This window comes from Phoenix dactylifera, chromosome 8 (assembly GCF_051530095.1).
Source record: "Phoenix dactylifera cultivar Ajwa chromosome 8, Ajwa_hap1_PhDact_Kaust_v1.1, whole genome shotgun sequence".
NCBI lineage: Eukaryota > Viridiplantae > Streptophyta > Magnoliopsida > Arecales > Arecaceae > Phoenix > Phoenix dactylifera.
Window position 1 is genome coordinate 20213341 of NC_143197.1, and position 60948 is coordinate 20274288.

Consider the following 60948-nt stretch of genomic DNA (forward strand, 5'->3'; position numbering starts at 1 on the left):
CTATGCATGAATGTTAATCATCTCCTGCACATGTTAACCAATTATTATGCAACAATATTATAATCAACAACCAATAAAATGATATTCCTTTGTCACATAGCAAATTATGCACCATATATGACATAAACTTCAGGCTTTTAATAATGAATAGTCAGATATAGTTCAGTTGCGACAATCTACAAACAAACTGTACAAACTGCATCCATGAGATTCTCAAAATATAAAGAGTTAGAACCTGAGCTTCAGGGCTTCCATGCAGCAATGAAAATGCCTGGACAACATGTTTAGGCATTGACTGCAATGGTGCTACATTTTCACAAGAAGCACATCCCTGAACTCCCTCTAGAGAAACCTCAATACTTGGAGAGAAGTATGCCCTGAAACATGTCACCAGTACTCAGTACATAAGGAATTCCACAAGCAATTGGTATCATAAAATTAACTGTGGACGGTAAAAAAAATTGATTTGTGAAAACTGTGGAAGACATTATATGTGATCATAAGAGCAAAGCTCACAACAACCAATTTGTATTCTAACTGCAGCCAAATAAACTTCTTTTTTCCAAAAGCTGGAAAAGTGAACAATTCATTTAATGTGTCACATGACCAAAGTTTGCTGCAACTAAATTATAACTTTAGTCAACAATTATTGGAAGATAATCAACTTTTATTCCAAAAATAGAAAGATTCTCTCTCACACACAACCACACACATATACATGCACATGAATGTGCATGCAAACACACGTATTCACATCTCAGAATTCAGGAATAAATCAATTAATAGAGAATGTTTAGAGTCCACTTAACAAGAAGAGGATTCATAAAATGATCAAGAAGAATACAGAAAATTAAAAATAAAAAGGTACCATTACCATACTTGTACACACAACACCGCTCAAAGTCATAGGCCATTGGCGCCATCACAAACTAATAACAGCAGAAGAAAATTATTAACCAAATTCAACACCCTCTTTCTTATATTTTATTTTTTAAATAAATCCTAATTCAGTGCTTTGATTTACATCCCAAAAAAAATCCTTGATAGAATGCAAACATAAAGGAAAAAATATCTTCTGATCATCCCTAATTAGCAGCAAGCATTTCTACTAATCCTTTTCATTAGCAATTCAACTGTTTCTTGCTTCCCCTAAGTTATTTTTCAAATCTATCTATGAGAGTAAATAGATATGTCCTCGCTAAGTAATAATGTATAGACATCCACAATTGGAATTTAGGATTTTTCATACTTCCTTAATAAATTTTAAAGGGCCACAATTTAGAGCGAGTTATAGCTGGTACAGAACCCTTCAGTATAAGGAGTTTGGCTCTGGTTCTTCAAGAGTTCATATCTACCCTAAACCTGTAAGATAGTCATTAGTTGATCTATCAAAGTTTTGGTTCCACTAGAATTGAGGTTAATATTTTATTCAGTTCTTTAATTATGCAAGGAAGCAGGCTGACAACTTTGGAATTTTCTTTCTAATTTTACAAAGGTTTTTCCCTGGGAAGGTTTCTTAAAAATTTTCTTTTACATCTCCTTTTGCTCCTAGAAGTCTGCTAACCTTCCTCTTAGTCCTCATTTTACTTATTTTGGTTCATCTCCTTCTCTTCTTCTCCTGGTGTTCCAATTCTTGTGCTCCATTTTCTTTTCACTTGGATTTGGTTCTATATTAACTCTTCTCCTTGTTTTATTTCCTTTTAAATGGGTTCTGTACATATATGAAACGAAATAAGATCTAAACCCTATTGTAACAGTTTATTCTCAACTACAGATTTTGGGTAGCAAACTCCCAAATCTTTCACTCCAAAAAACTGAAATGAAATTATAATCATCAATCCCCCCCCCCCCCCCCCCCCCCCAAAACAAAAAAAAAAAAAAAAAAAAACCCAAAATGAAATAACCCTCTGCATTATCCAAGTGGCTTGTCACTCAAGGAAAAAATTGATGAAATGCTTTAGGCATGGCCAATGATTTCTAGCTTACTGAAACTTATCTATTTCAGTAAGAGGATTGAAACCAAAAATGAAAAGGGGATTAAAAAATACCTCACCAAAACCCAAAGATAAGCATGCCATTAAGAAGAAATTAAATACAAATGTTGATTCAATTAATAAAAGGAATAAACATGATCAAAGGGAATTGAAGAAATAATGACATTAAAAAAATGCTCAAGCCGATGAGAATGAGTAGACCTTCATATAAGCTCTTCCATTGAATTAGATTAATTTAAGAGAGAGAGAGAGAGAGAGAGAGAGAGAGAGAGAGAGAGAGGAACAAGAAAGAGGGATCGAGAGAAGCTTTCCATAGATCCACTGCTTGCAAAGCAATTTTCCAATTGTAAAAAAAAAGAAAGAAAGAGAATAAAATTAGAGAGAGAGAGACTTGAAGTCTTGCTGGATTGTGGTTTGGTTGCAGTTCCACATCGCCCAAGCATCAAGGCCCCCAGTTAACCACCATCACCGGGAGTGGAGAGGATTGGAGCCCCTTTCTTTCCCTAGGTCAAATGAGGGTGGAGAGATGGAAGAATGGGATGTTCGGGGCTTAGGATTTAGACTTTAATCATTTTCTATTTTTTCGGTTTGCTAAACGGGTTTTGTGAGTTGAATTTGAGCTTAAATCAGGCTGGTCCACATTTCATTGGTTTGGGATGGGCAAGTATCCCCAGCAGAAATGGAGAGCTAAAGTGTTTCCCACTTGCATATGCAAGGACCCAAAAAATAGCCAGATGCCTACGTAGCATGCCATCTGGGCAAGCCTCGTCTAAATGTTGAAGGCTTTGGATAGGTTCCTAGGTAGGAAGCCAAGATGGATATGCCAGAGCAACGGAGTCACATCTGAAGGAAAATTGATGACATGAAATCCCACAGCCAAGGATATGTAAAATTAATCTTTGGTTACATATGCCTCAATATGTCTGCAAGGACATATGAACATGATGTATGTAAGCATATAGTGGGAATTCATCATTTAAACCAATCAAACAGATGGATCATATCAATGATTTAGAAAGCTCAACAAGCTTGTCAACACTAGTTTGCACACAACAGAACCAAATGACGTAATTGTATTTAAGGATTTCATGTTTTGTAATTAGGATAAGGTAGAGTTACTGTTACTTTAGATCTACTTAGAATGAGGATTCCAATGCAAATTGTCTAAGGCTGTCTTTAGCTGAACAGTTTTCGTCAGTATAGTCGAATAACTTCATTCGAATAGGTTCTTATTCCTCATTAAAACTGAATAATTATCAAAAAAAGTGTTTCTCAAATTTTCTCAAATTCAGAAAATGCCGCATTATTGACGCATTATTCAAGAATCAAAAATGTTGGTTGGGTGAATAAACCTGAACAAAACTGAAAATTTATTGGGAAACATAACACGAGTTAAGGGTTCTACTTTAAGTGAGCCAAAATTTATCCTCTTAGGTTAGCGCTTCGTATTGTATTTGAGGTCTTCAAGTACCTAAGGGGTTTAGGTGCTATCCCTTTTAGAAGCAATAGTATTGTCATAGACTCTCAAGTAGGTTTTCTTCCACTTCTTCCTCTATTTTTGCCTTTAGAATTCCCATCCTCCACAAAATTTGTCTATTTTTCCCCTTGATGTTCCTCTTTCCATTCATATTTTATATACTGTAATTGTTCTTACTCTAGGCCTTCTAAATCAATAAGTATGTGTAGATCTAATATTAAAAAATTTAAAAACCAGCACTAAATCTTTCTTTCTGTCTTCACTTATATGTCAATTCAATTTCTTCCAATTTCTTTATTATTAAACCTGCTTCCAAGCTCACTCTTCTCTAAAAATAACATTCAACAGAAGATTTTGGCAAATAACTCCCATTTCAAAGCCAAAATTGAATACTAGTGCCCATCTATTTATTAAATCATGCATCTGTGTGGGAGCTCTGCACCTCAATTCATGTCTTATGTAATAACAATTGCATGGTAGACAATCTTAGATCAGCACATAGGACCCTCCAGTCCATTATATGAGAATTGCTCAAAACCATACCACCAAAACAAAAATTTTCGTTCTTCCTCCAACTCTATCAAGTAAATCACGACCATTTCTCAGGTTTTGAGTCCATTGTCAGAAGATATATGATGATCAGCTTCTACCGTAACCAGATTGTGCATAACAAAGAACAGCCTGACCATTGGTGCTCTAATCATCCATTAGCTTGTCAAGTTGACCTGTTGAGCCACTTTTTCTCTCTTTCTCCTTTTCTTTGTTTTTCTTTTTCTTTTTCTTTTTCTTTTTCTTTTCTTTTTTTTGGTGAAGAATGTTGGTTCACATGCAACCGGACAGTCCTGCTATAGCTTCACAACCAGATTAACTTTACCATGCAATTGGCTAGCAGCTTCATGAATGAGCCTCCATTGACATCTAGTCTGCGTTTTAGCTACCATTCCAAAGTCGAAATGCATGTTAATTCCAAAGGTGCTTCGTGATAATGCCTATGTTCTGCTATGAATGATAAATATACATAAAAAAACATAAAAACTAATCAACCACCACAATAAGCCATTGTTATCTTCCTTAGAAGCAAATCATGTCTTGGGATGTCGATGACATATTCAGTGTTCTTCACAAAAGTAGATTTAAATTCAATATTGGTTTTGAGCAATCTTTGCTCCAATAAATGCGTCCTCACTGATTCTTTAATAATAAAAAAGAAAACAGCATTTTTCATATCAATATTGAGGAAGCACTCACAAAATATTTATAAAGAAGAAATTTTAATCCGATTTGAGAGGAGATAAAGACATATGAACGCCGAGCTCACCTCTCGACGGCATCCTTCAGATCGGCAGTCGCCTCCTTGGCCTCCTCCAGGGTCGGAACGGGCCCGAACACGAGCCTCGGGGCCGGATGCAGTGAAGCGTGAAGCTCCTCCTCCTCCCCGCCGGCGAACTCCCAGTCGTCGATCTCCCATGACGCCTGCTGGATCTCCTGGACCGGGAGGGCGTCGCTCCGGCCCTTCTCGGAGGAGAGGAGGGGGACCGCCGGGCTTCCCTCCACCGCCGGCGACACGGCGGAGACGGTCGCGGGCGGCGGCCTGGAAGCCCTCCGGGCAGCCGCCGCCTGGCCAGCGAGCGGCCCCGCTGAGCGGTAGCCCCCGAGGGCGGCCTTCGCCGCGGTTCTCATCGCTCCTCCTCCCATCTCTCTCGTCGCATCCGAAATGTCCGAAGGGTCGGGGTTTCTTAGGACCGAGAAAAATCGATGTTTGATACTGGCACCATTTTACATGACCCCCAAAAGGCGCCCTGGTATGCTATTAGAGTTCTTCACCTGGGTGTTACGATGAGCGTTCGTGTTTGGGATACGATAGAGAGACTCGTAGCACCACCGCTATTAGTGTGCTTCGAGAAAGGGATTCTCCTTCGAGAAGGCGATAATTCTTGTAGAATAAAAATATAATTTATACCATCTCGCGTGTGCACCCAAGTTTGCATACTTGAAAGACAAATTATATTTGTAGCTGAAAATAGATTAGGCACGGGTATATCCATATTTATAATCATTTTTTAATAAATATAATTTTTATTTATATTTATTTTAATAAACATAATTTTTATTTATATTTATTTTAATAAACATAATTTTTATTTATATTTATTTTAATAAACATAATTTTTATTTATATTTATTTTAATAAACATAATTTTTATTTATATTTATTTTAATAAATAAAATTATAGGTATAATATAAGTAAAAAATAGATAACAAAATTAGTGCCCATTGGCGCTGGATTCTCTATGGGACATAAGAACACACGCATTTTTGGTTGAATCATGCAAATTTTTTACAAGTGTGGCATCAGTGTTAGAAACTAGAAAGAGTAAAAAAGTTTATAGCGTAAGTTTTGATGCCTTGAGCTTTAAAATTTTTTGGTATTGAGATAATGCCGGCTCAGAAGAGAATGAGGTAAGTTGTAGCCATGGCTATGAGCCGTAGTCTAACAGCTATGGATTAGAGATAGACTAGGATAAAGCGACGTAAATAAAGCAAGATAATAAAAGACAAGTACAAAGCCAAGTTAGAGATAATTATAAAAGTGAAACGATAGGTATTTGATTGGTCAAAGATTCTCTTCTAGAGTTATATTCCAGTATTTATACATTATGTTGTGAATGTTCTGGTAACTATCTTCTTTTGATGGAGATACCTGTCCATGCCTTACCTCCACTCCTTGACTATTCTAATGACCAGACCCAACCATGCTCCACTTCTCTAATGGTTCTAGTGATACATTTTGATAATTGTTATGCCACGTGTGCTATATCATAATTCCTTTGCTAGGCCAATAGGAAAGATCCTCATAATTCACCGTATCTGATCAATCTTAAGCTCGATATGGTTAGTTTTTGCTCAATTTGTCTTTAACATGTATTTGGTCTATCTTGGCCGATATTTTTCTTATTTGGCCTATGATGCATCATGTAGTTCTTGTGTGTAGTCGCCTTCCAGCTTACGCGGTCAATTTTCTAGATGAAATTTGAGGATGCTAAGGCTTTAGCCTTTAGATTATCATCTCATTCCATCAATTCTGAGTGCTTAGCTCAAGACCCCTTTAATCTTGCTTTGTCTTAGTACTGATATATAGCTAGAAGGCATCTAGAAGTATGCAAGTCTCAACTCCTAGCCCTTTTTGACAGAGTAGTTACTTTCAAGCAGACATCCCAAGCTCTTTAGGAGGAGTAGGAGAGGATAAAAATCATTATAAGAGGGCTTTCGAATGGAGTCCTTTACAGTTGGGCATTATTATTTGTATCAGCCTCTTGGCCGAAATCTAGGTGAATGTCTTCTTGCTAGCTAATATATAATATTATTTTAGTCTTTGTACCTTTAGATCAAATTTATTGTCCCTTCAATCTTTCGGCAAATCTTTTGCATAGCATTGGGATCCATATTACCCATAGTCTATATGAAGATTTTTAACCATTTAAATGGTCGAGCTCTATATTTTTTTAACAAAGCTCAAATAGCTTTCCGATTTTTTTACTAAACACCTATATTCTATCCAAAAATACTTTTGGAGAGTCAGAAAGTAGTTTCTGTCCCACCAAAAGCTCTGCTAAACAGGGCCTAAGGCTGGTGCGAAAGTCTTTGAAAGCATATACATATCCTTGTCCTTTATTCTCAAGGCACCCATATATAGTCATTTTCTTCACCCTTCTCACGAAGAACTGAAACTAGCTGTTCTGCAAGTCTTAGTACTCACTCACCATCTCATTATCCTCTTTTGTGTGACATTTTTTGATTTTCCTAATTTTGTATATTTAGCCTGCAGACTTGTAGTTGCAGTCCACTATCTTTCTTTACAATATTTGGATCCACCCTTGGACTTGAGGATCTTCTGCTCGGTCCTCCATTCCCTATATGATTCCTTAGCATTTCAGTGTTTGATTAATACTTCGAACTTGAGCTAGTAGCTGAGTTGATTAGTTTGCGATCCCTTATTGCCCGGCTCTTCGCCCTTGTAGTGTAGATGGCAACCCTTTGTTGCCTTGGTTCCACATCAGCTCTCGTTGGTATCACTATAGAAAAATGGAAAAATGCGGACTGATATATGCCGATGCCAGATAGAAGCATTGGTAATATGGCTCCGACATTAAAATTTGCCGATACTTTTACGACGCTTCATAAAGCATTGGTAATAAAACTAACGAAGCTTATAAGCATCAATATAGACAATAAAAAGCATCGGCAATACCTGATTTTTTTAATATATATATATATATATATATATATATATATATATATATATATATATATATATTGCGATTTGTGTGCCACCCCGATTCCGCACATATTCCCACTGTGTAGATAGGAGACTGTTCGTTACTGTCTGCGCCTCCAGATGTGCCTTGAGTTAGAAAGAGCATCGCTCCAAGAGACACAATTGATGGTTTTGTGACTAGACGACCCTCGCATTGTGGTTTTGAAGCATACTTTTGAGATGGTAGAAATACTTCACTATCTCGAAAGAGTGGCCTTTTTCCATCTAAATTTGAGTATGTATTAGAGGAGGGCACCTCTGTATCTGTACCGACGATCTCAATCTAGACCGGTAGTCCCACCACCCACATGCCGGCAAATGGACTCGATGAGTGCCGCCCAGGTTTCTTTCACCTGCATAGAGTCTAACTCTAGCCGTTGATCCCTATGTTCAGGAAGCCTGGGGGACTGTCTCTACACCTTCTTTTGATCAAGCAACAACTATTTCTTATCCCCAAACCCCAACACATCATAATACAATTTTTTAATCATCCATGCCTCATGCCTATCGTCTCATCCACATGCAATCTCGCCCTTAGCAATCCCGGGGTGTCTACTTCATCTTCTTATGCTACTGAGGTATGGGATTTAATTGTTTGTCGTTAAGCAATTAAATACTAATAAGATAACCGATAGCTAATACCTCCACATATTCTTGTCTAAAGCTGAAAGGACTCTTGCCTCTTCTCTCTTTTTGTCGTTGCCACTCGGGACCGACTAAACTTAAACCTGTAACCAAACCCGACGCATCTAACCCCAAGAGCCCATGGTCCCTCCTCTCTCTCTCATCATGCCTCTCTATCTCCCCGTTGCTATTGCTTTTTCTTTCTCTTGCCATCCCATGATGCCTCGCTTCACCTCTATCCCTATCTCCCATGGTGAATCCTGGGGCTCTCTCCCTCCTGCCTCTCTATCTTACACGTCTCTTCTCTCTCTCTCCTTTCCGGCTATATCACTTGTATCTCTCTTTTGTCTCTTTGTGTCCCACATTTTTCCTCCACTCTCCAGACTTCCAGTAGATCAGACAAGAGTGATAAACCCCTACATTCACTTCGAATCTCTAAACAACTTCTCTTGAGTGTCCACTCTCTATAGGAAGATCATGTCTTGAGAGAAGGAAAGCTAGATGTCTAGGCTTCATCCAAAATCATGATTAAGGTTCCATAGAAGGATTATTTTGGAGTAGTTGGATGCAGCTTGTGCTGACAAGGTACTGCCTTTCTCTGATGCATTAGGGGTGTCATTGTAGAAAAAATTATAAAAGCAATGCTGAGAAATGGAACATCATAGAACCATACAAATCTATAGAAGAACTTACTATTCATCACCATCATTGATAAAATCTTGAAACTAGCCTCCAACCATGGACAACAAAAGGAACCGAACAATAGTTGGGAGGACCCATGATAGTACACGCGTCTAGTCTAGGAATTCCCTCTTCCTCTTCAATTTCTGTATGGTAGCTCGCGATGGGGCAAACCATCGCTAATAGCCATTTATATAGGCATGGTACTCTAGATGGAGAAAGAGACCTACACCTTTCATACTACACCAAAAGCAATTACCAAGACAAACTTGGGACCCAAGAGCTATATGGATCATATTAAGTTGTATTGGGCTCTATCAGTCTAACGTCCAACCCATTTTTTGCAATGAAAAAGGATCCAATAAGTGACAACCTACCATTAGAAAAAATTCTAACATTCTCCTACTTGGGTAACACTGATTATGTTTTGATTTTAGAAAATGTTTTATTTAGAAGACACTACAAAAAAATATGGTTTTGCCGACTCTTCCCCGCCGACGCTATCAAAACGCGTCGGCGAATTTCGAGCGGGGGTCGAAACTCGACGACGCTTTTTATAGCGTCGGGTGAAATTTAGAGACGACGACGCTTTAAAGCGTCGTCGGAGGCCAAAAGGGCCCAACTACCCCGATCTCTCCTTCTTCACCCAGCGGGCCCCGATCTTAGAGACGACGACGCTTTAAAGCGTCGTCGGAGGCCAAAAGGGGCCCAACTCCCCCGATCCCTCCTTCTTCACCCAGCCGCTCCCCCGATCCCTCCTTTTTCACCCAGCCGCTCCATCCGCCGAAGTTCTTCTTTTAATCCCACACCGGAGACCCCACCCGTTCTCCCCTTTTCTTTATCTACTGCACCTTTGGGCTTCTCCGTTCTTCACCAGCCGCTCCCCCGATCCCTCCTTTTTCACCCAGCCGCTCCATCCGCCGAAGTTCTTCTTTTAATCCCACACCGGAGACCCCACCCGTTCTCCCCTTTTCTTTATCTACTGCACCTTTGGGCTTCTCCGTTCTTCTTTCTGCTACTCTTTGGCGTGGGGATGGGGATCGATCTGAACACGATCGAGGAGGAGGAGGAGGAGGCGGCGGGCCCGCGTCGCCGAGCAAAGGAAAGGAGCGGGGCGCAGCTCCTCTTCCAAAAACAAGGAAAGGAGGCGGCATAGCTTTTCCACGGAGAGAGATGTAAGGAGTCACAGCTACTCCAGCAAGAAAGAAGCGAGGAGAGCCAGTTTCTCCGTCGAACGTAGGAGAAGATGGAGCTTCTCCGTTGACAAAGTAGGCCTCATTCCCGAAGAAGAGAATGCCTTTCGTGAAGGGGAGGAGGAGAAGAAAGAAGAAGACAGCTCAGCGGAGGGAGAGGAAGCGAGAGAGACCGAGGCAATAGAAAAGCCAGAGGCTACAGAAGTGGGAGAAACCGAAGTAATTAAATGGAGAAGAAGGAAGAATAGAAGAGGCGGACGGCAAGGGAGAGGAAGGAGTTGAAGGTGAGGAGGCGGGGAAGAGAAGAGAGCTGAGTATTTTTTTAATTCCTTTGCTTTCGAAAGCCATTAATGCATTTGTTTTTAATTTTTTTTAAAAAAACAGGTTGCTAACGCCGACGCTTATAAGCGTCGGCGTTGAGTATTTTCGCGACGCTTTCATTAGCGTCGGGAAAGTCCTTTTTGTGCCGACGCTTTCTCTTAGCGTCGGCAAAAACCGGACCCACGCCCACCTGCCCGACGTCTGACCCACGCTTTGCGGTGCGTGGGCTGGAAATTCGCCGACGCTTAAAAGCGTCGGTAGAGACCAAAAAAACCGTCGGGAGATATCCTTTCTTTTGTAGTGAGACCTCCCTACCCTCTCCATAACCCTCCACGACTGAGCAACGGCCCTCGCTCTATCTCTTTCTACCTCTTTTCTCCCTTTGAAATCATAGCATCCCATCATTGTGCTTGCTGGAATTCAGGGTTGGAGAGCTCCACGGTGAGGCCTTAGTCTTCCTCCCCTTTGCTTTCTCTTCTTCCCAAGGCCCTAAACTATACATTGCCCATATTATGCCTTCTTTTTTCATTTTTCCGACAGTGGGTGCTGCTGCCTCTAACGTCAGGCCCTTGGTCGAGTCCTCCAACCTTCCTACAACCCTTTACAATGAGCTATGACCGCTGGTGAGCAGCTAATGGCCAAAAACAAAAAAAAAGCTCTAGTTCTCCTATTTTTCTAACTTTTTTTTATTTCTTGCCAGCTAATTATTGTCGCTGGTTGTCCACCACCTCCAGCCACCGGCCATTCCCCCTAGCATGATCTTCATCGATCTCAACCGCCCCTTCCACTTCTAGGATAGATGAAGACTCTCTCTCCTTCTCCTTTGTTTGCTTCTCTTTCTTTTTCTCTCTCTGGGAAGACCCTTGGACTCCAGTAAAGGATTCTATCTTTCTATCCTATGGACCCGAGTTGACCACCGCAAAGAGGCTCGAAACTGCCCTATTGCTTGGGCAACCTACTGGACCAATCACCCCCACCCCTGTTAAGTGTCTTGCTGTGGTGCTAAGGCCATTTTTAGAACAATATACAACATCTTTGGCTTCTATGTTAGAATAGGTTGGAAAACTTATTTCTATTGTCGAGAGTAAATATGTTAAGCCACAATACTTTCCGATACGTTCTATGGGGAAGGAAATAGATCCCATCTTTATGGAGGATAAATTAGTTTACCAGTTATTGCACGGAAGCACTGGAGAATTTGAAGATAACTGCCAAAACTATTCGATCATCGAGGTAGTACAAAAATTGTACCTATAAGACTACAACAGATCGAACTTCGGTCAGTACTTGGCCGATATTTGGAACCATTGGTCATAGTGAACTAAAGAAGATTGTTGATGAAGTTGGTGAATCAATGCTGAAAAAAACTTCCAACCATTTACCTAGGAGCAAAGGGCAAAGTTATAGTGGCCATATAGCACTGACAGTCTGCATCATGAAGACTAGGGGAAACCTTATTAGAGGGTGCTTTTAGAGTTTTTCTATGTGATGTTTGCTCTAAGTCTATATGCTGGGGGGCAATGTAATTACTCAAGGTCCGACTTAGTTGGTACTTAGCAGTATGTATAATTGGAGACCCATATGTAGATAACGGATGAGATTGCTTTCTACTAAATATCAATGGATAGTTCATGTGATCAAAAAGTAGAAATTATAAATAAATAGTGTTAGTAGTAGTATAATAAAATCCACATGATGATTGCTAAAGTATCATCCATTACTTTTATGGTCGAGCATATGATTTTGTAATGAGTTACAATATGAAAGAGATCTACAAAGTTCTAGTTATGTCCCTAATGTGCTCCCACTCTCTTGTAGCAACTACTTGGCTAGTTCATCAGCTTTAGCCGTCTTGGCCAAGAGGATAGAAAATTAAGTGTAATACATAGGCCCATGGCCTAGGCGTTTATCAGGCCCACCTGTGAGGTAGTCCCCTTCTCAAATTGAGTGAGAAAATATCAAAGGACAAATTTCCTATTTTTCAAAACCATTCCATGCCCCTATTTCTTTCTAAGACACCATCACCTCGTCTTGCCTCTACCACCCTATACGTGCCCCATGAGTTCTTGCTGGTCTCTCATCCACTACCTTTCCCCTTCTATGTCCCACATTTGACCCCCTTACCTTATCCCTCTTCTCCCTTTATATTTTCTCTCTCCCTTTTCTTCACACAAATAAGCCCAGACCAAGCTCCCTTATCCCATCTCTCTCCTTTTAGAGGAGGATCGAAGCCCCCTCTTCCTCTCCTCATTGACTGGAGATGGCTAGTTCACCACTTGACCTCTTTCCCTCCCTCTTCCTCTTCACTCTCTCTCCCCCCTCTTTCTGTGTTGACTGTTGTAGGGCCACCAGATGTGACCAACGATCAAGGATGATGCTCCATTCCCTCCTCCTTTTTTCTTGTTTCACTCTCGAGCTTGCTTTGTGCCTTAGGGCCAAGACTGCTATCTTGCTGGATGCCGAAGTCTACCTCAGTCGAAGCCCTTCACCATCCTTACTAATAAGTAGGAATCAGGCCCGATACCTCTTTTTTCTTACCCTCTCCCTCTTCTCTCTATCTTCTTAATGGAGGGTCGTATGCTCGCCCTCCCTATTTTTTTTTCTTGTCCTGTGGAGGGCCAAAGCCCTCTTCTTATTTTCTCTTTTATTGTGCCTAAAGAATTGATTTTGATAACAACAAAATATTTAAGAGTTAATAACGTATTCGGAATTGCCTTAGTGAGGAGCCATAGCCCAAGTAACATGAGTCGATTTTTCACTCCACATATAAAGGAAGCTTCATAGGCGAGGAGCCATCTCCAGCTCAAGCAGAGCCATCTCCAAAAAAAAACAATGCTGGATGGTAGAAGCCATCTCCAACTTGGCTAGAGTCATTTTCTAGAACAAATAGAAAGCTATTAGGAGCCATGTTGAGCAGATAGGAGCTGATCGATAAATATCCAGAAGTCACCTCTTGTACATAGGAGCTGATTGATAAATTTTAGGAGTCATCTCCAGAAAAACAGGAGCTGTCTTTTTGGAACTGAATGAAAACAAGCCATCCAGAAGCCATCTCAGGATTTCGAAGAGCCGTCTCATGCCAAAGGTACATTTTATACAGAAGACCAGGACCTGTCTCCTGATTACCAAGAGACTGGGTGAGAAGAGCAGAATCAAGAGCCATCTCCATAGGTTGTGGGAGTCAACCCTAGAAGTGTCAATGTTAGATCTAAAGACTTTCGAGCCATCTCAAAATGGTAAGGAGCTATCTCCAATGCAGCGAACTAACATAGTAATAACTAGTCATCTATAATGTTTGAGTGCGATGGAGACATTCAATGCGACGATTGTGGAAGATGTCTAAGTAACAACTCCCTAGCCTCCATGTTATAATGATCCCACCGACAATCCTTGAGATTTCCATAGCATAAAAACCCTAGGATTTAGAGAGGGCCTGCCTTGCCCATTGGAGACTCCTTCTAGCTAGGCAAGTCTCAAATAATACACATACCTCCAGATCATATAATTGCACAAGCCTGCAAAATGTTGGGTTAAAAGAGAGCATTTCACAGCAACAATTTCACAACAACATCTTCATTCAGCATGCTGGAGAAGGCCCTCTCTCACAAGTCCCACCACCACCATCTCTTTGGATGCTCCCTCTTCCGGCTCCAATCTCCCCTCTATCCCCTACAAAGCCTGCTTCACCTGGAGGACTATCTGCACATGGGTGGCGTGAGGTGGGTAACCCCTCCTTGGTTGCAATCCCTTCACCGTCATTTGGCCCATTTTCTGCCAAATCCCCCTCGACTGCCGGTACTCCCCTACCTCCCGATGACTCCATAATATTCTTCCTTGGATCCACCGCCGCTCCACACATGCCCCCATCCGAAGCAGCCAGATTTTGGTCGCGCTTCGTCAGCCGTCTCTCCTCCATAGTCAGCGTCGGAAGGAGTGAACAACAGTGTCCACCCCGAGTGCGCCCTACATCGTCAGTCGCCTCTATCTGAGATGCTCGGTCGTGAGCTGCCTGGGCCGCTAGTGGAGGGCTCTTGCCCCTCTCGCGGTCGCCGTCGGCGCTCGACACCCTCCCCCACGAGGCAGATTGCCTGGGTCATAGAGGACCTGCCTCTGCATCCCCCACCCGATTTGTTGACCCGACCATCGGACGACCGCCACCTCCCTCTAGGGGGCACACCACCGACCAAACCTCCTCCCCCAGAGCCCCCGACAACCTGCCCCTGGACTATCGCCAAGCCACCCCATCATCGTGGAGTAGCCCCATCTAGGTCCGAGGATCCGTTGACCGTGGAGGAAGGGGTCGAGCTCAGAGAGAAGCCTGACCCGGCCTCCACCGGCCTCCTCCCTGCATGGGCCGGAGAGTAGCTCGATTGGCCCGACCCGCTCTCCACCAAACCACGCTCTAGGCGGGCTTTAGGTGGGCTCTTGGCCCGCTTCGTCAGCTCGGGCCCAGCCCCCACCTCTGCCATAGGTGTATCCACTTGGGCTGCTGTAGGCTGACCCACCAAACCTCTCCCTTGTATCTGGCTTTCTTCGCTGCCCCTGATTGGGTAGAGGATGGACCGGAGGCCAACTCAGGCGGAAACGTAGTTGTCCTCTTCAACTGATTCCCCACTCCGACCACCCTCGACACCTGGATCCGGTTGGTGGCCAACCAAGGTTCCAAGACCGAGTGCCGATCCCGGTTGGGTTCCATCTTCTTAGGCCGATCCGACACCTCCGAGGGAATCTTGACGATCATCGGCATCGACGTGGCCCCCTCCTCCACCGCGGCCGGGGTAGGGTGGGAGTGCCGACACTCCTTTTCCACATGCCCAATTCGGGCATACCAATAGCAGAATGCCGACAAGTTTTCGTAGGCGAATGTCTGCCAAATATTCTGGTCTCTCTCTTGATGAATACACTAGCTTCAAGGAGTTTCTGGAGTCGATCTCCAGCTTCAATATGGCATATCCGAGCCTCCATAGTTGGTTTGTGACACCGTCCAGGCCAATGGCGGCCGACCGCTGCCACTATATCCTGATGGACTCCCTCACCCAGTACTCCAGGAGGAGACAAGGGAGGCAGATCCACACCACCACCCTACTCATAGCATTGACCCCAGGGACAAAGTCCGGTACGCACCGGTCCATGGCCAGTAGCTGGCCTGCCACCAGCTGTTGCCCAAGGCCGAGTCCCGATCGTCCTCGGTCTTGAAGCGTGTTAAAATCATAATTTGTCCTAAAAGCTTAAGCTAATAGGATGAAATAGATTTATTTATATATTTTATATTTTCTTACACTTCCTCTTATATGTGGGCCGGACTTTTCTTTAATGGGTGAGCCCAACATGTGAAATTTTTTAATAATGGGGTTAAAGAGTATGGAGACAGGATTCGAACTCTACTATGATACCATGTTAAAATTATCACTTGTCCTAAAAACTTAAATTAATAAAATAAAATAGATTTATTTATATATTTTATATTTCCTAACAAAGCGGAAACCATAGTGCCCCTCCACCAATGGAAAAACTTCCACATATATTAAAGCTTACCTCGGAAACAGAGCTCGCGGGCGATCCACTCCGCCGCAAAAGTCCTTCCCAAGCTTCGGGCAATCACTGCTGCTGACAACCACGCCTTATTCGCCTTCCGCACTCGCTCCGCCTGCAGCTCAAGAACCTCCGTGAAATTCTTCTGGAGGATATCAAGCTTTTTCTTAAAGATCCGGTGATCAGTCCACACCGAATGTCGAGGTAGAGCTTGAGCTACATTCGACCACGAGGGAGTCGCTTCACACCCTCTCGGGCGCGGCCATTCTCCCACACCACCTGAAGCCTTGGCCGCTTTTATCTTGCGACCCTTCTCTGCCACCACCTTCCTCATCGACTGGGTACTCCGATCTTCCATCTGCAAGCCTCCCAAGTGTTCGACGAAAAGCCTTGAGACTCGCACGAAGATAGATGGAAGTGCTCTCCAATCGCTAGCGATTAAAATTAGACCGTCTCCTTGTGACGTTCAATTCTGATGTCACAGGCTTTCATTGTAACTTTCTTATTAAATAATGCACCTCAATTTCCACCGTGAAGTGATTGATGGGCATTGCTTTATCTTCTTCTTTGGAAAAAGAAGAAAAAACCGGGGTGGCGCATGTGGGCACCAAGAGTTTCCGTTCGCTGCCGTATACAACAAATGATGCACGCAAAAGAACATATCGCAATCTCCGGCACCGTAGCCGCCTTTTGAAGGCGGCGCCACGCAACAAAATCGGGATGGATGGAAACCGCTCGGGAAAATGGCATCTCCCCCTTCCGGCCTATACGAGAAATTATTAAGTAGACGAGTCCAATGCATCACATATAGACGCATCATCCAAACTGGTTAACCATGGTTTACGAGGAAAAAATATCCAATTCGGGACGTTCTACGAAGCCTCTCACGCTGAAAGAAGACCTTCGAGAGGAGGCCGGTGGTCGCTTCGAAAGTTAAATGGATAAGGCTAGAATGAAACAAAGAATACTTTATTATCAGACTAGAAAGAAATAAAAAAAATTTATGATTAGGCTGGGAATAAGATACAGACATTTATTTTATTAAAATTTTAGACGGCTTATCAGCCCTTTTTTTTTCCTATCAAAAATAGTACCACGATTGCCCGTAGTCAGCCCTAATCCATTCAAATCTAATCATGAGCACCACGACTAGCTCATGATCAGCCCGAATGGGCTCATATATATAGGCCGTGGGCTAGATCGACTTTGATACTATTTGTAACAATTCGGTACCTTACCCAAAATAGCTAGTTGGAAGGTATTATTTAGATTTTTTTATCATGTATAACTACCCAAGATCTATTCAGTGTATAGCGAATGGGGGACTAAATACATACCCACACAAATCTTCATAGATGTGGTTCCCGAGAGATAAAGAAGGGAAAAAACTAGTATTAGATGATCTATAGAATTTGGTCCCCAATGTATAATGGACAAAGACAAAATAGATAGGAGAATAAACAGGCTTCTTATAGACAGATATTTCTCTCCGAGGTCTTCGCCGGTGTGGGAGGCTTCAGATGGAACAAACTAGGAATAGGGCAAGAAAATAAATAGGGATAAAACCCACGATACACGAAGTCAGGATTACATTTAGCTACCAAATTCATCTCAATTATAAAAATATAAGTAGGAATCTATTTTCATTATTCATTAAATAAAAACTAATATTGGTTCAGAGCGTCCAAGTCTAAACTTAAATACCAAACCCATAGTCTTTACTATTCAAAAAATCACCAATTACAAATTCATAATCAACTGAAGAACTAAACTTCTATTTTGCTAAATAGATTGCCAAGTTTGTTAGGACGAACTCAAAGCCTGGACCATCCTTCGTTCATATCGACTATATTTATCCGAAGAGAGAAAAAGAAAATTAGAGGTATATGAGCGACACAACTCAATAAATAAATCTTCTACTATCTCATTGAGTCAAACATAAATTTTTGTATCTCAATGCATCATTTAAAAAAAATAACAACTATTACAAAATAAAACATTTCATAGTATAGTATATTAAAACAAGTCATAAAGCCAATCATACGTGCATAAATCATTCATATTTCGAAAACATAGTTCCTAGTATATAGCATAAATAAAATCATAAATTATTTACTATTGATCAAATTACTTCTCTCAGACTAAATACTAAGATCACTATGATACTCATGACAAGGCCGTAATCGACAAACATCAACTACTATTACCCGTTGGTAGGGTCGTATGCCAACCAATATTACTCACTGGCAGAATCGTTTGCCAACTATTATTACCTGCTGGCATAGTCATATGCCAACTACTATTGCCCGCTGATAGGATCGTATGCCAACTACTATTTTCTGCTGGCAAGATCATATAAAACTAAATATCGATCCACCCTACTTTCAGGGGCCATACATTGCTGTCTGAGAGCCTTTTTGCCATAGTCATTAAGACAATTTTTCATAAATCATATTTCATGAATCATATTTTTGTGAATCATACATGAATAAAATACTAAATGACTTTATAGAGTTCATAACCCATAAATAAGCACTTTACAGTAGAATAATTATGAAATTATCTTTTTCATAACATAAATATAAATTTCATAATATAGAGTTTATAGTTCACAAATAGGGCTTAACGGTAAAATAATCAGAGATTTATTAATTCACAATAAATTATGAGTTTCATAATATCGTATGCTTAATACTTAATTTTAAGAAAACATGATATCATCAATATTTAATACTTTTTTATATTTTTATAATACCTAAAAATAAGTAAAAATTTAAAAATTAGTAAAGAGTATAAGGCTTACTTACGTCATTCGTCTTAAATTTTCATTCGTCTTAAATTGTCAAACTTCGCTGGATAACTTTGCTGGACGACTCCGCTAGACTAATTTAAAATATTAATAATAAAATTAATTTCTAATTGATGACTTAAATAAAATAATAATTGATGACTTAAATAAAATAATATAAAAAGTTTTGACCGGGTGTATGGTGGTCTCGTGGAATATTTAACACAAATCTTCGTAGATGTGGTTCCAGAGACGTAAAGATGGAGAAAAATTAGTATCAGATGATCTATAGAATTCGGTTCTCCATGTATAATGGACAAAGACAGAATAGATAGGAGAATAAAGAGGCTTCCAGTCTTCCAGATATTTTTCTCCAAGGTCTTCACCGCTGTGGGAGGCTTCGCATGGGACGACCTGGGAATAGGGCGATAGAATTGATAGGGACGGGTGGGGCTTCCTATAAACGAGACTTCGGGGCGAATGGGATTTCATCAGCGATTTTTTTCCAAAACCATGGTTAACCATGGTTCGGGTACTTTTAAGTCCGGATCAGCTGTCTGTGGGTGACGTGGCCCCCCCTCTCTCTCTCTCTCTCTTTCTTTGTGAACCTGTGACTAGAGGTGGGCAACGGGCCGTGCCGGGCCGGCCCGGCCCAGGCCCCCCGGGCCCAAAAACTAAACGGGCCATGCCTGGCACGGCCCGTCCAGCACGGAAGGCCAGCCCGGCCCGGCTCCAGGCCCCTCTATTGGTGGGCCGGGCCGGGCACGGCACGCCACGGGCCGTGCCAGGCACGGCCCGTAACGGGCGCAAACGGGCCGTGCCAGGCACGGCCCGCAACGTCTCCAAACGGGCCGTGCCTGGCACGGCCCGTAACGGCTCCAGACGGACCGTGCCAGGCACGGCCCGTCTGGAGAGGGGGGAGGAAAATAGCCGTTTCCAACGGCTATTTTCGTGAAAATGACCCTTTTACCCCTCCCAACAGTCCAATAACGGCTGAATTGAGGGGTATTTTGGGAAAAATTTTTTTTTGGGCTTCTATAAATAGCCCATTCCTCCCTCATTCTCACCACACCAAACCTCTCATTCTCTCCTTCTCTACTGCTATTATTTCTTTCTTCTAAAGTGCTCTTCTAGCAATTTAATTTTTAGTTTGTTCAAGTGCTACACAAGAGGAGGTTCCTGTTGAGAAGAGAAGGTCGCTTCTGTTGAGAGCACAAGAGGAAGCTCGGAATCTCGGCTCTGCCTCTGCCCTCCGACCCTCTACTCAATTCCTCCTTGCGGTTAGTTTTTATTTTTTGAATTAATCATAGATATGTCATCTTTTGAGGAAAGTCAGTTTGGCATTCCTGTTTCTGAGGGAGAAGAAACTAATCCCCAACCCCCTGTTCCTAGTTCCTCTAGAACTGGTGAACCGAGTGAAGGTCAAACCTCTTCTCGTAAGAGGACTAGTACTGTATGGAATGAATTTGATAGAGTTATGGTTGAGGGAGTCTGGAAAGCTAAATGTAAAAAATGTGCCAAACTTTATAGTTGTAGTAGTAGTGGGGGAACAGGGCATTTAAAAAGACATCAAGAGAGTCATAGGATGTATGATTCTCATGCTCAAACTCAAAATACCCTTAATATACAAGGGGGATTACTTGTAGGTAATTTTGCATATAATCATGAAAATCAAAGAAAAGCACTTGTAAAATGGATAGTTAAGGATGAATTATCTTTTAGTTTATGTGAATCTTTTAATTTTGAAGAATATGTTCAATTAAACCTACAACCTGCTTACAAAAGAACTAGTAGGCGTACATTTAGAAGAGTAGCTATGACCAATTTTTTAGCAATGAAACAAAATTTAATTGAAACACTTTCTACTTTAAATGTAAAAATTTCATTAACTTCTGATATTTGGTCAGCATCTGTAGGTAGTAATTGTTTTATTGCCATTACTGCTCATTATATTGATAATGATTGGCAATTAAATAAACGTATTCTTGCTTTTCGTGCTTTTGATTTTCCACATTCTGGGCAACAAATTTCAAATATAATTTATCAAACTGCATGTTCATATAATATTAATGATAAAATTATGTCTATTACTTTTGATAATGCATCTAATAATAATTCTGCTGTTGTATTATTAAAAGACTCATTGCATCCCATATTAGATGGAAATTTACTGCATATTAGATGTGCATGTCATATCTTAAATCTTTCTGTTCAAGCTGGCATGGGCATGATTCAAGATGTGATTTCAAAAATTAGAAATGCAGTTTCTTTTATTCATGCTTCTAAATCAAGACTTCAAGAATTTAAGGAATTATGCATAAATCATGGTAAACGTTTTAAAAAATTTAAACTTAATGTAATTACTCGTTGGAACTCCACATATAGCATGATACATGATGCATACCCATATAAAAATTTATTAAGTGCATATATTAATGATCGTGGATTAGGATTTACATTGACTGAAACTGATTGGAATAAAGGAAAAATTTTGGAAGATTTTTTGCTTAGTTTTTATAATGCTACCAATGTTCTTTCTGGTATTTATTAGCCTACTTCATGTTCATTTTTACAACAAGCATATATAATTAGTCAAAAATTTGCAGAACATAGATATGATGATGTTTTAATGCCTATTATTGACCTAATGGAATCTAAATGGAATGAGTATTGGGACAGGATATGTCCTATGCATAACTTAGCTGCTGTATTTGATCCTAGAGTTAAATTAAATGGCGTGCTAATTTTACTTGATGCATACTCTGAAAATATGAATCAAGATGCTGAATCTGCTAAAGATGAGGTAAAAAAACTTCTTTATGATATTTATGCTATATATGATGAAAAAATTCGTGGATCTAGAACACAAATACAAACCTCTATTTCTCCTTCTAGTAGTTCTCGTTCGTCATCTATTTTTTCATTCATTGCACAGAGAAGACACACACATGCTTCAAGTTCCTCTTCATCTTCTTCATCTTTAAGTAGTGAACTAGAATTTTATTTACGAAATGATCTTCATTCTGCATATGATGAAAATCAAATAGAGAATCTAGATGTATTATCTTGGTGGAAGAGTGTTAGAAATCAATATCCTGTTATGTCTGCAATTGCACGCGATATTTTAGCTGTGCCGATGTCCACGGTAGCATCGGAATCCGCTTTTAGTGCAGGTCGGCGTGTTCTTGACGAAAAGAGAAGTAGGATGACGGGCGAAACGGAGGAGATGCTTCTCTGCTTCAAGGATTGGCTGGATGCTGAGGCAAGACTTCAAGATAAAGGTGGACATAATACAACATCCTCTGATGATGATGATACAAACACTACTGAAGACTGAAGACTGAAGACTGAAGACTGAAGAGTGAATACTGATTCACTGAATCACTGATGATTAGTAAGATTTCTTAATTTTTTATAATTGTACATTTTTATTGTATTCTGGAGGTCAGACCAAGGTCCAAACCTCGGCCCTTTCTTAGTTTCGTATTGTATTCTAGAGGTCAGACCAAGGTCCAAACCTCCCTTCATGTACCATTTTGATTTAAATTAATAAACTGGTAGGGGTCTATGCCAAACCCCCCACCATTAAGGTGGCTTTATATTCATAAATCATAAATTCTTAGTGTTCAATATTTATTAATTTATTAAAAAAATTTATGAAGCATTAATTTTTATCGGGCCGAGCCGGGCCCAGGCCCGGACCGTGCCAGGCCCGCGTGCCAGCCCGGCCCAGGCCCTTATGGGCCGTGCCGTGCTGGCCCGCGGGCCGTGCCGTGCTTGGCCCGCGGGCCTAGACCGGGCCGTGCCGGCCCAGGCCCGAAGCGGGCCGTGCCTGGCACGGCCCGCTGGCCAGGACCCTCTAGCCCAGCACGGCCCTCTCAAAGGGGCCGTGCCAGGCACGGCCCGGCACTGTAGCTGGCAGGCCGTGCCAGGCACGGCCCGCTTCATGCCGTGCCGTGCCGGGCCGTGGGCGGCCCGGCCCAGTGCCCATCTCTACCTGTGACTCCTTTGCCATTTTTCCCCCATCCTTCACCCCTTGAGCATGGTCCTACTTTAGTCTGCACCTCCAAAACGGATCCGTGCTCATCTCTTTATTTCTTTATGGCTCTACAGCTCACAAACTCTCGAAGGGTCGCTATGAATACGAGGAAGAGAGAGCTTACCTCGCAAGACTAAACAAGGCATTCAACACAATGGAGTCCTTGCTTACTCTCTTAGCTTACTCATGTCTCCTCTCATTCCCAATAGCTGTATTCTTGTGCGTCAAGGCCACCTGGCCAAGCCCGAGGCTCCCTCCTGGCCCGTCAAGGCTCCCAATCATCGGCAATCTTCATCAGTTGGGTGAGCATCCACACCGCTCGCTCCGGTTACTCTCGGAGAAGTATGGTTCCCTCATGAGCCTAAAGCTTGGTTTCATACCAACCATCATCGTATCCTCACGGGAGATGGCCTCCGAGATTCTAAAGACCCAAGATCTCGTCTTTTGCACCAGGCCTCCCCTCGTCGCCTTCAAGCGATTCTCTTATGGTGGACGGGACATGGGATTGTCACCCTACAGCGAACAGTGGAGACAACTGAGGAAGATTAGCATGTTAGAAGTCTTCAGTGCAAAGAGGGTGCAAGCCTTTCAGTCCATAAGGGAGGAAGAAGTGAACACCCTAGTACAAACTCTGTTAACGCAATCCTCGAGTGGTCCTGTGAATCTTAGTGAGATGTCTTTCTGCCTCTTTAACAATATCACTACTCGAGAAATCTTCGGCAGGAGGATTTCGGGTGATGGTGACTGCACGAGCAGCAAATACCATTCTCTCCTAAATGAGATGATGTCTTTACTGGGAGGGTTTTTTTTAGGGGACTTCTTTCCTTCGATGGAGTGGTTGGATGTGCTCACCGGGACGAGAGCGAGGCTCAAGAGGAGCTTCCTTGCCATGGATGAGTTTCTTGAGGAGGAGATCGAAAAGCACATCCATGGTGGAGGAAGCCCAGATGACTTCATTAGTGTTCTCGTCGGGCTTCAGAAGGATTTAAGCCTTGGATTCCCCCTCACCAGGGATCATATCAAAGGCATCGCCATGGTTAGTACCTTTGTCTCACTTCTTCCTTTACTTTGTAGAGCATACAGAGTGCTATGAGTTGTTCTATAAACCTACATGTGCAGAGGAATTATACAATTGTGCTATCATCTTTGAGACATCTGATAAAATTGGAACATAATGGTAATAGTAATAGCATCATCAACAACAACCTCCATAAATCATATATTAATTAAAATTATAATGAAATAAACCTTGTAGTAGCCACATATATTGCCAACCGGAGATGATAAGACTAGAGTTATCTCGTCTTCTTGCCAACCGGAGAGGATAAGAATACTCTTGGGGTCACGTAGTGATGCTCATGTGAGTGGAGGTCGCCGTACAGAACCAGATAAGATTATATCAGCAAAAAAATCAGGTTAGCTTTCGGCTTGGAGATCCAAAAGTCAGCACAGAAGCGCACATGCTAACTATTTGGCAACTTCCGAGTGGGACATGCGAGGTGTGGGAGGGTGGCCCCTAGAGGGGATTAGAAGGGATGACGAAATACTAGTTCAGCTCCCTATCTCATACTTTTGATTGCTTTTATAAGACGTGCACTACCTACAAATTCTGCACCATGTAGTTAATAATGATGCATAAATAATTTGTCCTATTCTAAATGTTTTTATTTTCCTCTCTTACACATAAACACTATATGATTATTATACATGCTTGTTTCTACATTGTCCATACAAATATATTTACAGCAGAGAAATCATGCTATATTGATTTCTCAAAAAAAAAATCAAAAAATTATTTTATATTTGATTTGATAATCACTTTTATACTTGGCAGGATGTGTTTGTTGGTGGATCAGACACCTCTGCATCTATCCTAGAATCGGGAATGACTGAGCTCATGAGGAACTCAATAGTTATGAAGAAAGCACAAGATGAAGTTCGAGGACTCCTTGGAAATAAAGGAAAGGTGGAAGAGGGTGATATTCAACAACTACATTATCTCAAGCTCGTAATTAAGGAAATTCTTCGGTTGCACCCCCCCGCTCCATTGCTAGCCCCTCGAGAATGCATGCAAGATTGCAAGATCAATGGATATAACATTCCTAAGAAGGTAAGGGTGTACATAAATGCATGGGCTATCAGCAGGGATCCTCGACATTGGCAAGATCCAGAAGCCTTCATCCCTGAAAGGTTCGAGAATAATGATATCAATTTCAAAGGGCAACATTTTCAGTTCATACCTTTCGGGAGTGGCCGGAGGATGTGCCCAGGGATGTCATTGGGTGTGGTTTCCGCAGAGCTTGCACTTGCCAATCTTCTCTATAGGTTTGATTGGGACTTGCCTGGTGGAATGAACAAAGAAGATATTGACATGGAAGAGCAATTTGGTTTGGTAGTTCGTAGGAGATCACCTCTTATTCTAGTAGCAACCCCAACATCTTTCGTTACCTAGAGCCTCCTCCATGAACCAAGCAAACTTATCTTGACTATCATGGTTGATTGCAAGTATAAAGGAGGATGGATCGATAAAAATATCTACTCTTATGGCAATAAATATGTTGGGGCTTTTGCCCAATCTCTTCCAAAAGAAAAAGGACTACGTATTATGAAGGTGGTCAATTTATGCATATATTTATGTATTTATGTGTGTATATTAAGTATGTAATCAATATGCTATTTTATACTGTTCGGGCTTGAATCCAGTCTAAAAGTTTAATGTGTTTGATTACATATCCAACCTATTCATATTCAGGTTTCAATCAGGTCTGGGTCAAGTACCAGGCCTATTTATTGGAGTGACAGACTAGTTAGCATATAGAGATATTCCATTTCTACTAGCAAGGTGGTTTAAAGAGAGAACTGCAAGCTTTTTTTTTTATAACAAATGCAACTGATTGGTTAATCATACAAATATATAATTCCAATTATCCTCCTAGCAGGACATAGCTATGCACCAAAGATTTTAGGATCCTACAACCATGACCAGATTCCATTATTCAAATTCCTCGCTTTAGTATCCAAAATAAAAAAAAATCCAAAAGAAATTGACAAATCAGTGATGATTTCAGGTTGGCTCATCATCCAAAGACTATAGAAGATCCATAGGATGCCATTCTGATAAGGACTTACAGCAAATATCTATGGCATTTTGCTAAGAAACTTTTAAGTATCATATAGTCTTCAAAATATATTAGAAAAGCAAGTCATGTCTCCTAACTAAAAGATCCACTTTTTTTGACTTATATATTAGTATCTATTTCCAAAAATTTTACATCAACACAAAGTTCTCAAGGATCATTGTATGCAAAACTTTGTGACATTTCAAATGTGTTCATCTAGCCTCTTTAAAAGAGATGACAGTACCGAGCTCCGTTTCTTGTCGTCTTAGTCGAGGATGAGCCAAGAATGTTAGTTGACGAAGATGCTGAGCATCTTGGTCAACCTCTTTTGACAAATTGGACTCTTGTTAAAATAGTCTTAAAAGAGAAACTACTCACAAATCCTACCATCTGATGCAGATGCACTAAGTCAATGGATGATTTGATTAACCATAGGTTGATGATAGAATGTACGAAAGGATCATCTAGCAAGCATCTCTAACTTTATTACGAGATCAATTTTTAGCTAATGATCTTGTCTACTATGTTACAAGTGCTTGGGATCAGAAAATTAAGACTTAAAAAACTTTGTAAGATATGCGAGACCAATTTTCTCAATTAGTCATACAAAATTTATGTTATACTTAAGTGTTTTAAATTATCTTGTATGTGCCAAAGACCTGGTCTAATGTATATGTCCATTATCACTATAGGTTATTTGCACTTGCCCTCTCAAGCTACCTCGATGGTCTTAGAGCATTGAGAGCAAACATGTAAACAAGTGCCACTACTCTCCCTTTGATACAACGTAGAGAAAAAAAGGAAGACATCACTCTTTCCTTTCTGTTCAATAGAAGAGCAGACAAAGCCACCCACTTTTATTAGAGAGAAGAATGTAGAAACCTGCCAAAAACAAAGAACGAATAGTAAACAATATTGCTAACAAACTAAATTTCTAATGAGGTTCCATAACTTTATTTATTTATTCTTTTTATGATTTAGGGAGGCAAAGAGAGCCAACCAACTTTATTAATAAATCATAGGAGGTTTACATTTGTAACAAAGGTGCAGTAGTTCCTAAGTGTAGAATGAAACAGCAATTTAGAGGTGAGAGAGAAGGACAAGAGAGGAGGGAGGTGTGAGTGTTCAAAACGACCCTTCTCCAAAAATTGTACCGATCGAGGTACTGTCCATACCAATCCTTTGTGCTAATAAAATTCTTCACCATTCCAAAAAGCTAGACGTTGACGGAATCATTTGTAAGCTTGATTTTTCCAAGGCTTTTGAAAGAATTCTCCCTCGCTACCTACTCAATGTATGACCCATCGTAACTTTCCACCGAGATGGATTGGATGGATTAGGATTTTTCTCTTCTCTTCTAAGGTCGCAGCTATAGTGAACGGTGAAATTGGTAACTAGATTTTTTGTCGGCAAGGCCCAAGGCAAGGTGACCCGCTCTCCCCCTTTCTCTTTTTACTTGCAATTGACCCTCTTTGCAGGATGCTCAGTCTCACCTTGTCGGCCCGGATCTTTGCTGGATTGGGTAACCCATAGATTTGCGGCTGCATTAGAACCCTCCAGTATGCAGATGATACCATGATCTTTGCACAAGTTAGGAAGGAATACTTGGCGCCCCTAAGGATTATTCTATACTAATTTGAATTAGCCTCTGCTCTCTCCATTAACTATCAGAAAAATACTATATCTGCCACTAGCCATAACATTTTTGTTGTGGAGGATTATGCTCGCTGGCTTAATTGTACCTTGGTTCCCACTCCCTTCAATTATCTTGGGCTACCTTTGAGTGGATGCAGGTCATGCAAGACAGACTTGATGGTTCTTCTATAGTCTATAGAGCCTACATTGGCCTCTTGAAAGGGAAAATTTCTATCCCTCGCTAACCGTCTTATCCTGGTCAATTCGGTGCTCACTTCACTACCTATCTACTTTATGTCTCTGTTCAAGTTGCCTTCTTGGGTTGTAAAAAGGATCAACGGGTTCAAAAGATCTTTTCTTTGGTTTGGTTCCTGTTCCACTAGTAGGTTGTCTTGTAAGGTGAATACGGTCTGTGTGCATAAAAAAGAAGGGGACTTGGGTTAAAGACATCAATTTGCTAAATACTGCTCTCCTTTTCATGTTGTGGGGGAGGATGCTCTCCATTGAGTTAGGGCTCTAGAAAATGCAAATTTATCTCTCTTATCACAAGAAGGTTCGACTTTTCATGTGTTGAAAGCCAAATAGAAGATGCTCCAGCTTGTAGCATGATGTAGTGAAAGAACTACCAGCATTCTAGAACTTGGTGCACTTGTAGATTGGAAATGAACTACATACTTTGTTCTGAAAAGATACTTGGCTTGGTGATGCTCTACTCAAGCTCATCTTCCTTCCTCCATACTCATTGAGTCGCAATAAGAGTGGTGTGATCGCGGAGTTCTTCAACTATGAAACCTAAAACTAGAACATCAAGCTGCCGACCAACCCATCCAATGACACCTAGTCTCAATTTGCTGTCCTCTTAGCATTATTAGCACAGGTGACCTTACAACAGGGGGATGACCGACTGGTCCGGAAGATAGGAAGCAGAGGTAACTTTTTCACATCCTCACTCTACTAATTGTTGAACCTGAGGGGTGTTACTTGCAGATTTACACCCACCCTCTGGAGCCTGTGCATCCCACATAAATTTAAATGCTTTCTATAGTTGGCCTGGCAGAAAAAACTGAACACAGGGGAGGCCCTTGGTAAAAAAGTTGGTAAAAATCTTGGTCCCTATGTCAACTCTAGTCAATGACCGAAAAGGTAGATCACATCCTCTCTATATGCCCGATCTATAGCTCTATTTGGAAAATGATCTACTCCCCCTTGGGCGTTCTACATCCACAAGCCATGTTAGATGTAAGTAGTCTGCGCAAGATCAATGAGCTTCTCCAAGAAATGTTGGATTCTGTTGGCCAGAATCTTAATAAAAATCTTGATGCAGCTATGACCAAGATTGAGGGGCCAAAAGTCAGAGGGAGCCTTCATTGCTTCCGTTTTAGGAATGAGGGTAAGCATAGCAAAATTGATCGTGGCGAGGTCCGTGTTGGACTCATGGAGCTAAGAGAAAAGTAGTAGAAGATCTTTTTGGACAAGATCTCAGAAGTGTTGAAAAAAGCACATGGTAAATCCATCTGGCCTTGGACTCTGGTCACATTTGAAGCTGAACACTGCCTCTTTGATCTCATCAAGGGAGAAAGGTGCATCAAGGCTTTTGAGATTGAAATTCTGGTGTGAATAGATAGCGTTCCAATTAAGATCAAACTGTATCAAAGATACCTTGGAAGTAAACCTTGAAGACCTTCTAAATATCCTTTCTTTCTTTCTGACACTTCTGTACTATCCTATTTGTAGCGGATAACGGCGGAGCTCGAGCATTGATGTGTATTCAAATTATAGGAGCTGATAATCATGGATATGCTCATATTGGTAACGTTATTGTTGCTGTAATCAAAGAAGTAGTGCCCAATATATAGAAATTTAGTTATATTTTCTATGGAGGCTTGCAAATTTATGAAAGAAAGCGGTGTTGCTATCACTCTCCGACAACCATTTAACCTTCACTCACTGCTTTCAATAAATTTCCTCCACTATGTAGATTTGGTGCAATTGAATCCTACAAAATTCTCTGAAATCTCTTTCGGAGTGGGTTAGGACATATCTCTCTTCCGACCTATCAAGATCTTGAATCTATAATAGTAACATTTTTTTTTTACTCTAGCCATTGCTTTGGTGTGTTTTGCCCATTTTTTGAGAGCATTTCTAGTAACCTTCAATTTTCGAACAAGATTTATAACTACATTTTCAACTGTGCAAGATGAGTTCCAAGCTCCCTCTAATAGCCTCATTAATACCTCCATATATAAGCCAACTTCTGTGTAATCTGAAGGGTGTCTAGACGTTGTGAAAGCCCGAGTGAGAAGTTCAACATAATGGGTGCATGATCTGAGCAAGGATTGGAAAGGGCTGACTGCACATCATTATGGCAGAGGTCATCCCAATCAATAGAGATCAAGATTCTAACTTGGCCAAAGTTGGATCATTTCTATGATTACTCCAAGTGAAATATTGGCCATTGAGGGGAAGATCAATGGGCTAACACAATCTAAAAAAGATATTAAGGCTTTTAGATTTTTCTAGCTTGTGGCTCCCCACTCCTTTCATGCAATTTAAAGGTCACATTGAAATAGCCCCCAATCACCCAAGGCCCACGCAAAGCAGCTTTAAGATGCAGCAGCTCGCTCCATTAGAGATTTTTTGGGCACCTTGATCCTTCGGCCCATACACAGTAGTAAAGATCCAATTGGTGTTGAGTACTCTATCGAACTAGCTGGCTGACACTAAAATCTGTTCTAGGGGTAGAGTGTGAAGGATGAGACCTGAAATCTGCTCTACATTGATGCCATGGGCTTGGTCCTCGAGAGAGGCAGCGACTAGGGTTGTCTTAGGAACACCGTAACCATGTACCAATGCTTTGCTCTTCCTCCTCGGAAACAACTTCACGGTCGCTAACTTGATGGGGTGGTGGGCTTTACGTCTCTGCTTTCTCCCAACGCCTGCCAAGGATGCTAAAATCGATGAGCAAGTAGGTGGTTCAGATGGCCCGACCGGCACAGAGATGCAAATGGGCCCCGCCGAGCATGGGTTGAGGTTGTCTTAAATTGTCTAAGAGCCCAACTTAATACAAGGTTCACCAGGAATGAAGTCTTGTAAAGTGGCCTGGCCCGATAAAAAGAAGAGCATGGTTCAACAGATCTAGGATGGGTAAAGGCATCGGGGGTTTTAGGCCGACTAGTAAGCTCCACAAAAAGGCTGAGTGGGTCAGTGAAACTGAATTGGATGGGTGACACAAGAGGGTTGGGCTAGGTATCCAGCAACTGCAGAAGAGAGGAAGGAGATTTGAATCCCATACCGCACGATCCAAAAGGTATCCCTCGATGATTTAAATTTGAATACGAGAGGATAGGGTCAGCGTCAGAGAGGTCGATAAGATGACGGGAGAGCTGTCGAGTGGCAGTTGTCTTAGGTAGGGGCCAGACTGAAGTTTCAATCCTATTTGAGTCGTAGGAGCGACAGACTTGTCGAGTTCTCAGGTTGACTCAATGATTTCTTGACTGTTTGCTGAGTACGCTGAGCTAGGGAAGATGGAGATGTGCCCTAGCTCCATGCCCACCAAGGATGGTGGCGATGGAGCGATTCCTAGAGGTGCAACCACATTCTCAGCTCACTCATTCGAGGTGCCTTTACTCCTAGGAAGATGGCTAGGCAAAGCATTGCTGTGGGACAGGCCAGACCCTTGGCTAGGCCCTTTGACAGAGACATCTTCTTAAAGAATAAGGAATTCTTGATGGTTCTAGAAGTTGTTGAGACCAAAACCACCAGTCACCCGTCAAAGAGCATTTGGGTTTCTGTAGAAGAGGAGAATATTCGACAGCTTGATTTGGGCCTTGAGGAAGAGGAGGTGGTCATTTCCTCCATCTTGAATTGACCAGGTCATAACACAAAAGAAAAAAATGCTTGTCTTGATCTCCCCTCTACGCTTTGGAAAGGAGGACTTCTCTTCTATTCAAAAAATCGGCAATAAAATGATTGCAGCCAAACATTCTAGGCTCCCAATTGTACCTGGAAGTGGAGAGTGAAGGCCCAATGTAAGTTGCATCGTGGAGACCCGTTTAATGTTGATGGTAGAAACCTCAATAATGCCGACGCACAAGAAGTAGCTAAGCTATTCTCTTAAGGAGTCGTCCACCAGCAAGAAAGCTTGAGGTAGAGCTGGCCTCTCCTTGATGTCTATGCTCCTAGGGGAATGACAGCATCTGAAAGTAAGGTCAAAAGCTCTACAAAAGAAGCACAAAACTGGATTCATACATTCACTTTTCAGATGCCTCACCTCTCCTGATCACCTAGAACAATGACCTTTCTTAAAGAAGAGGGAGCAAGGGCTGGTAGATGATGCAGAAGCACACCGAGCAGAGAAATTACTATGGGTCCATCTACCTTGGAGAGGAGGTTTTGAGGAGTAAAAAGGGTGTGCCTTGAGGATAGCTGCATATGTAGGTCTTCTGCCAAGGATGCCATCTGAGGTAGGGGGTGGCTGGGGTTCATTATGAGGGGGAGTAAGTGGAGGGTGAGAAAACTGTTGGTATGAGTCTCTCTCAACCAGCCAAGAATGGAAAGAACCTATTTAGAAATCCTTTCATTCAGGGATTCCTAACCGTGGGTATGAGCCCCTCCATCAACCGAACATGGAAGAAACAGATATAGAAACTTCTTCATTCGGGAATTCATAGCTAAATGTAGCTATAAATACTTTATGGAATTACTAAATTTAGGAATCCCTTTATGCTGGGATTAATAGTTTCCTAAAATAGCTTTTCTTGTATCTCTATAAATGTATATTCATTCTTTACGGAAAAAAAAACAGAGAAAGAAATTTTACATGGTATCAGAGCAGGTTCTGAATCTCAATGAGTGTCGTGGAGTCAATGGTCAGGCCGGAGATTACCTCACTCATTAAGAGTTCATGATCCTTCTCCTTTTTCTGTGTCTTTCAGGCAGGGATCAAGTTTCTGCTCGGCTCTCATGGCGGACTCCACCGAAAGCATCCTTGATAATCTAACGTCAAAGATGACGGAGGCTTTGTCAAGGGTCCATACCTCCCCCTCTTCCATCATTGATTCCCCGATGGTTCCAATCAGCATCCAGCTTGATGGTTCCAATTATGGATTATGGTCCCAGGTTGTTGAGATGTACATCTCAGGAAAGGACAAACTGGGATACATCAATAGAGATTTGATCGGTTCTTTCAATTTTAAAAATAAACCACGCAATAGCACGTATCCAGTAGGATAGTGATTACGGGTGTCGGTCCACAGGGATTGAAGAATAAGTTATTTTTCTTAAAAAAAAAAATCAAGAAGAAGGATTTGCTAATTGGATTTAACTAAATTAAACTATGAGTGCGAATTGAAATTTATCAGAGTAAATAGATCTAGGGTTTGGAATCCACCACATAGCATTGCATCAAGGAATGTGTTCTTGATTTTTTGTCTTTTGGAGAGGCATGCAATTTGGCTACAAGCCTTTTAAAATAAAATCATAAAGAGTGTTAGGAAGATCCATCTTCGGTGTAGCATGAAGTGTCTACCTAAGTATGTTAATCTAGGATGCATCACACTTCATCTTCCTAGGCATGGATCATCTTAGACTACTTTAGCAAACATGATTAGTGACTAGCATGCTCAAAGTTTAAATATCATAAAGAAATATTTCATTGAAAATAAGAATTTAAACAAGCTCCAAAATAATAAAAAAGTAAAAACTACAATTGCCCTGATACATTGCCAGGGCTTCATCCAGCCCTAGATTGGACGTTTAGCCGAGCATGGCTTCTGGATGACCTCCCATCTTCAAATGAAAGCCTTCACCTCCCATTATTCCCAAAATATCACAAAATATTCTCTTCCCCCCCTCTCTCTCTTTTTTTAATTTCTTTCTCTGGTTCCCTCGGCTTTCTTCTTCTTTTTCTTCACCGAAACAGGGGTTCCTCCTCTGTTCTTCCCACCGTCGCCTCCCCTTGCCACCCCGCCCCCCAGCTCCTTATATAGATCCCCTCATCATATCAGCCAGCAAGCACGTGGAGAGGAGGGGAAAACGGACGTGATCTGTGAGGCGGATGCTTGGGATTTCAAATCCGGAAGAGAGCTGGTCTGCCGGTGATGCGTGGGATGATTGCTTGCGGATGCTGGAATTGGGGAAGAGCTGCAGACGGGCGCCGATCCGGAAGGAGGACGGCGTGATTGCTGGGGTGCCGGTTTGATTGCAGACGGCCGGATCAGTGGAGCTGGCCGCGGGATTCCGAGAGGTTGACGTGCAGAATGAGCTAGGGCGTGGAAGAAGAAGATCACGGTTTGCTGATTTGGGAAGGAAGGAGATGCTGCAGGATGAGCTGGAGGAGTCGGGAGCGAAGCGGTGGTATCGGGTTGAGCAGCCAAAGCTGTCAGGCGAGCAGTGGTCCCGAGTAGTTCAGTTCAATCAGACCCGCAAGGAAAGAAGCGGGCCCCCAGTTGTACATGAAGTTGAGGTAGCAGCGGTACAAACAAGAAAGCAACGGCAGACATTGCCCGTTAAAGAAGATAAAGGTTTTGTGGCTGCAGCTTGGATTACAGTCTGTGAGTGAGGATACGTATCGTATGGAGAATTCGCATGGAGCCTTACATCCCGCCGTCACTTAAATAGAATTTTTTCCTAGTGGGGGACTTGGGAGGAGCCGAAGAAGAAGGTGGCCAGATCCGTGGGGTGATACGCTGGGAGCCTGTCTCGGACGCTCGGAACGGCAACGCGGAGGCGGGGATGCAGGCGGAGAAAGAGGCGGAGGAACGGGAGGTTGGCTGCACCGCATGGAAGATTGCGTGGAGGGTCTCTCAGGCGACGTCATCTCGGCCGTGATACACTGCGGGGAGCGGGGGAAGAAGATGAACAGTGGGGTTTATATATTTTATTTTTTTTTGTAACACTGTTCATATGAACAGTGTTTTCACGGGACACTGTTCATATGAACAGTGAATCCAGTAATTCTTCCCGAAATTATTTTTATTTATTTTATTACATTTATTATTTTCTTTCTTCCTTTTTTTTGTTTTAAAATTATAAATTTTATATGAAGGCAGGTAAGGAATTGGTTGGAAATTGACTTTGGGTTTGAGGTGGGTCATGATCGTTGCTTTGCTTGAACTTATTTTCGAGCCCAATGTCATTTAAATTTAATTCTTGCTAAACTGCTTCAGACCGGACTCGACAAGACTAAAAGTAGGACCGTGACTTAATAAAAAAGGGTTAATCAAACCTTTTTCTTCATACAAGAATAATTATCTAATCAGGACCAAAAGCTATTTAATCATAGCCTTAGCTTGATTACAACTCCATTAGGTTACTAAACTGGGTTAACACAATCTCCTCCTTATATGTTTTCATGAAAGATCACAACCAGAAGAGAGACAAATTCAGAGTCTGTTTTAAGAAAAGTATTATTTACCTCTTACCATTTTTAAATTTATTTCAAAGTTTATTTAATTTCATGGTAAAATATGTATTTATCAGTTTAGGAACATTGATAAGTGCTATGGAAAGATAACTAAATTATAAATTATTAAGCACTTATCACACCCCCAAACCTATGTTTTGCTAGTCCTCGAGCAAAATAAAATTAGAGAAAAAAAACTCTAACTCACTTTCGCAGGCATCGCGATTGCATTTACCATATGCAATAAGGCTTTAAACCCCTAGGTTACCCTAGTGGACGAGTTATAGTCTCGTGAGGGTTTCCAGTGAAGATACCCACAAACTTCAATATCATTTATTGTTATGATTATTTTTTTTTTTGTAAATCGATTGATCTATAAAGTGAAAATCAAATTCCAAATGCATACTAGCTAAGAATTTCAAAAACTCTCTCTCTTTTTTTATTATTAAAATCTAATTTAAGATACATAAATAATAAGAATTTTAAAGCACACACGGTTTTATTTACTAAGTCAGCCCAAATTCTAGGTTAGTATGCAATCTAAGTTAAAGTTATTAAGTTTTCATTTAGAGAGTTGTAAGACTCATTTATACTGGGGTGCTCGGTGAAATCTGGACCGTACACAAGCTAAGGGTTCGGATCTCCAAAATATTACTAATACTAGTAGTTTCCAAGGATTGGTCGAAAGGACCTGCTCACTGATTCAAAATCATCTTATCCGCAGATTTTTGAGAGTTGTGGATGTTTACTTTAGTACCTCACGGGCTTTATCTGTAATATTCCAGTTTACTCAAATTTTTACAACAACGGCTTTCACACTATTGTCTTTTTCAAGGTCAATACAGAGTTTTTTTTTAAAGATATATAAATTATGCACTTTTACTCTTGTGGTGATTTCTCCGTGTAACGAGCAGTCAGTCGACAACTCTCACACCAGTTGGCATAAGGTGTCGGGCATCAAGACTCCCCTACGGACTTATGCTCGGAGTCCTCATCACAAGCCCACTTGACCTTTGACAATAGGTAGCCCTTTTCGATGTTCCTGACTAAATTCATTTTTATTGATGATTTTTTTTTTAATTAGATAAGTATGATTCATCAGGGTCCAAGGTTGCTACTATACTATCAACATATTGTCGAGCCTAGACCTTAGAAGGGTCGGCCAGTGTGTAGTAAAATTCCAAAGTATTAATTAGCTTACAACTCCCTAAGAGAGACTTAATAAAAAAACTTAAATTTGTATTACTTCCGACTAGTCATTGGGCTTTTTAGATTTTATATACCTTGTGTATTTATCATTCTCGCATAAATGTATAGAAATTAGGTTTTAAAAATAAAAACTTTTTTTTTTATTTTTAAATTTATTATTATTATTATTTTATGAACACAAATTTTTTTTTTTTGAATGAAAATCAAGATGAATACCCCTAAACCTAAACCTGACATTGTGAAGTGAAAACGAATGCAAGAGATGCAAACAAAACCAAAAATGCTTAAAAATACTTAAACATAACCCCCAAACCTAAACCTAACATTGTCCTCAATGTTAAAAAAAATCTAAGAGAATTGGGTTGCCTCCCAACAAGGGCTAAGTTTATTATCTTCAGCCAGACACAGTGAGGTAGTTTTTGCATCTCCTTCATGAGGTCATCTATTTTGTCTATTATAAAACACTCAACTTCCCTCGCGGGTTGGTCGGCCGCATTGAACACATTTAATTTTACCTTCATGTTTCCAAATGATATGTTCATTACCCCCGTTCTACAATTGATGCACGCATTGGCTGTTGCTAAAAAGGGGCGCCCAAGGATCACGGAGATTTGTTTCTTAGGATTAGGTTCATGTTCCATATCAAGGACGATGAAATCTACTGAAAAATAGAATTTGTCTACCTTGACAAGAACATCTTCAATTATCCCACGTGGAGTTTTTACAGATCGATCAGCCAATTGAAGGGATACCGAGGTTGGTTTTAACTCACCTAACCCAAGTTTCTCATAAACTGAATAAGGTAAAAGGTTGACACTTGCCCCTAGATCTAAGAGTGCTAGATCAATGAAATTATTTCCTAAGACACAGGAGATGGTGGGAGCACCAGGATCTTTGAATTTCGGAGGAGTGTTGTGTTGGAGAATAGAACTCACTTGCTCAGTTATGAAGACCTTTCTAGGCACATGTGTCCTAGATTTTCGCTTTTGGGTACAAAGGTCTTTGAGAAATTTGGCATAGGAGGGAACTTGTCTAATAGCATCAAGAAGCGGAAGGTTGATTTTAACTTGTTTGAAAACCTCCATCATCTTCTCTAGTGAAGTTCCTTTTTTGCCAAAGGGAGAGGGTGAATTAAGAGCTTCAGAAAATGGGGCCTTTGGGATGTGAGTTTTGGCAGAAGGTGGACTAGCTGAAGAAGAAGAAGAAGTTTTTAGATTTTCATTTGACACATTTTTATCCTCTTCTTCACCTTCCTTATTATTATCCTCCCCAATCTTATTGTCTACTACACGTCCACTCCTTAGGGTAGTCAAAGCATTGGCTTGTTCATGATGAATTGTATTTAGTTGATTTTCTTGAGCTATGTATTCTCCCCTAGGATTACTTAGTGATTGGCTTGGAAGCTTTTCTTCCTCTCGCTTGTTCAGTGCATTAGCTAGTTGCCCCATTTGGAATTCTGGCTTGGCGATTGATTGCATGTGAGAGTGCACCAATTGTGTAATGGTTTCCAAATCTTGAAGGGCGTTCAACACTTTCTCCTCAAAAGCTGTGTTTCTTTGGGGTGGAGGAGGAGTGTGTTGAAATTGAGTCGAGGGACGGTAGGGATGAATATTTTGTGGGGTTTGAAAATTTTAGGAGTAGGGTTGGGCAGTATTCGAAGCTTGCTGCTTCCAAGAAAAGTTTGGATGATTCCGCCATTCCGGGTTATATGTATTGAAAAATGGGTCATTACCCGGTCTGGGCTGTGTTTGAGCAGCATTGATGTGTTCTTGCACGAGTTTGAGGAATTGGGGCGCTGAGGGGCACTCATGAATAGGGTAGGATGGGCTAGAACAGATAGTACACACTTGTGCTTGGGAAGAGTTAATGAAATGCCCACCTATCATCAGTTGGTCAATCTTATGGGACAATGCATCTACCTTGCTAGACAGGTCCATAGAATGACTTATTTCACAAATGGTCCCTTTTCTTTGAGAACTCGGGGGTGCTTGACGAGAACAGAAAGCATGGTGGAGGGAGTTTTTATTAAGATTTTCAAATAATTGCCATGCTTCATGCTCATTTTGAAGCATAAAAGTCCCCCCCGCATGCAGCATCGATCATCTGACAGTTTCGTTCAGTCAATCCATCATAGAAACATTGCACTAACTGCCATTTAGGTATTTGATGATGTGGGCATTTATGGATTAGGTCCCAAAATCTCTTCCAAGTTTCATGAAATTCTTCTCCCTCGGTTTGGGAGAAGCTTGTAATGGCACGTCTAAACTGGTTCGTTCTTCCTATGGGAAAGTATTTTTTAAGAAATTCTTGTTGCATTTGATCCCAAGAACGAATCGAGTTAGCTTCTAAAGAATTCAGCCATTGTTTGGCTCTATCTTTAAGGGAGAAGGGGAATAATCTAAGTTTCAGAGCATCATCAGTGAAGTTCTGAATCTTGACAGTGGTGCAAATCTCAAAAAATTCATCTAGGTGTTTATATGGGTCTTCATTGGTGAGCCCATAAAAAGATGGGAGCATTTGGATCACACTAGACTTTATTTCATATTGTACAGCTGCTACTTCAGGTAATCGAATGCAAGATGGGAAAGTGTAAATGGTGGGAGTAAAGTACTCCATCAGGAGTTTGGGTTGTTCTTCAGCCATCTCAGGAGGTGGGGATGATTTTAATGTTCTGATCTCAGCTCGAATATTCCTAAGGGTCCGTTCTATTTCACGGTCAAAAGATAATAGGTCACGTACTCTAGAACGACTTCCTTGTATACACTAGTACTTGATCAGTCAAGCATGCAAATAAAATAAAAAAAATACATTAATCCTTGTATTTGCCCTAAAATCACTAGACAGCTCCTAACTGGTTTGAAGAGGGCACCTAAGCCTCCAATCTGATTTAATGAACTGAGTTGACCAGGTAAGCTCCCAGGTAAGTGGAGGGGTCACAATGCGTTCGCAAAAGTCCCACTTAAAACCCACTTGCCTCGAACAGATGAACTGTCTTCCTTATAGGGACAAAGCTTGCCTAGACATCAACTAAGCCATAGAGCGAAATTGGTGCAACTTTCGGTGATCTTCGTCCTATTGAGCTCGAATGTCCCTAGGAGCCAACATCTAATTGATTTTAATTAAAGTGACACTATGTGAGATTGAGTTCACCTAAGTTGGGCAAGAGTCCGGTGATGAAATTCGGCTCTTATCTTGTTGGGGTGATTGCCCTTACTAAGTGCAGATTAATTGGTGTATGTGTATCAGACATGCATTCACAATTTTGCTGAAATTAAAATTAAACAATCACCACAAAATGTTAAGCTAATAATCAATTTAAACAAGAAAGGTTTAGAGGTTACCAAAGAAAATTTCCCCAGCAATTTAAAAAAAAAATTTAGGCAAACCTCTACAGCATTCCTTTTCCAGCAATTCTTCTTTTGATCATCCCAGATTTTTTTCTCGATTCCTGAACAAATAGTATAAAAAAAAAAATAAAAATTAGTGAGAGAGAAAGAGGAGATAAGAAAAGTAACAATAATAGAAAATAATTTTTATTTTATTTTAGATATATATATGTGGAATTTTTTTAATTATTTTTTTTAATGATAGGAAAAATAACTATGCTAGCAATCCCCGGCAACGACGCCAAAAATTGATCGGTTCTTTCAATTTTAAAAATAAACCATGCAATAGCACGTATCCTGTAGGATAGTGATTACGGATGTCGGTCCACAGGGATTGAAGAATAAGTTATTTTTTTAAAAAAAAAATCAAGAAGAAGGATTTGCTAATTGGATTTAACTAAATTAAACTATGAGTGCGAATTGAAATTTATCAGAGTAAATAGATCTAGGGTTTGGAATCCACCACATAGTATTGCATCAAGGACTGTGTTCTTGATTTTTTATCTTTTGGAGAGGCATACAATTGGGCTACAAGCCTTTTAAAATAAAATCATAAAGAGTGTTAGGAAGATCCATCTTCGGTGTAGCATGAAGTGTCTACCTAAGTATGTTAATCTTGGATGCAGCACACTTCATCTTTCTAGGCATGGATCATCTTAGACTACTTTAGGAAACATAATTAGTGACTAGCATGCTCAAAAGTTTAAATATCATAAAGAAATATTTTATTGAAAATAAGAATTTAAACAAGCTCCAAAATAATAAAAAAGTAAAAACTACAATTGCCTTGATACATTGCTAGGGCTTCATCCAGCCCTAAATTGGACGTTTAGCCGAGCATGGCTTCCGGACGACCTTCCATCTTCAAATGAAAGCCTTCACCTCCCATTATTCCCAAAATATCACAAAATATTCTCTTCCCCCCCCTCTCTCTTTTTTTTATTTCTTTCTCTGGTTCCCTCGGCTTTCTTCTTCTTTTTCTTCACCGAAACAGGGGTTCCTCCTCTATTCTTCCCACCGTCGCCTCCCCTTGCCACCCCGCCCCCCAGCTCCTTATATAGATCCCCTCATCATATCAGCCAGCAAGCACGTGGAGAGGAGGGGAAAACAGATGCGATCTGTGAGGCGGATGCTTGGGATTTCAAATCTGGAAGAGAGCTGGTCTGCCGGTGATGCATGGGATGATTGCTCGCGGATGCTGGAATTGGGGAAGAGCTGCAGACGGGCGCCGATCCGGAAGGAGGACGGTGTGATTGCTGGGGTGCCGGTTTGATTGCAGACGGCCGGATCAGTGGAGCTGGCCGCGGGATTCCGGGAGGTTGACGTGCGGAATGAGCTAGGGCGCGGAAGAAGAAGATCACGGCTTGCTGATTTGGGAAGGAAGGAGATGCTGCAGGATGAGCTGGAGGAGCCGGGAGTGTTGAGAGGAGCCGAAGAAGAAGATGGCCAGATCCGTGGGGTGATATGCTGGGAGCCTGTCTCGGACGCTCGGAACGGCAACGCGGAGGCGGGGATGCAGGCGGAGAAAGAGGCGGAGGAACGGGAGGCTGGCTGCACTGCGTGGAAGATTGCGTGGAGGGTCTCTCAGGCGACGTCATCTCGACCGTGATACACTGCGGGGAGCGGGAGAAGAAGATGAACAGTGGGGTTTATATATTTTATTTTATTTTTTTAACACTGTTCATATGAATAGTGTTTTCATGGGACACTGTTCATATGAACAGTGAATCCAGTAATTCTTCCCGAAATTATTTTTATTTATTTTATTACATTTATTATTTTCTTTCTTCCTTTTTTTGTTTTAAAATTATAAATTTTATATGAAGGCAGGTAAGGAATTGGTTGGAAATTGACTTTGGGTTTGAGGTGGGTCATGATCGTTGCTTTGCTTGAACTTATTCTCGAGCCCAATATCATTTAAATTTAATTCTTGCTAAACTGCTTCAGACCGGACTCGACAAGACTAAAAGCAGGACCGTGACTTAATAAAAAAGGGTTAATCAAACCTTTTTCTTCATACAAGAATAATTATCTAATCAGGACCAAAACCTATTTAATCATAGCCTTAGCTTGATTACAACTCCATCAGGTTACTAAACTGGGTTAACACAATCTCCTCCTTATATGTTTTCATGAAAGATCACAACCAGAAGAGAGACAAATTCAGAGTCTGTTTAAGAAAAGTATTATTTACCTCTTACCATATTTTAAATTTATTTCAATGTTTATTCAATTTCATGGTAAAATATATATTTATCAGTTTAAGAACATTGATAAGTGCTATGGAAAGATAACTAAATTATAAATTATTAAGCACTTATCAATATTACCCCCAACCCCCAGAATCCGACCCATCCTTTCGTAAGTGGCGCACTGAGAATGCCATAGTGAAAGGTTGGTTGATCAATTCCATGGACCAATCATTGGTCGTGAACTTTATTCGCTATCCAACGGCTAAGCAGGTATGGGATTTTGTTGCTACTACATACTTTGATGGAATTGACACCTCTCAGGTATACGAACTCAGACGTCGTGTATCTCGAATGAAACAAGCAGGTGGATCTATAGAAAAATATTATAACAATCTATAGGGTTTGTGGCGAGAGATCGATTTTCGTCGACCAAACCCAATGAAATGTGTAGTTGACATACAAAGCTACAACTCCATGTTACAGGAGGAGCGAGTATACATCTTTCTTGACGGACTAAATGATCGATTGGATCATGTTCGGAGTGATGTCCTTCAGCTGAAACCTTTCCCTTCAATTGAGCAGGCATATGCTCACGTTCGAAGGGAAGATCTCCGACAATCCGTGATGATATCGGGAGCAGAAGAAGTGGCGAGTGGTGCTGTTATGGCCATCAAAGGCGTGAAATCTGGCTAGTCACAAAAGTCTGGATCCTTCTCCAGATCCAAAGGTCATTCTGATGGGAATAAGTGCACTCACTGTGGGGGTACAAAACATACTCGGGAGACTTGTTTCAAATTGCATGGTTACCCAGACTGGTGGCACGAATTACAAGCCCAAAAAAACCAAGATACTCCTGCAACTAAAGACATCCCAGGTCGAGCAGTGGTGGCTACAGCTGGAGATCAACTCTCCCTTATTCCCATGACAGAACCGTCTACCTCAACTCCAGATCAAGGTAATTGTGGTCAAGGTTTTTGCAACTCTACTACTCGGCATAATGATGCTTGGATTATTGACTTCGGAGCGACGGATCATATGACATTTGATCCAAATGACTTCTCAAACACAACTCAGCCGCGGAGGACCTGCATTGCCAATGCCAATGGGGCCACGTACCCAGTCACCGAGGCTGGAACCGTACCCCTATCTCCCTCTCTCTCTCTAGCTCACACACTTCTTGTTCCATCTCTTTCCAACAAGTTGATCCCTGTGAGTCAAGTTACTGAAGATTTTAATTGTGCTGTGCTGATATACTCTACCTTTTGTCTTCTTCAGGATGTTCTCAGCAAGGAGATTATTGGGCGTGGTACTAAGAGGGGGGGGGGGGGGGGGGGGGCTGTACTACCTTGATGACTTCAGTCCAGGCAGAGCTAATCATACGCACCATCAAACTCGTAGCCATGAACGGCAGATTTGGCTATGGCATAGGCGCTTGAGGCACCCATCTTTTGGTTATCTTCAGCATCTACTCCCATCTTTATTTTCTCATGTGAAGCATGTGGACTTTAAATGTGATACATGTATCAAGGCTAAAAGCCAACGGGTTTCTTATCCAGTTAGCTTGAATAAAGCTAACTCTCCATTTGCTTTGGTACACTCCGATGTGTGGGGACCATCCCCGATACCCACTTCCTCTGGTCATTGTTGGTTTGTTATTTTTGTCGATGATTGTACTCGAATGACATGGCTATATCAGCTAAAAACCAAAGACGAAGTCTTCACTATTTTTCAAGCCTTTCATGTCATGGTTCAGACACAATTCTCCTCCAAGATAAAAATTCTTCGTTCCGATAATGGTGGAGAATTCATCAATCAAAGATTTCAGGCCTATCTCCGCCATCATGGCCTCCTCCATGAGACCTCATGCTCCCAAACACCTCAACAAAATGGTATCGCCGAGAGAAAAAATCGGCATATTTTGGAAACATCCCGTGCACTGCTTCTTGGTGCAATGGTGCTGCACTGCCATTGGGGGGATGCTGTGGCTACTACTGTATACTTAATCAACCGTATGCCATCTAAAGTTCTACACTTTAAAACCCCCTTACAGATCCTCTCTACCTATATATCTCTTCCTTCAATCTTGATGTTTCCTCCTCGAATTTTCGGGTGTGTTGCTTTTGTCCACCTCCACAAGAATCAACGTACCAAACTAGACCCGTGTGCTGTTCGGTGCTTATTTTTGGGCTATGGTTTACACAAAAAAGGCTTCCGGTGCTATGACCCCACTACCAAACGCACCTATGTCACCATGGACGTTACATTTCTTGAGTCCGAGAATTTCTATTCTTCACCAGTACCCAATTCCTCTCTTCAGGGGGAGACTCAAGTAGAAGAGACAAATTGGTTTATGGCCCCAGTGGGTGAGCATGGAACTGGAAATAGAGAGGTTGAACCGCATGAGGCACCACCAGAGATTGAATATGTCGAATTGAGGACCGAAGAACCTCAAAATAAAGAAGCAGAGTATCCTCAGCCCCCCTCCTCATCAGTGCCACTAGACCCTCTTCCTCCTGAGAATGTGCCTGAGGTAAGCACCCCTACTGCACCGTTATCTGCACCTTTACATACTCATGTTTTGGATTCCTCTTCTAGTTCTGTTTTGCCTTTTAGATACAATCGTGGGAAACCACCAAGTAGATATAGCCTAGATGAAGAAGGAAGGAAGTCCAAATACCCAATTGCAAATTATGTATCTACTCAAGGTCTGTCCAAGCCGCTCAAGACTTTCACTCAAACACTCTCCTCCTGCCATATTCCCAGTAGTGTTGAAGAGGCGCTATCTAATCCTAAGTGGGCACAAGCAATGCAAGAAGAACTAGAAGCTTTAAAGAAAAATAATACCTGGAAGTTGGTCCCGTTACCGGGAAAAAAAAATCAGTGGGATGCAAATGGGTGTTTTCTATAAAATACAAGGCTGATGGATCAATTGACCGATACAAGGCGAGACTTGTGGCAAAGGGATTTACTCAAACATATGGCATAGACTACTCAGAAACCTTCTCACCAGTAGCTAAACTGAATACTGTTAGAGTCTTACTATCTCTTGCAGCAAATCTGGACTGGCCTTTACAACAACTTGACATGAAGAATGCTTTCCTTCACGACAACCTTGAGGAGGAGGTATACATGGATATTCCACCAGGATATATAGGATCAACTGGGAACAAAATTGTTTGTAAATTGGAGAGGGCATTGTATGGACTAAAATAGTCACCACGAGCATGGTTTGGCCGACTGAGTTCAGCTATGAGGAAGTATGGCTATCGCCAAAGTAACTCAGACCATACTCTTTTCCTTAAACACCAACAAAGCAAGGTGAGAGCACTAAAAGTATATGTGGACGATATGATAATTACTAGGGATGATACTGATGAGATTTCAAAGCTACAAAAACAATTGTCTGCTGAATTTGAAATGAAGAACTTGGGAGGGCTTAAGTATTTTCTGGGAATAGAGGTAGCGAGGTCAAGAAAAGGCATCTTCCTCTCTCAAAGAAAATACGTACTAGACTTATTGACGGAAGTGGGATTACTAGAGTGTAAACCTGCGAATACACCGATTGTGCAGAACCATAGGCTTGGAGAATATTCAGACCAGGTGTCAGCCGATAAGGGGAGATATCAAAGACTAGTGGGGAAGCTCATTTACTTGTCTCACACTCGTCCAGACATTGCTTACGCCGTAAGTGTGGTAAGCCAATTTATGCATAATCCAAGTGAAGACCATATGGATGCTGTAATTCGAATTCTCCGCTATCTAAAGTCATCACCTGGAAAAGGACTATTGTTCTCCAAGAATACTCATCTGAATATTGAAGGATACACGGATGCGGACTGGGCTGGAAATATCCTGGATAGAAAGTCTACTTCGGGCTACTTTACATTTGTAGGAGGAAACTTAGTTACATGGAGGAGTAAAAAGCAGAAGGTGGTAGCCTTATCCAGCACTGAAGCCGAGTTCCGAGGCATGGCAAAAGGATTATGTGAGCTTCTTTGGCTTAGAGGGTTGCTAACAGAGGTCGGTTTTCCTCCTGACTCTGCAATGAATTTATTCTGTGATAACAAAGTGGCCATCAGCATATCTCACAACCCAATTCAACATGATCGAACCAAGCATGTGGAGATAGACCGACATTTCATCAAACAGAATCTAGAAGAGAAGATCATTCAGTTCCCTTTCGTCAAATCGGAGGATCAATTAGCTGATATCCTTACCAAGGCAGTTTCCAGCCGAAACTTCAATGACGCACTTGACAAGTTAGGTGTTAGAGATATCTACACACCAACTTGAGGGGGAGTGTTGGCGTGAGTCTCTCTCAACCAGCCAAGAATGGAAAGAACCTATTTAGGAATCCCTTCATTCGGGGATTCCTAACCGTGGGTATGAGCCCCTCCATCAGCCGAACATGGAAGAAACAGATATAGAAACTTCTTCATTCGGGAATTCATAGCTAAATGTAGCTGTAAATACTTTATGGAATTACTAGATTTAGGAATCCCTTTATGCTGGGATTAATAGTTTCCTAAAATAGCTTCTCTTGTATCTCTATAAATGTATATTCATTCTTTACGGAAAAAAAAATGGAGAAAGAAATTTTACAAAAACGACAATCCCCTATTTATATCTTAGGGTCCTTGCTTGGAAATGGATGGGGGATGTTTGATCCCTAGTGCAATGGTATTTGCACTTATAGCAACATCAGAGGGGGTGGGGGTGGGGGAGTAGGAACGGAACCGAAGGGAAGCCCCTTGAACATCGCTATACCAACACACCATCAAGAGGTTTCAGGTACACTAATAAGCAGGTGAGGACCGTCGGAGATGGAGACCAGCAGTGGAGATCAGGCTATCTGAGATGGATAGGGACAAGTAGGGTTGACCCCCTGCCCCAATGGATCGATATTTGCGATCCTCTCTCCAAGATCGATCCATCGATCTACCTTGTCTCCTCGAAGAAGCACTGATGCACCTCGATATCAATCCACCATGACAGTCAAATCTCCCCTAAAGGGAGGTTCCATAACTTAAAATAGAAATGTTAACCCAATGGTTTCAATGGTTTACTATTTGATTTTGATGATAACAAATAAATAAATTTAGTTCATTATTATGATTATAGCAAACGAATGAAAATTAGAAATTGAGATTTTTTTTGAAGGCAGATGTTGGAATTCTGAACGTGTGTTAGTATTTAAGGCGTAATGTTTTATTGGATATAATATTAATACAATTCTTGTTGATATAAAAAGAAGACTTATTTATCTAAAACTTTTATATTCAATATATTTTTAAATTTGAATGTTAGCTATGAGTAATAGGGTTTGAAATCTGTCTATCTATAACTGTAATTCAGGCTGACATATGTTTACTCTTTTAGCTGTAACTTTTCAACCAAATGTCCTTTTGAGATGATTCTTGTCAGGTTGGAAAGATAATTTAAAAGGTTAGAACTTTGTATCTAGCCACTCAACCTTTGATTTGTCAAAAATGTGCGGTAAAGCAGAAAATCAAATCTGAACCGAATCTGCCTATATTAAATGTGTTGAAAAAGGGTTTCCAAAGCTTCAAATTATTTCAAACAGAAAAATCGCTTCTCAAGCCTATAAAAGGAGGTTCATATCTCATATTGCAGCAAGAGAGAGTTTCATAGAGTTTGAATGGAAAATCAAGAGAAAGCATTCTAGTTCAACCTATATTGGAGAAGAATAGAAGATTTTGATTCGTCAAGCTTCCTTTCTCTCTTCTTTCTTTCTTTGTGAGCTTCATTTGTAAATCCAACTCCTTGGGAGTTATTACACACCTTGAGTGTGTCTCACATATTTGTTGTGAGAAGGTGAGAGAGCCTTCGTGGTTTTGTGAGAGAGAGATCGAGTAGATCTCTTGGAAGAAGTCAGTGGACTTCTTGACTCAAAACAAAGTAGTTTTGAGGGGAAGAGATTTTTCTGTAAAGGTTACAAGCACCTTGGAAGCTATTGCATAGTGAATATCAAGAGAGGTCCTTGAGTAGTAGACTAGGCATTGGCCGAACCACTTTAAATTTCGGTGTCTTATTTCTTCTCTATTTTCTTTGCTTATCTTGTTTTAAGTTTATCATAGTATACTCATACACATAAGATTTCACCTCTAGCACTCTATTTCTCAATTTGCATAAAGCTTGAAATTCTTCATTATTTTTGCAATTTGCATACATTTGCATACTTGATTTTTATCTTCATTTTTTTTGTTTATAAACCTAATTCGGCCCCCCCCCCCCCCCCCCCCCCCCCCCTCTTGGGTTGCCTAGTTGGGCCAACAAAAAATAAGGTTTTTCTGAGAGCGGAGTATGGACTATCAGTTATGCAACCTCAATCCTATCTGGAACATCTTGTTTTTGGGAGTGTTTGGTTCTTTTGAAGATTTGAGAATTTCTCTCTTTTCAGCAATAAATGCTACTAGTAGATCGAGTCTTAGGTTAATGTCCTTGAGAATATATTTTTGATCCCTTCATTCCAGCCAAAAGGCTCTAAAAGAGTAGGGATAATGACATATTTTTAGGGAATATAGAATTTCTATTAGTATGAGTTTGATAAGTTGACACTTGACACCTAATAGCTAGATATGTGATCAATGGATTCAATTATTTCTCCATGTAAAGTTCATGCTTCAAAATCTTTCTAAGTCTTCCTTTTCCAATTTTCTTTTGTATTTTTATGATTTTGACATATAACCAAAGGAAGATTTAATCTTTTGAGGGATTTACAGCTTCCATATGGTAATAGAAACCAGACATTTGAGACCATCAACTTTGAGGAATTTGCAGAATGATGAGGATGAGAAACCCTCATTATGTTCCACCTTTTTAATAGATCCAGTAGCTTGGTTTAGTTACTCATAGTAACTCACCTTTTCCTTGTGGCAACACCAACTTACATCCTTTCCTTGGCATTGCACCAAATGCACTATCTTGACGGTCATTGCTGATTATATTGACAATTAGAATGTATAGACTACTTATTATTGACATCAAATGATACATATTTTATCTTAATGAATCTTGTTGTTAGTTGCCCAATCTTTTCCAAAAGAATATCTGTTTTATGAAGAAGATTTCAGCAGGAGTTTGCCATATATGATAAGTTGGTCAATAAGTGCGGCAAGTCCCAAAAGTCTACTGCATAAGTGCTGTACAGTTGGATCGTCAACAAAATTCACAATCTGTTCTCTATCTTGGAAGAGTAACAATCCAAGAGTGAAGTTTCCAGAGAGGCTGATTCTTGAGCTGACTTTTATATTACTTGGGTTAGGCTATTGCACCAGTTATGATGAAAATTCAATTTGATATACTTATCTTGGACCTCAATTATTTGCATACACTCTTGCATTAACTATTTGAACTTTTTCGACTAGTATTGGTGCAAAACTCTTGCATCTCGTCCAAAAAAGCTAGCTAGAAGGAGTTATTTTTGGTTGATGGCCTTGTATAGGTACTCAAGATCTTTTAAGCACATAGTATATATGAGATTAAATATATGCTTGCATAGGTCCTCATATACTTCTTTCGTTTAAGCTCTAGTGTGTTCATCTGACAAAGAGTCCAAATCTGTTGACCCTAGAATTGATTTTGATGATCACAAAACTTTGTGGTATAATGACTAATGTTTTGTATTGGAAGAAAAATGTTATTTTGTAGGAAGAATAGCAAGAGATCTGATGATTTTCAAAGAGAAAGCCAAAAGAATAGTCAAGGAGCGACTCCTGGAAGCCTCGAGTCGACTCTGGCCCAAATGGTAACTTTGGCACAGAGCTCAAGTTGACTCCAACATTCCCAGAGCTGACTCCCATAGGAAAAGACAGAAACCCAATTTTGAAGAGCCCGAGCTCAAGTTGACTCCCAACTTACGCGAGCCGTCTTCCGTAAAGAATTACAGAATGTTATTTTTGAAGAGCCCGATCTCGAGCTGACTCCAGACAGGCACGAGACGTCTCCTATCTCAGGCGAGCCGTCCCCCAGAATGGCCGAGTCGACTCCAAGTCTGCTGACACCTCCAACGGCCAGTTTTCAGAACTTTTCCAACAGCTCTTTTCCACTTTCTGATGGCTAGTTTGGGTCTCCAAGGTTCTCCAAAGCTTATAAACACATGGGAGTACCTCAAGAACAAAAAGAGAAAAAAGCCTATCAAAAGAAAGAGAGAAATCCAAGAGTACCTAAGCTTCCCAAGTCAAAATCCTCAAGTGAGTTTTAGAGCCAAATCTTTGTGTGAGAAAATCAGTCAGAGCAAAAGCAGTGATTCAAGTGAAGAGTTAGCAGCTTGCATTCAAGGCCCTTCATCCATAGTCAACTACTCCTCTTAATAGCTTCAGAGCTTGCATTTATTGTTCAATTTATTTGAGCTCTGTTTTTGTTACAGCATTTAATACTTTGTTTTAATTACTGCTGTAACTGCTTTCATTCTTACACTTGTAAAGATTCTTCCAAACTTAAATTGAAAGTTGTTGAATCAAGAGGATTCAATAAGAAAAAAGGTTTTGGTTGATGTGCCTTGAAAAAAACCAACTAGGTTGTTTGTGAGCCCAAAAAACAAACAGTGTAAAGATTTTAGTTAGTAAGCCTTTGGGAAGAAACCAACTGGGTTCGTTGTGATCCCTAAAAAATAACGAGTTGGGTTGTGAACTCGGAAAACAACCGCACTATAATCAGAAAGGATTATAGTGAAAATTTTCAAGAGGTCTTGGAGAGTGGATGTAGGTACAGGATGGCACCAAACCACTATAAAACCTTTGTGTTTGTGTGTGTGCATTGCTTACTTTGTTTATTGCATTTATACTTCAGTTATTTACTTAAGAATTGTTTTATTTCGCTATACTTAGAAAAAAAGTTTTGAAAAATCCAATTCACCTGATGGGGACATCAGAGCCCTTCATCCAGATGATCTTGAGCCCCCGGATTGAGTCAGACCCGTTTATTTGCATATTTATTTTATTATTTTATTTCTGGGCTTATTTGCATTCTAGGGTTTATTTGTGGTTTATTTTATTTCTGGGCTTATTTGCATTTTAGGGCTTATTTGTGGTTTATTTGTGTTATTTGTGGGTTTATTAGGATTTATTTCTGTGTAAAGGGGTTTATGCAAATTGTGTATTTGGGCCCTATATATAGGGAACTATTTTCATGATTAGGGTTTAATGAAGAATTAAGAAATTTTCTCCCCACCTATTCTCCTCCTCTCTTCTTCTCTTCTTCCTCTTCTCCTCCTCCTCCTCTTTCTCTTCTCCCTCTTCTTCTGTTCTGATTTAAAATCCCACTGAAGTTTTCCTCCAAAATTGGTGCGGCATCAACTTGGTATCAGAGCCACGGCTTTGCCCCTGTTGCAAAAGCCTCGATCCCCCCTTTTCTCGTCCCCCTCTCGGTTCTCACACAAAGAATAGAAGGAGAGAAACCCCTGCGCCAGACCCTCCCCACCCGTCATCGCACCTGAGCCCGCCGCCGCCCTCAGTCGCCGCCGCTGCCTCCCCCACCTCGCAGGCCGCCGCATCCCCACGGAAGGCACCGCCAAAAGCAGAGTCCGTCATCAACAAACACCATTTACTGTTAGCTGTGGCCACCCTGTGGGCCTCAGGCTTTACAGAAGAAAGACACACAAAAAAAAAAACAAAAAAACAAAAGAATAGAAGAAGACGGGTTTGGACGCCCCATCCAAAGCCCCTCTCGTCCGGCTGAGGTGGGGTTCCTCGCTTCCCTGGCCTCGATCGGAACCCAAACCGACGACACCCGAGGAAGAAGGCCGGCGATCGGGCGCGAGAAGAAGAAGAATACGCCCGATCCCGTGTAACCCGACGCCCCCCCTTTTTTTTTTCCCGCCCCACTGTCGCAGTCGAGCGCGCCGCCACGTTCTTCCGTCGTCGTCCGCGGGCGAAGCACGGCGGAGAGGAGCCGAACCCACCTCCCCATCATCTTCTTCCGCTGTCGCAGCCCCGTCCCGCAGGCCCAGCCGCGAAGATCGGCACGCCCTTCCGAACCGTCGGGAGGTTGAAGACGGACTGCGCTTCACAGGTAAGATCCCAAACCCGAAAACCCGCTAGCCCGGGTCCGTTCCAAAAAAAAAAAAAAAAAAAAGCTCCGCACGTGACCGCACGTGCGTGCCAAAAAAAAAAGAAAAAAAAAAGGTACCTGTTCATCTTCCTCGCCGTGAGCACCCTCGCCACCGCCGTCGCCGCCCGCCTCGCCGCCTTGCCACCGCCTTCGTCCGCCTTCGTCACCGCGGCCGTCCGCAGCGCCGCCCGTCCTTGCCGCGACCGCCGTCGCCGTTCCACCGCAACGCCACCTTCGTCTTGCCGCCCTCGCAACCGCCGGTCCGAGTTTTTTTTTCCACCACGCCGCTCCGCCTGGCCGCCTTCGCCACCCCCACCGCTTCTTCTCCGATCGCACGCCGCCCACTGCTGCCTCCACCTCGCCGCCATCTTCCGAACTCCCATCGCCGTCCCCTCCACCAAAGCCCCTCGCCGCCTCTGGCTTCCCCTCCGTTTGCCGCTGCACCAGACCGCCGCCACCCGCCTGCCGCTTCCTCTGCTCCGCCGCCGGCCGTCCCCATCCCGAACCCCTGTCACCTTCCGCCGCCCCTCTTCCCCTCAAACCCCTTCCTATCTGGCCGAACCCACGCGCCTCCCACCCACCTTCTAAAGTCAACACGGACCGACCCCAGGCCCACGCAGCAGGAGCCTGCCCCAACTCTCTCTCACGAGCCCAAGTCAGCAGGCCGAGCCACTGTAGAGCCCCTTTCAACGGGCCTTTTCTTCTCCAGGGGCCACATCACCCCTCCCTCCTCTCTTTTCAAGCCCATCAGCTGCACTTCGCTCCTGATCGTCGCCCCAGACCTCGAGCGCACCATTCTAGTTGACTGCATCCGCCACAGGTGATAGGTTTCTACTTTTTCTGGCTTGTTCATTTAATTATGTTCTAGTTCTCTTGCATGATAGCCACATTTTGAAAACTTATATTACTGTTATAATTCAGAACATTGAACCTTTCACTTCTGAACCCGTCCTATTACCCTTTAAATCTTGACATTAAATTAGCACACCCTAGTAACAGGACGTTTCTCAACATTATTCGATCAAATTGATTTAGGATCAGAACAACTGTACTACTTGATTGCAATCTAATTTCTTAAATTGAATAATCTTAATCCTTAATTCTGAATAACCGAAGTAAAAATCAGCAACATTTAAATTTTAAGTTATTATTGTGAAGACTTGCTGATTTCTGAAATCATAATAGAGTGCATTAGTAGGTTGTCCTGCATCAAATTTGGTCCTACATCATAGTTATTAGGGTTTCATTAGTGACACTGCATTTCACATCATCACCTAGTGTCATCATTGCATGTCAACCTGTAGTGATATGGAGTACTATTTCAGTCAACCTAAAACCCCTGTAACTACCATTAATTCCGACATTTTGAGGTCTATCAAGGAACAGATCGTTGCCATGCGGGCTGGATACAAGGAATTCACACAAGAGATCCGTGAGCTCATGCAAAATTCTAGGACCCCTACACCGCCAATCCCTGTTGCAGCCCAACCTAAAATCAGTTTGGTTGCACCACCTGTAATCCTTCCCCGTGTTCTTGGGCACCAAACTCAATGTTCAAGATGTCAACAATTCGACCACATAGCATCCCAATGTTCCATTAGGACCTACCTGAGTACTGAACCAGAAGCTAGGAGCCAAGAGGTCGAATATGTCGAAGAAGTTTATGAACCAAATATAGAAGACTATGAAGAAGACTTTGAAGACGAACCTATAGAATTAGATTTTGTCCAAAATGATTTCCAAAGGGAGATTATTGATCTAAGTACAACCAAGTCATTTCACATCACTACTGTGGAAGAGATAGTGACAGATATTGAGAGTCAGTCACCTGAATTGGCACTTGTAGCTAAAGATACCCATGTGGAGTCCAATCTTGAACAATCTCCTATAGTAGTTTCCCTTCTAGAGGAGCTTAATGATGTAGTCCCTGATGATCTTCCGGATACACTTTCTCCGATGCGTGATATCCAACACGCAATTGATCTAGTTCCCGGAGTATTTCTGCCCAACCTTCCACATCATAGGCTCAACCCAAATGCATATGCTAGGACTTGGGATTTAATTTTACCGACAATTGAGTTTGCATATAATAGTTCGGTTCATAAGTCCATAGGCATAAATCCATTCGAAGTGGTGCATGATTATAAACCTAGGCAACCCATAGACCTGTTTTTCATGTCTCATCAGTATAGAGTCTTTGAGTCTGCGCAATCAATTGCTTCACATCCACATTCATTGCATCAAGAAATCAGCAATTGTAGTCATTTTAATAACTTAAAATATAAATTTCTTGCTGATTTACATAGACGTTATAAAGAGTTAAGTGAAAAAGATTACGTCATGATAAGAATTAGGCTTGAACGATTTTCTTCAGATACGTTTAAGAAATTGCAAACTTGTAGTGCAGAACCGTTCAAAATCTTAAAGAAAATCAGTTCGAATGTATATGTTGTGGATCTTCCTGATGACTATGGGATTAGTGCGACATTTAATATTGAAGATTTGGTCCCATACAAAAAGATAATATTCATGCCTTCTGACCCCTTTATTGATATACCTGCCCATGTTGGACACCCTGACCAATTACCTGCTGTTGAGCCACCACTTCCCAAAGTTCATGCACGCAGAGAACAAATAGAACATATATTGGATGAGCAGGTTATTTCAACCAGGAACGGTGGTTACCAACGTTACCTTGTTCGGTGGAAAGGTCGACCAAAGTCTGATGTGACGTGGATTTTCAGAGCACAGTTGCATCGCCTTGACTCCGATCTTCTGGAGCAGTACGACAGTCGGCCAGACCTGTACTCGACGGGGTCGAGTTTTTTTCACCCGGGAGGAGTTGATGGGGACATCAGAGCCCTTCATCCAGATGATCCTGAGCCCCCGGATTGAGTCAGACCCGTTTATTTGCATATTTATTTTATTATTTTATTTCTGGGCTTATTTGCATTCTAGGGTTTATTTGTGGTTTATTTTATTTCTGGGCTTATTTGCATTTTAGGGCTTATTTGTGGTTTATTTATGTTATTTGTGGGTTTATTAGGATTTATTTCTGTGTAAGGGGGTTTATGCAAATTGTGTATTTGGGCCCTATATATAGGGAACTATTTTCATGATTAGGGTTTAATGAAGAATTAAGAAATTTTCTCCCCACCTATTCTCCTCCTCTCTTCTTCTCTTCTTCCTCTTCTCCTCCTCCTCCTCTTTCTCTTCTCCCTCTTCTTCTGTTCTGATTTAAAATCCCACTGAAGTTTTCCTCCAGAATTGGTGCGGCATCATCACCCCCCCCTCTTGGGCTGCATCTTCTAGGCAACAATTGGTATCAGAGCAAGGTTCTTTGTAACTTTTGTAGACTTAACCATTTAAAGCCAAAGATCTATGGCAGCCCCTGTAGGAACTTTAATGGTCGAAGGTCAATCTGAAAGTAGACCCCCACTGTTTGCTGGATTGAACTATAGTCTTTGAAAGATTAGAATGAAAATTTTTATCCAAGCACAAAGCTATGATTTATGAAATCTCAAAGTACATGGTCCACACACACTCACTAACACTAAAAATGAAAAGAAAGTAGTTCAATCAAATGCTATAGCTATGAATATACTTTATTGTGCTCTTAGTGAAAATGAATTTAACAAAATCTCTATATGCTCTTCTGCTAAAGAAATTTGAGACAAATTAGAAATGATTTAATATCAAAGAAACAAAAATTAATTTGTTAACACAAGATTTTGAAATGTTTAAAATGCAATCTTATGAATCTATTTCTGAAATGTTTTCAAGGTTTTCATTATCATTAATGATTTGAATTCTTTAGAAAAACCATGTACTAATGCTGATCTTGTGACAAAGGTACTTAAATCGTTGCCTAAGTCTTGCAAAGGTGACAACCATTCAAGAGGCTAAAGATCTAAACAAGCTATCCTTAGATGAGCTCTTGGGTTCTCTCATGACCCATGAGATGAGCATGATGACCCAAGAAGAGGATAGCAATGGAGGCAAGAGATACTCGGCATTCAAGTCCTCCAATCAGGAAGAAAGCTCAAAAAATGAAGAATCCGGTGATGAAGACAAAGACTTATCATCAATCACCAAGAAAATCAAGAACTTTCTGAAAATGAAGAAAAAGAAGAAACAAGAAAGAAGAAAAGCTTCAGCTGAGGGAGAGCTGAACAAAGAAAGAAAGAAGAAAGGTATGAGAAGAAAGAAAGCCTTGGCCAAGGGGTAGCCAAGCAAGAATAAGAAAAAAAAGTTGAAAACTTGGAGCGACAATGAAGAATTTAGCTCCAAAGAAGAAGAAATTGAGGTAAACAACTTGTGCCTTACGGCACATGATGATAAGGTAAAACCTAAAGCCCTTCTTGATTTTACTATAGATGAATTACAAGATGAAGCTCTATATTATGAACTAAAACAATCAGAAATGAAGAATAAAGAACTTAGGAAAATAAACTCTAAACTATCTGAACAAAAAGAATTATTTTCAAAACAAAAGGATCAATTAATTATGGAGAATAATGATCTAGAGTTAAAAGGTAGAAGATTTAAATGCTAAGACTTCAAAATTCACACAAATAGAAAAGAATTTAGATACAATAGTTACTAATTCTAATCATGTCTTCATAAAATATAATTACTATAGAAGCAAGGGACACTTGGCACATTCATGTCTATTTAAAAACAATATGACTAGAGGAATTAAGAAAATTTGAGTTCCTAAAGAAACAATAATTACTTGTCAACTAGGATTTAAGAAAATTTGGATACCCAAATCTAAAACTTGATTTAAATCAACACTAGGATATTTTGTTTTAAAGCTTGAAATTATTATAAAAGCTAAAAATTAATTCATGCATATATAAAAGAAACAAAACCCTAAGATAGAAGAAGATAAGTTTCTAAAAATGAACAAGTGATTCTAAAGTTGAAAATTTGGTCATAACTATGATTATTTGAAAGAAGCATAATTCAACTTAAATAAATTCTTAAAAATGAATGAAGGAATTTGAATCTGCAAATTAGAAAAAATAGATTGATTTTGATGAACCTTCTTGTGTTAACTTACTTGCCTTAGTTATATAATGGCTTATACTTTGAGTTTAGTTCTATAGAGCTTTTCTTATCTCAAATGGATATGATTTGATACTCGAAAATATAAGTTGTATTGAAACTCATAGAAAACGCATTTATGATATGATTGATTAGCATTGCTTTGTCATTTTCTTTGGAGCATGTGCACGTGGCTCTTGCCCAACAGATCATCGAGAGTTCTGTTCGTTGCCGTATACAACAAATGGCTGGCGCACGCAAGAGAACATATACCACTCCCCGCACCGTAGCCGCCTCTTGAAAGCGGTAGTGGGCGGACACCGAAGTCACGCAACAAAATCGGGAATTGGCATCCCCTCCCGGGCCCATACAAGAAATTATCCGCATCACCTATAGACTTGGCTGCATCATATCAGTGTTTGGGACGAACGAGGAATAGGGCGATCGAATAAACCAGGGTTTCATCAGATTTTTTACCCCCCTTAAACCAGGGTTAACCATGGTTCGTGTTTAAGTCGGGAGAAGCTGTCTGTGGGTGTCTCTAGACCTCACAAACTCTCGAAGGGTCGCTACTCGCTATAAATACGAGGAAGAGATAGCTCACCTCCCAAGACTAAACAAGACATTCAACAGAATGGAGTCCTTGCTTACTCTCTTAGCTTACTCTTGTCTCCTCTTATTCCCAATAGCTGTATTCCTATGCGTCAAGGCCGCCTGGCCGAGCCGGAGGCTGCCTCCTGGCCCGTTAAGGCTCCCAAACATCGGCAATGTTCATCAGTTGGGTGAGCATCCACACCGCTCGCTCCGGCTACTCTCGGAGAAGTATGGTTCCCTCATGAGCCTAAAGCTTGGTTTCATACCAACCATCATCGTATCCTCACGGGAGATGGCCTCCGAGATTCTGAAGACCCAAGATCTCGTGTTTTGCACCAGGCCTCCCCTCGTCGCCTTCAAGCGATTCTCTTATGGTGGACGGGACATGGGATTGTCACCCTACAGCGAGCAGTGGAGACAACTGAGGAGGATTAGCATGTTAGAAGTCTTCAGTGCAAAGAGGGTGCAAGCCTTTCAGTCCATAAGGGAGGAAGAAGTGAACACCCTAGTACAAACTCTGTTAACGCAATCCTCGAGTGGTCCTGTGAATCTTAGTGAGATGTCTTTCTGCCTCTTTAACAATATCACTACTCGAGAAATCTTCGGCAGGAGGATTTCGGGTGATGGTGACTGCACGAGCAGCAAATACCATTCTCTCCTAAATGAGATGATGTCTTTACTGGGAGGTTTTTTTTTAGGGGACTTCTTTCCTTCGATGGAGTGGTTGGATGTGCTCACCGGGACGAGAGCGAGGCTCAAGAGGAGCTTCCATGCCATGGATGAGCTTCTTGAGGAGGAGATCGAAAAGCACATCCATGGTGGAGGAAGCCGAGATGACTTCATTGGTGTTCTCCTCGGGCTTCAGAAGGATTTAAGCCTTGGGTTCCCCCTCACCAGGGATCATATCAAAGGCATCGCCATGGTTAGTATCTTTGCCTCACTTCTTCCTTTACTTTGTTAGAGTGCTACGAGTTATTTTATCAACCTACATGTGCAGAGGAATTATACAATTATGCTATCATCTTTGAGACATCCGATAAAATTGGAACATAATTGTAATAGTAATAACATCATCAACAACAACCTCTATAAATCATATATTAATTAAAATTATAATGAAATAAGCCTTGTGGGAGTCACATATATTGGTAGAATCTTTGTTTTTCAAAACCTAGTGATGGATCATTCCGTATCAACTGAGGCATGTTAAGCCAGAAGCACATCAGATCATTCGATTACAGCAGTTGATCATGCATCTAGTGTTTATAACTGTATATAGCGTCTCCTCGAGACATCCGATAAAATTGGAACGGTCATCGTCATCATATATGGTGCTTTGTTCCCATTTTGGGAGTCATTATGGTTGCACTTATTAATGCCAATAAGTCCATGATGTGAAACATTGGACCATCAATTGATTAGACGAGTATCAAGCCAAAGGATGTTATAATCAAATATGGATCGAAGACTTAGTCATCAAAGACTTCTCCGCCTTGGATGTGGTGTAATTCATATATGCAATTACTTGCCCTGTAAATCCTCACTATTTCATGCTTCACAGGAGAGAGAGAGATAGTTTGACATATCAATGGGACCATGCTTTGAATGCATGGGCTCTCCATCATCATCCCTTGGATGGCCTGAGTTGATAAGACTAGACTTATCTCATCTCCTTACCAACCGGAGAGGATAAGAATACTCTTGGGGTCATGTAGTGATACTCATGTGAGCGAAGCTCTCCGTACAGAACCAGGTAAGATTATATCAGCAAAAAAATCAGGTTAGCTTTTGGCTTGGAGATCCAAAAGTCAGCACAGAAGCGCACATGCTAACCATTTGGCAACTTCCGAGTGGGCCATGCAAGGTGTGGTCCCTAGAGGGGATTAATAGAAGGGATTATATGGGGAAAAACTAGTTCAGCTCCCTATCTCATACTTTTGATTGCTTTTGTAAGACGTGCACTACGTACAAATTCTGCACCATGTAGTTAATAATGATGCATAAATAATTTGTCCTATTCTAAATGCTTTTATTTTCCTCTCTTACACATAAACACTATATAACTACGGTAAATATACATGCTTGTTTCTACATTGTCCATATAAATATATTTACAGTAGAGAAATCATGCTATATTGATTTCTTTAAAAAAATTCAAAAAATTATTTTATATTTGATCTGATAATCACTTCTATATTTGGCAGAATGTGTTTATTGGTGGATCAGACACCTCTGCATCTATCTTAGAATCAGGAATGACTGAGCTTATGAGGAACTTAACAGTTATGAAGAAAGCACAAGATGCAGTTCGAGGACTCCTTGGAAATAAAGGAAAGGTGGAAGAGGGTGATATTCAACAACTTCATTATCTCAAGCTCGTAATTAAGGAAGTTCTTCGGTTGCACCCCCCCGCTCCGTTGCTACCCCCTCGAGAATGCATGCAAGATTGCAAGATCAATGGATGTAACATTCCTAAGAAGGCAAGGGTGTACATAAATGCATGGGCTATTAGCAGGGATCCTCGATATTGGCAAGATCCAGAAGCCTTTATCCCCGAAAGGTTCGAGGGTAATGATATCAATTTCAAAGGGCAACATTTCCAATTCATACCTTTCGGGAGTGGCCGGAGGATGTGCCCAGGAATGTCATTGGGTGTGGTTTCCGTAGAGCTTGCACTTGCCAATCTTCTCTATAGGTTTGATTGGGACTTGCCTAGTGGAATGAACAAAGAAAATATTGACATGGAAGAGCAATTTGGTTTGGTAGTTCGTAGGAAATCACCTCTTATTCTAGTGGCAACACCAGTATCTTTTGATACCTAGAGCCTCCTCCTTGAACCAAGCAAACTTATCTTCACTATCATGGTTGATTGCAAGTATAAAAGAGGATGGATCGATAAAAATATCTACTCTTATGGCAATGAATCTGTTGGGGCTTTTGCCCAATCTCTTCCAAAAGGAAAAGGACTATGTATTATGAAGAAGGTTAATTTATACATATATTTATGTATTTATGTGTGTATATTAGTAAGTATGTAATCAATCAGCTATTTTATACTGTTCGGACATGTATCCAGTCTAAAAGTTTAACATGCTTGATTAGATATCTAACCTATCCATATTCAAGTTTCGATCAGGTCTGGGTTAAGTACTAGGCCTATTTATTGGAGTGATAGACTAGTTAGCGTATAGAGATATTCCATTTCTACTAGCAAGGTGGTTTAAAGAGAGAACTGCAAGCCTTTTTTTTTCTTTTTTTAACAAATGCAACTGATTGATTAATCATACAAATATATAATATTCCAATTATCCTCCTAGCAGGACACA

The 60948-nt window shown here is 41.2% G+C and overlaps 3 protein-coding genes, 1 long non-coding RNA gene and 1 other non-coding gene across 6 annotated transcripts in view; 3 read left to right on the forward strand and 2 right to left on the reverse strand.

The window, feature by feature from the left end:
* LOC103706755 (uncharacterized) overlaps positions 1-5296 on the reverse strand; it is an 8807-nt gene extending 3511 nt beyond the window's left edge. Inside the window, exons 1-2 of the mRNA XM_008790964.6 lie at positions 4790-5296; positions 236-377 (exon numbers count right to left, since the gene is read on the reverse strand). Of these exons, the coding sequence (XP_008789186.4) occupies positions 236-377; positions 4790-5166 (519 nt within the window). The 5' untranslated portion in view covers positions 5167-5296. The remainder of the gene's footprint in view (positions 1-235; positions 378-4789) is intronic.
* Positions 5297-22948: 17652 nt separating this feature from the next.
* Positions 22949-25649, forward strand: LOC103698842 (cytochrome P450 71A1-like). Its single transcript, XM_008780893.6, has 2 exons — positions 22949-24001; positions 24800-25649. The coding sequence occupies exons 1-2, from the start codon at positions 23120-23122 to the stop codon at positions 25415-25417; spliced, it is 1500 nt and encodes a 499-aa protein (XP_008779115.4). The 5' UTR covers positions 22949-23119; the 3' UTR covers positions 25418-25649.
* Positions 23734-60689, forward strand: LOC120110237 (cytochrome P450 71A1-like). 2 transcript variants are annotated; one of them, XM_088703006.2, is made up of 3 exons: positions 23734-23766; positions 58309-58544; positions 59827-60689. In XM_088703006.2, the coding sequence occupies exons 2-3, from the start codon at positions 58338-58340 to the stop codon at positions 60442-60444; spliced, it is 825 nt and encodes a 274-aa protein (XP_088559132.1). In that variant the 5' UTR covers positions 23734-23766; positions 58309-58337; the 3' UTR covers positions 60445-60689. The 2 variants fall into 2 exon arrangements, with proteins under 2 accessions (XP_088559132.1, XP_038980569.3); XM_039124641.3 differs by lacking the exon at positions 23734-23766 and having other exon boundaries at positions 57619-58544.
* On the reverse strand, positions 30399-32095 carry LOC148702729 (uncharacterized). The gene is made up of 3 exons (XR_015967638.1): positions 31990-32095; positions 31722-31897; positions 30399-30655 (listed from the first exon to the last, which is right to left on the reverse strand). It is a non-coding gene; the product is annotated as an uncharacterized LOC148702729 (long non-coding RNA).
* LOC148702730 (small nucleolar RNA R71) lies at positions 38492-38597 on the forward strand. The gene has a single exon (XR_015968499.1). It is a non-coding gene; the product is annotated as a small nucleolar RNA R71 (small nucleolar RNA).
* Positions 60690-60948: the final 259 nt, after the last annotated feature.

What these genes read in the sequence shown, in the direction of transcription:
- LOC103698842 (XM_008780893.6), top strand. Translation starts at nt 23,120, where the DNA reads ATGGAGTCCTTGCTTACTCTCTTAGCTTACTCATGTCTCCTCTCATTC. An exon ending in ATATCAAAGGCATCGCCATG is followed by an intron (nt 24,002 to 24,799) that starts GTTAGTACCTTT and finishes TATACTTGGCAG; the next exon opens with GATGTGTTTGTTGGTGGATC.
- LOC120110237 (XM_039124641.3), top strand. Translation starts at nt 57,663, where the DNA reads ATGGAGTCCTTGCTTACTCTCTTAGCTTACTCTTGTCTCCTCTTATTC. An exon ending in ATATCAAAGGCATCGCCATG is followed by an intron (nt 58,545 to 59,826) that starts GTTAGTATCTTT and finishes TATATTTGGCAG; the next exon opens with AATGTGTTTATTGGTGGATC.